At 25.3% G+C, this 72,089-nt stretch overlaps 2 protein-coding genes and 1 long non-coding RNA gene across 13 annotated transcripts; 1 reads left to right on the forward strand and 2 right to left on the reverse strand.

Annotated features, from left to right (window-relative positions):
• Positions 1 to 6,093: 6,093 nt before the first annotated feature.
• On the reverse strand, positions 6,094 to 28,977 carry LOC114123392 (SANT and BTB domain regulator of class switch recombination-like). Of its 8 annotated transcripts, none has more exons than XM_050206895.1 (15): positions 28,787 to 28,977; positions 27,377 to 27,553; positions 27,103 to 27,213; positions 26,138 to 26,355; positions 24,635 to 24,693; positions 24,396 to 24,549; positions 22,912 to 23,055; positions 22,643 to 22,802; positions 21,325 to 21,476; positions 21,146 to 21,238; positions 17,482 to 17,637; positions 17,204 to 17,422; positions 7,376 to 7,448; positions 7,136 to 7,214; positions 6,094 to 6,144 (listed from the first exon to the last, which is right to left on the reverse strand). In XM_050206895.1, exons 1-11 carry the CDS (start codon positions 28,861 to 28,863, stop codon positions 17,621 to 17,623), a joined length of 1,362 nt encoding a protein of 453 aa, XP_050062852.1. In that variant the 5' UTR covers positions 28,864 to 28,977; the 3' UTR covers positions 6,094 to 6,144; positions 7,136 to 7,214; positions 7,376 to 7,448; positions 17,204 to 17,422; positions 17,482 to 17,620. The 8 variants fall into 8 exon arrangements, with proteins under 8 accessions (XP_050062852.1, XP_050062854.1, XP_050062853.1 ...); XM_050206897.1 differs by having other exon boundaries at positions 7,351 to 7,448; XM_050206896.1 differs by having other exon boundaries at positions 7,326 to 7,448.
• On the forward strand, positions 8,170 to 12,465 carry LOC126552203 (uncharacterized). 3 transcript variants are annotated; one of them, XR_007606031.1, is made up of 3 exons: positions 8,170 to 8,787; positions 11,651 to 11,839; positions 11,995 to 12,462. It is a non-coding gene; the product is annotated as an uncharacterized LOC126552203 (long non-coding RNA). The 3 variants fall into 3 exon arrangements; XR_007606033.1 differs by lacking the exon at positions 8,170 to 8,787 and adding an exon at positions 10,351 to 10,915 and having other exon boundaries at positions 11,995 to 12,465; XR_007606032.1 differs by lacking the exon at positions 8,170 to 8,787 and adding an exon at positions 10,351 to 10,751 and having other exon boundaries at positions 11,995 to 12,464.
• Positions 28,978 to 30,569: 1,592 nt separating the features above from the next.
• On the reverse strand, positions 30,570 to 46,741 carry LOC114123393 (GTP cyclohydrolase 1). Of its 2 annotated transcripts, none has more exons than XM_027986343.2 (5): positions 46,298 to 46,741; positions 45,761 to 45,970; positions 36,425 to 36,622; positions 34,639 to 34,723; positions 30,570 to 31,672 (listed from the first exon to the last, which is right to left on the reverse strand). In XM_027986343.2, the coding sequence occupies exons 1-5, from the start codon at positions 46,452 to 46,454 to the stop codon at positions 31,543 to 31,545; spliced, it is 780 nt and encodes a 259-aa protein (XP_027842144.2). In that variant the 5' UTR covers positions 46,455 to 46,741; the 3' UTR covers positions 30,570 to 31,542. The 2 variants fall into 2 exon arrangements, with proteins under 2 accessions (XP_027842144.2, XP_027842143.2); XM_027986342.2 differs by having other exon boundaries at positions 46,286 to 46,741.
• Between the last annotated feature and the right edge of the window lie 25,348 nt (positions 46,742 to 72,089).

A 72,089-nucleotide genomic window follows, 5' to 3' on the forward strand; every position in this document is an offset into this window, starting at 1 on the left:
AATATAATTTTTTTATAAAAACATTGTTTTTTTAACAATTTGAAACTATGTAAAAAAATATTTTCAAAAACATGAATACTTTTTGAAATAATGAGTGTTCAACGATAAAAAAATCACCCTGTGGCCTGTATATGCATTATGCATATAATATATAATATTATATATTATAGTTATATGAATAAGTATATACGTGTGCTGTTAGTGGACCCCAGAGATTTTTTTTTACAAAATTGTTGTTCTACACAACTAAAAAGGTTGGGAACCGCTGAAATTTAACATTCAGTAAATATTGACAGTAGTGAAGGTACCTATGTCACTAAAAGAGCGAGTGAGTATCATATAGCTTCGCCATCTCTGCTATAAATATTAAAATATACTATAATGTTACGTTCTATGCAGTATGCATAATTTTTCTAATAAATACCAATGTCTCTATAGTCTATTTTCCTAAATTTTAATATATTACCTATTTTAATAATTACGTTGAATACGCGAGTATTCAAAAATTTCGAACTTATTATTAATACATGCCTTTGTGGAAAAATCGTATTTTATACTTCGAAAATTAATTTAAGTTTATTAGTCTTGTTTATCTATTTTTGTAAGAGTTGATGTTTGAAAAAATGGTCCTACGCGTTTTTAGAAATTAACTAAGAAAAAAACCAAAAAATGTTTTAATTTTATAATGATATTTTAATTAAGAAATTTATTATACTTATATATATTTCGTCAAAATTAAAAATTGCTATTATATACATAATAATATAAATATAATATAATCAACAAAAAATAATATTATGCTTATAATATATATATTTATAAAAATAAAAAAATACGTACACGCTTGGAAATTGTTTTTAGCTGTTAAATGTCGATAGGTGGATTATTGGCGGTGAATATAAAGAAACTTTAATTTGAATAAAAAACAATAGAATAATATTATTATTAATATTTATTTAGAATAACACTGTAACGAGTAAGAAAAATAACAGAAAGGATGTGTTAACACATGATGCGATCTCAAACTTCAGTTGAAGACTAACGAAAAAAAGAAATGATTCGAACTGGTCAAAGGAATTTATCGGTTATAATAGTATACACTATAAGTAGTTACTATACATATATTCTTGACCATTTAATAATGTCCATTATTTGGTTTTAACAATACGGTGTATTTTTAAAGAACGCCAACTGTTGGTTGAATCTATACTAATTTGAGTTTTAAGTATGTCGGCGAATAGGTGATTAAATGATCATTACGTACCAAATAGGGCGATTAAAATGTCAACTCAGACCTTTAATATTTACTTATAAAATAGTTTTATTTGATTATTTTTAAATCGTCTGATAAAATAATTAATTCAACTATAGCTGCTGTAAATAAATATTTAGAAAAATAATCAAACAAATATTGATTTAATTTCAGATCTGAAAAATGATCATTTAGCGCAAAAAATATTCTTGATAACGATTTGACAAAAAAAATAGTTACTTGTCAATAAAATATATTTGTTTAGCGTTGTTCTTACACTTGAATAGGGTACACGATATAAAAGAATTAGTGCTACTATTTCCTGTATAGATAATAATCGAATAAACCTCTATAATATACCTATATATCGTATTGTATGTCATTATTTTGCTACCTGTGTTCTCTAAGAAAGAGAATAGGCCATGGTATCAGTAATAATTCTTAATAATTAATAAAGTTATCTTATTAAGGTTAGTAACTCCATAGTGCTGCATACGAATTACCTCCCGTCACGACAATTCCTTCCGTATTGCGTCCCGAGTATTTTTGGGGGTCATAATAGTTTCATCCCGAATTTTTTTCGAGTCCATACCAATTGTGCCTTGTACATTTAAAAACTAAATAATATTTCCCTTCCCATTTTTACACACACTTAGAACAGTAAACAGACACTTTGTACTATCTATTGCTAGTATTGCTTGAGTTGCATTGACACTTTGTAATAAATTGATAAAAATCGATCGCGGGCACTTTTTACGGTAATAAATAAACCGGGAAATATAATATCTTATTTTGATTCAACATATATAAGTGAGTAAGAATGGTATACCTATCTAGATCCCCCCTTTAAATCAGACACCAAACGATTAATAATTCAAATAGGAACGAATAATATTTTTAGTTATATAATATAGTAATAGTTAACTAATTCAAGTTTAGAAGTGTTTTGCGATTTTTTATGAATTTGCTAATCATTTGAACAAAGTGCAAGAAAAAAACTAAAATTCAAACATAAATTAATTTTATATTAAGAAAATAATAACAAATATTTACACAATAAAATTACTTGAAATAATATGCCATACTTTACATTTTTAAATTTATATATTAAGACTTATTATTTATTGCAGTGAATATTTTAAAAATTCAAGAAACCTGTACATAGCATAATAATTATTATCATAAATACTATTACCTATTATTATTTATGCCTATTAATTACCCGTATTTTTTAATAACAAATTATGTGATATGTGTATATTTTTTCTACCTGAAATAATACTAACTGTTCGCGATTCAAGTGTTTCCTGGGAGGCCGTACAAAGTGTCTTATATAATCACGTAGAACTGTCTGTAATATTAATTACTATCTTCCTACTCTAAGTAGGTAAAAATACTGTTTTTGTTTTTATATAAATATAAATTATTATAGTATTATTGCATTTGTAATTGTAAATGTATAAAAATATTGTCGTTATTGCCTATTGGTAAAAATCTATTATTCTTGTAGGTACCTACCTATGTATTTTGTAATATTAACAAGCTTTATCCTTATCGTAATTATTTTTATTAAATCGAAAATACTAAAATAAATGATAATAATCAACAATTTCAATTTATACATTTTATATATTACAAATGCACAACATTCACAAACCCACAGGTAATGGGGACGAAATTTAACCTTGCTCAAGAAAAACCTAATACGCAATTGATATTATACCTTTTTATGCGAGACGCAATTCGTAAGCAGTGCTCCATTTAATAGGTACTTAAAATCGTTCTTTCAGTGAAAGATTGTGAGATACCTATCACTTACTATTTTTTTGAAGAGCAACCATTATTTTTAATATAATACAAAATATTTTTCTGAACATTTTTTCTATGTACCTACGTATATACCACATATATCTTTGATTGAGCCTTACATAATACATATATGTATTATCTAAGGGTTGAGTCAATATTAAATATATATTTTGCTTTTGCTGATAAGACAATAAGTACCTACTTATAGGAACGGCGTGTGATAGTATTGAAAGCTATCATAAAAATCGAAATCTTTTTTTGGTTTTATTAATAAAATATTATAAAACAATATTAGGATTATTATACTGTGATTAATAAAAAAAAAAAAAAACCCCAATTATCAAATGTTTGGTATCAGAAAAGGTATTTAAAAGCGCTCGATATAACACTTCCAACTGCTGCATAAAATCGTGGTCACACCACCCTACCGCACCCAGCTATCACTACTGTACTACTCGTTTATAATACAGGACAGGTAATCGAAATCCAAAGAGCTTCTGTCAATATATTACACACATATATTATATGACCTTAATTTACTAATTTTCTTACGAATTATTATTAAATTATAATATAGAATATAGATTATGAAGTATATTTAGTGATGAGTATACCTATTATATCTAAAATAAAAATACTTATATTATTTCTCATTGATAAAATTAATAAAAAAAATTTATTTTTCTTTCTTTTTGAGCGGGCATGCGGCGTTTACCTCTCTTACCTTGACCGGCGACCGCACGCTACTGATAAGTAAGTTTCTAATAGTGAATGGGTACAATTAATATACTTATTAGCTATTAGCATACAGAATCGATAATGGTTAAAATATAGAAGTTAAATGGTACTAAGACAATAATTGCCTTTTAGATACAGAATCTATAATTTTATGATCTTTTAGTAATATTCTACAGAAAAATAAGAATAAATGCATAAAAAAATTTAATGCAATATATTTTTATAAAAAAAAAGACCATTTATTTTTCAGTTTCTTCAGTATTTCCTAAAGTATTAGAATATAATTTATAGATAACTGTCAAAATATTTAAATAAACTTCAAGTGCAAATTAAATAGAGCTACTCTCAGAAGTAATTTTCCAATTTCAATGATCACTATTATCAATTACAAATATAATATAATATATACTTATATCATACAAGTTGTATGATATTTGCATTATCGCAAGATCAGTTAATGTAATGAAAACACTGACGTCTGACACAAAATGTTCTAATCATGTACATGGTAAATCCTTTATAGTTTTAAAATCTTTATAAATATTACATAATATATTTTTTTAGTCATTTATCTTTATAATTTATTTTAAAAAATGTTATCCATATAGGTACATTTAATTTAATAAAGTCTTTAGAAGTCTAACTATAAAAATAAATGTCTATTTTAAAAAAAAATTAATCATCTATACTGTTACTAAAAATGACCTATACTTATGAGTTATGACATATGCAAACATATTCAATAAATATCCAATAAATAAAAAAAGGTAGGTACCTCTCTCGTACATTACATGTCGAGCAGGTTATTATTATAGACATTTTAAATTTGAATTTAATGATTATATTACAATCAGAGGCGTATCCAGAATGACTTTATGAGGATGGTTACAGGAATAAAAATACATCTACAACATAATAATATTAAATAAATATAAATTAAAATTATTAGATAACATTAAAAAAAAGCCTAAGGGGGTGGTCTGAACCCCCAAAACCACCTCTGTGGATACACCACTGATTATAATGTTATACAGAAAACGATTCTGAATGAAAACAGTCTATCATATCACTAAGTGGTATGTTTTTTTTTTTTATATAGCTATTAAAAGTACTTATTTTACTTCTAGTAAAAGTATTTTTGGTTGATACAATTTTTTTAAAAGAAATTCTATTCATTATATTATTAGTGTTTAATAATTATTATAATAATACATATTTACACTGTATTATATAAACTTATACAACTATAAACTAAATACAATTTGTTTTAATATTATGAAGAATCTGAATTTGGAAAAGCGTTTTTTATTACACTCAATCATCCAAACATCTTTAGAAACATTATCATTAGTTATTTGTTTGGATAAATCAACCACGTACTTGTCTATAGTCTCTTTGGAAAATGGCACAGCATCACCTAAAGAAATACAAATATATTTTGAATAAAATAATTATAAATTTAAATTATTGAAATAATTCACAAAATTGTAGATTAAATAATATATTATTTGGCTATTTTTAAATTCATAAATACCTTAACATTTTAAATATTAAGACTAAAATTGTTAGAATTATTTTTGTTTATGACTATACATATTGTTGTATTTTGTCTGAGAGACTATTATATTAGAACAGTTAGAAACTTTAGACAGCTGATACTTTGACATTGCAAAATGATATCATTGATATTAAACTAATGGACGCGGCATAACACAAAAATCTGTAACCTAACATAATTGATACTATTATTAACCGCTAGATGTCATAATTGATAAAATTGTAACAATTATCTGTACATATTATGTTTTCTCTCTCTTACAAGAGTTTTATTTTCCTTGTCACACAGAAGATGTGTGTGAGTGAGGACCATCGTTTCTGTCTCAGTTATGTTGGCCTAAATAGTGTATGTAGAATGTATAAAGAAACGCCGTATCCATTGTTTAATATCTATGAATGATATTAATTTTGCACAATTGACAAGGTTAACTAAAATAATTTAAATGCAATTTTTCATTCTTTGGTGATCTAAATTAGGAGCATATTAAAGCTTATAGACTGTTAATAATTCTCCTATGTGACGTTCTCTTATTGACCAAAATAATCTTTAAATGATACAAACAGTCACTTAACATAACTGTTGCAAACTATTATTTTAAAAATTAGAATTAAATGTTATAAACAGTGACAATAAAAATTGTCTATTGTAAAATATATCAATAAAACTTAGACCACTAATGTAGCTATGACCTAATAAGCGACGTTCTCTTCTGGATGATGAGCATGTAGAATGGGTATCGGGTTCTCTATGTTGTCACAGGATAACAATTTTTCCATCAATGGCATTCCTATAATAAAAAGAATTGAATATTATAAAATTAATAATTTCTTCAATTTATTATTATAGAAATGATAAAATGTTATAATTGTTCATTAAATATAATACAATTTTAAATAAATTTATTTATGTGTACATAACAATAAATATAGAATAGAGATAGTTAAATACATTTAATTACTAAATTATTATTTATTATTTCAATAACAAAGGTATAAGGTATAGTGTTCGATAAATTACATTTTTTTTTTTTTTTTTGATTATTCAATTAGGTACTAAGTATAACGTAAAATTTAAATTAAATTACTTTTTATTATTAAAAATATGCTCATTACCAAAGTGACTTTAGCCATAACTGCAAATGTATAATAATATTATTATTATTATTATCCTAACAGATATTATTGTAAGAATATTTTTTTTATTGAAATGAGATATTTTTAATCTAATAAAAATGAACAGAACTTATGTAAACTATTATAATTGAAATAAGATTGATTTTATTTTATTAATGTTTACATATTTTGATATAATTATTACATTCTTTAAAAACGCATACATATTTAGTACCTAGGTCTTATATTAATTTATTTAATGTTTATGATATTTCTTATAATACCTAACATCATTATTTTTGTTGATTATATTGATGTGATAAACTGTTGACATAGAATGTTCCTTTTTAATTTTGTAAATTTTTTTTAATACCTATTTAATATTTAAACATTTGTGATTTTTTTTATAAAATATTTTTACAAAAGTAATTTGGAAAAATTAACAGAAGTAACTTTAATTACATAAAAATTGTCTTCGATAAAATTGTAATTATATTATTACCTACTACTTTAAACTAATTTTGTTTAAAGCTACTTACAAGTTATAACTTTAGTTAAGTTATATTCTGATATTGCAAGGGACATTAATGTATCATGTTCTGTTCGAAAAGGGATTGTATTTAAAATTTTTTTAAATTTTATATTTAATGTATTAAAGTTACTTACTTGTTGTTCAAATCATGACAATCCATTTCACAGCAAGCATAGTATCAAAACAAAACAAGTCACAGTTTTGGTTTTAAATCTAAAATTAAAATTGAATTAGTATGTTAATCATGTCTAACGTTATTATTAATTTGCAGAAGTTATTTGTGTATAATATAAATTTACATAATCCAAATCAATAGGTACTTACTTCAAAGTAGAAAAGTATACTTAACTAATATCATAAAAATATATAGTTACATCAATTCTTATTTCTTTTACTGTTTCTGGCCAAGTTGTGGTTCATTCTCAACAGTACATTTGCAGAGGTTTTCTAAAAACAAAACAAATTAATTTAATTAAATATGAAAAAAATATTATATGTATACCTTCATGCTAATTGTCCATTTATGTTTAGATTATGAATATAAATTCTGCATAGACTGTATTTAAGTAAATGTTTAATGTCTACCTACATTACTTCCGTCATAAGCTAAAACACTGTAAGTCACCATAAAACGATTTTGAGAAAATGTGGTTTTGTATTTTACATTTTCTTAAAATCATAAAATTGCATACATTTTCTTAAAATCATAAAATTTCATACATTTTCTTAAAATCATAAAATTGTATACATTTTAATTATTTAAATATGATATACCTACCTAATATGTTTTCCTGTGTAATTTTACCAGACTAATACAATAATAAATATGATTAAATGAATTTAACGAGATATTTTACTTTTCACATTGCACCTTAGTATTGGTATAAAATTTGGATGCTTTGATCATAAGTAAGAATGCAGTTAGTAGCTAGTAAGTAACAATTTCTGATATGACTTAGCTAAAATACCATATCTTCAACAATACTTATAGCGTTATTACCTAGTACCCGCAAATTTTTCTACGATTTACGGCGTTATGCCGTTAGATATAGTTATTTGATTATTGCTTAGCTATATCATAATATTTTTGGAGTAATATTTCAGAAACACAGCATATTTATCTACACAAGCCGAATTTCACTATTATTTTTTTTATTTTTACCTTATTTTGATGATTTTGGAGGACTTGCGGCGTTTTTGCTCAAGACGGCACATTAGGTACAATTACATTAAAGAATATTATATCTATTGAATAATTAAATACTACTACCTAATACTAGTACAAACTGAAGACAAGACTCGACTTAATAATACAGTATAATAATAATAATATTATTATGGTAAGTCAAAACCATTGGTTGAGATAGTAGTGAGATAAAGGAATAATATACGCCAATACCGCGGTATTGGGAAAACGATTACCTATTCAGTTATAGCGCTAGCAGTCTTTCTAAATAAGCCGCTAAAGTAGGATTCATTATCTCGTTTTACGCGCGAATATAATATAGGATTTTAAACCATATTAACGTGAAATCCGTTTTTGGAGTGTACTAGTGAACGATTATTTACTGAACGATTTTTGCGTTTTGAAAAAGCGTCACGTCGTAGGCGCCTATTCTAAAAGCTGGGTATTGAGTCATAAAGATAACAACGACGTACATACACGATACATAAATATTATCTCTATCGTTCGATATTACTCATCGTCATTTATCGAAGAAATGTTCACGTTAATTGTGATATTATGTAATATGTGTTCACTCTACTATCCAATCATTGTAAATCGGTACGTATTTCGGTTTTTGGAATAATACGATAAAATTAGTCATCGGTGGGTATTATATTATATTATATAGGTAGGCACTTACTCATACGTGATCATAAAATATGTCGAAAAAAAAAACATTGGAATTATTATTTTGATTTTTAATCGATCTGCAAAAAAAAAAAAAAGAAACCGAAAAGAATTACATCACACGAAATTACGATAATGAGTTGTTAATGACGTTATAATAATAATAGTGATAGTGCCAATCCGCCAGTCGTTCGGTTAATCATTTGTTTTGGTCGCTTATTTTTTTTTACAGATCGATGATTATTGTACTTAAATATTATAATATATACCAGTATAATGGGAGGAGAGTAGGTACACAAATATAATATTATAATACAATTTAACTATACTACGTCAGCACAGCGCTACGGTGCCAAGTTGGTCTGGCCGAGTGGCGAGCGCGTATAATACCACTATGGGAAATGGGAATGTTATCGCAACAGGAAACGGAATGGATGGACCGTTTTTATAAGACGATTTTATACAATGACCACGTATCGGTCAAGTGGATCGACGCCACGACCAAGCGATACTGTTAATATATCAATTAATTGTTATATTATTATAGAAATAAATATAATATTATAGAAGATAAGTATAATACGAGCAGGTACATTAATGTGGATTATCGAAATGCTTTCCTTAACTAAACCAAAATGGTTTGAATATTGGACTTGGGTAGTTGGGTTCAAAAAAGGTAACATTCGAATGAATTGCACTCGGGTTAAAAACAGGTGATGTTCGAATTACATTCGATTCTCGACGTTATACTGTGCGACGTGCTTAACTAATTATTAAAAATAAATGTAAATACTTATTTTTATATTGTGATTTTGAAATTAAAACATTTATTAATTTTGAAAAATTGGTTTTTATGTTATTGTTTATTAGTTTTTAAAAAGTACACGCATTTTAAAACTATTACAGTTGTATACAATTATTAAAACAAACACACAATCTTTAGGTATTAAAAATACCAATTTTATTCTTTAAACTGTCGACTAATAGGTTTTCGTTGATAAATAAATTTTATATAATGATCGAAACGAGTCTAATAACTCAAACATAACTTTTTTTAAACCGAGTGTGACCTTAGGTACCCATATCGATGATTGTATTACAATAGTGGTCGAACGGAATTCGGCGGGTATAGGTAGTACGATATACAGATGATCCATTTAACTACGGACACTTATTATTTCAAAAACTATAAACTTTATGATTATGGAAGTATTTTTTCTACATGACTTTAAGTCGTTACTGCGTAACATATTGATTCTCTACTTAGATCATATAAATTTAAAATACTTATAATTACTGATCTCTTTAACCAAAATTTAATTTGTATGAATCGAAATAATCCTATTAATATTCTCCTCGGGAATACGAATTTTAAAATGTATTTCGTCATTGATATAATGATATCCAATGAAGACGAGAAAAAAAATGTTATAATTTTCCAAATATGTCGATTCTTTAAAGTATTTAATTTTAATAAATGTTAATAGTCTTGGAAATAATATGTGTCTCGTCTTAAAAGGATGACCCCGTATACACTATAATACCTATATGACTTTAAAGCAATTAGGGAGTTTACAGAGTGTGCTATTCGGCTACATGAATTTTACGGTCAGAGGTCGGAAAACAGAGACTAGTGTATAAATAATGTATAGGTACGTATATATATTATAAATATATCAGCAATTAACTATTAATTATATCATATGCCGTCATTAGCGCCTTATCGAAGATTAAATAAAATAATTGCCTGTAACCAATTTAGTGGCCGCTGTGTATTTTAATATTGACATTGCGTATGACCGATAGCTACAGTCCGCGGCAGTCCGCCGCCCATTTACAGTATATCTACTCAAGTCTCGTCAACGCGCGTGCATCAGTCGACACCGGAAAGCAATGTTAATATACAATAATAATATCATATTATATATTTTATATAGTACACAGTCGATCTCGCGTCTCGTGTTTGTACTATTTAATATCGTCGTAAATGTATCACTCATCATTTCTTTTTCTCTCTCTCTCTCTCTCCATACCTATAAAGACCTTAGTAGGTAGTCAGGTAGGTATGTAACAGTCAATCGTTAGTATAAATACGCCGATATTCCATTGTAAATCATTACAATAACCTTTTTATAATAATATTATACAGTAGAAACCATTTGTAATGTGACAAACCGGCCATTACACAATGACCTTAGGTCGAAGATCCCAACAAAAACTCTTATTTTGTATGTACTAATTTGCATAAATCATTATTATGATGTCTGTATAATATGATGGTTATTTTTGGTTACATTAAAAAGATGTGCAATAATAAGTATGTTTTTTGTACAAATAAAATAGGTACAAATTAAGATAAACATTTTTTAATACAACGTAAATTTAATTTTAAAACAATAATGTAACTTTTTTAAAAAAAAAAAATGTCTGTATTAATTTAATTCATGATTTAGTGATAAAAATTTAATACATTAATTATAAACAATATTATGTTTATACAAATAATATACAATCAAGTTTTTAAATTTTATTTTATCATTTAGATTTTAGATGATATCTTAATGACAATCGATTATTATATTTAAATTTTGACTAATCTGTCGAATGTTATTACATTTAAACAGTTTCTACTATATTATAAAATATCGTTTTAGATACGGCAATACGAATATATATATATATGTATATATTTTATTATAAACCATCCAAGTATTCTAAGCAATCAATAGCTGTACATATTTATTTATTAAATATTAATTTTATTTATTAACCATTAGTTATGTGTAATTTATAGGTAGCAGACTTGTCTCAGAAATATTGTACTGCTGTGATTTCTCAGTTTTTATTTTTCACAGTCGGTACCTATAGTAGGTACTGTATATTTAGTCATCGGAAATGTGTCTTCCGACGCCAATTAAAGAGGAGATAAAGAAGAAAATTAATCTCAGAAACTACAACGCGTTAGTTGCGTTGCAATTAATGAGTAAGTATTTGATAACAAAAAGAAAAAAATAATACGATTTTTAGTCACTTCCCACGATATTACTATAATATTATTTCCAGCCAACATGAAAAACATTATAAAACGCATTTGTGTATTCCAAATCGTAATCGTTATTTTATTTGTTTATGATATAGAGTTATTCACAGAAATGTTTATCTACCTGAACCGTATACATTACTGGTCGTTCGTCCACCGAGGGATCGATTTGGGACTGACTGAAGAGGAATGGATATTGCAATTTCTAGGCCCCAATGGTGAAGTCCCGTTTCTACACAGAGCGTTTAGCAACACGGGATATACTTCATCGGAAGATGATGATGACATGAGTTGATATAACTACATTTTATATACCATTACTAGGTATATTATAATAATTTAGATTATTTAGAATCCAATAGTCACGATCTACATTCAATTATAATAAATAATAATTATAATGTTCAATGTTGACATATTACAGAAAAGCGTTTATGAATTATAAAATAAGTATAGGTAGGTAGAATTGTAAAATTTAAGATAATTATAAATCATAATTGTAGTATTAATATTCTAAACGTAAGCAAATTGGAATCAATATTGTTATTTATGTTTACAGAGATATAATAAATGAAAATTATTAATAATTAATTATTATTATTATTTTTTTTTGAATTAGGTATACCTACTTTTGTGTGTACGAGTTCAGTAACAAAGTCAGGAATATATATTCATTGTGGATATATTTTTTTATTTATCGTACCGATGGCATATTGGGACATGTAATAAACATATATTTATAAAGGGCTTGATTTAGGCCTTAGGGGAAGGTTGAGTGGGCTGCAGACCAGGACCCTCACAAATTCAAGGTCCCCACAATTAGAGAATATTTTAATAAGTAAGTAAAAATATGTATTTTCTTGTTTATTTTTAAGGTTCTCCATACAATGCCCCATAATGGCCACTATATATCTAACCTAAATACGCCCTTGATTCTTAATGTTAATTTTAATAGAAATAAATGTGTCATTATAGATAACATAAAATAAAAAGACATATGAAAATATAAAATAAAATTTAAACTTTAATAATTTAATCACAAAATGTACATCAAGTATAATCGAATTGTTATCTACAAGTCTATGTCTAAGGTAGGTATTATCTATCCTAATGATTACCTGGTAAATTAATGGTTATTTCATGGTATCCTTCATTTATTCTTAAAATATTGTTCTTGAATTTTCATTATTAATTAATTAATAATTATTGTTTGTAAATCATTATAATATGTAAAAGAGCACGGATATTAAATAATAATTAATTTTAAGAAAATGGTAAGAATCGTCTACTCATGGTGGTGTTCTATTGGTATATTTATTATTTAAAGATTTTCAGTACTGTTCTGGACTAGTTTTTGATGAATTAAAATTTTCTAAGATTTAAATGTAGTCTGTAGATAAGTAAAACCAAATAGTAAAAATACAATTCGAGTGAAAATTTTCACCAACCTAGATTTAGTATGTAATTTGGGAGACTTTTTTTTTGTAAGTAATGATTTATTATTGATATCTAATTTAATACATAAATTATTGTGACTTATTCAATTACGAGGTAAACTCGACATCTATTGTGTAGTAGAGCGGTTATCACCTTTTTGATTATTATCGGAGGTATATAATATATTAACATTAATATATTATGAAAGTGATATTTTTGTAGTTGACTTTTCAATACGATAAAACGTTTACTTAGTATACTATACTATTACATTTAGAATTATAATTAGTCATAAATTTTAAATTTAGTTTTGATCACCTATTTATTTTTATTCTAATCAATTATGCATATTATAATAATTGATTGTACATAAACATATAACAATGTGTAGTTTTTTTTTTATAATATCGGTGTAACTTGCATTGATTTAGTACCACATACATATACCTTACATTTACCAGAGGCCAGAAATAACTCTAAGGTAAGTTAAACAAATTAAAAACCAGAAGCAAATTCCACACCACATGACATGACATTTTATACATTATGTATAAAATCCTGATAAATCGTGGCGGAGTGTTCCTTAAATTTGATCATTGATTATTTTTTTCGTTAATTGTGTATTATATTAATGTGTTGGTATCGTAAGCACTAAGTCTCTGAGGTGATGTCGACAAAGTTAATACACGTGAGTTCATAAGAGTATGCTGTGATGGCCGCGGGATATACAACTCGTCATTCAATAGCATTAGCGCCGTTCATATATTATTATCATATTTGTTTTTGATAGCGAATGTTTGTGTTATTATTAATAAAAAGTTTTTAATTATTGAACCGTGTGGCGTTTGTTGACCCACGATAATCGTTCTGAAACGAGCAGTGAAGAGATAATTGGTCGACCCGGTGCCCGACATAAAAATTCGTAGAAATCTTTCATAATCTAACTATTGGAAATAAATAATAATATTTATAATATAATAATTCGATTAAAGAATTAAAGAATGCATTACTTAGTAATTTACTTATAATATATATTGAACATTTTTCAATAATGCTGTAGTTCTAATCATCAGTCAATCCAAGGTTGAAATTAGTCGTAAGTATAAGTGTGAAACGTTAATGGTAGAACATAATTATTATTGTTGGCCGAACGTCACAAACATTAAATTAATATTAAAAAAATTATAACTTTATCAAGACCTCATTATTATAATTATTATTAGTAAACATTATTTTTTACGTATAATATTATGTCAATGATAAAGTCGGCTGCTTTTATTATCTAAGCGATGTATCAACAAAAATATTAGGTATGTATAAAAAATATAAGAGTTTTAAGAGGACGTTATATTATTTACTATAAAAACACAACCGCAAAAAAAATTATTTCTCTTTCGTTTTAGAATAAAAAAACAAGTGAAGGTTATAGTCTATTTGGGAAACATCGTCAAAAGTGTTACGAGAGCTGTCATGTGTTAATTGATAAAATACGTATTGAGCATTACAAAGTATAAAACTACTTAACCTAACCTTCGCATGTGTGGTTCCATTTTCTCCAAAAACGAGATACTGTTTTCCTGCACTGTCTATTTTCCGTCACATTATTTTCGACTAAAATTATGTCGATTTTCCTCCAATATTTTAGACAGTGTTTTAGTATGGTGTTCTCTATTATATAAAGATTGAGTAAGGCTAGAGCTTAGGATCATATTTTGCATTTATCGGTAGATGATTGTTGATTATATTCTGGTCGCATTCTTATCATAGGCAAAACTAGACAATTTTATTAGGACAAGCCAAATGATAAATAATAAAAAAAAATTCAAATTTCAATGTTACCTTTACAGAAATTTACCTTTTTTAATGTAATGCAATTACTATGATTTTCAGCCAGGGCTGTTGCTCATAAGCGCAAAATATGACCCAAACGCAACCCAAAAACGCAAAAATAAATACCTAACCAGTAAGCGCAAATCATTTTTGTAAAAAAAGTGTATTTGATTAAAATCGTAGTAATTAATTGTTATTAATATTTAATCAAGCATTAACAATGATTTTAAAGTTAGTTAAAAAAATCAGTAAAAAAATAAAAAATATAATTTTGAGTATTATTTGTTGCTGCAATCTGTCGTGGAATGGGTAAGGTTACGCGTACACGGAAAGCGTCGAGTGTCGCGCGTTAAGTCAGTAAAATATTGTATTAAGTAATACAATTTATTTTTGCGCTTTTATCCAACTACTAAAGTATAAAAGATCAAATTCATTTTGCGCTTTTAAGTTATCGAAAAAAAAGGTTGATTTGCGCATTCGTTTTTCACGGCAACCAGTTTTACGTCAGGCTATGGTTTGATTGGCCTGACCCGTAGCCTCACGTATGGTTCTTATCGGCTACCGAAAAACGCTAATCCGAGTATCCGACAGCATTCATCACAGTTTATAACAGTTAATAAGTGATTAATATTGGAAGTTTGGTTAAGTCTAATAAAGATACGTACATATAATATACGGGCTTATACGTATATACTTATGTATTATATACCTACTATTTTTTTATTTTATTTATTGGAGGTAAACGGTATCTCGTTTTTGGAGGAAAATGGCTAAGGCCATTCTCACATGTTTAAGTGTTATGGATAACGCTCAGTAGTTTTTTTTCTTTATGTTAGGGATAGTGCGTATTATACCTATTTATTATTCCATCACCGCGATTTTTGTTATTACGCGTCAAGCATTTATTTACGTGTACGCGTTTACATTAAAGTCTGATGTATTATGTATAATATATAATATTTTCTATTATGGTGATTGTGGAATTGATTTAATGAGTGGAGTTTGAAAACTTATAATCTTTGTAATTTCATTCTTAAGTTCTAAATTTCATATCGGTATAATATATAGGTATATAATATTTAAAAATACGTTTTAAGAAGACGACGTGTACTCGAGTGTGTTGTTACTTTCTTCCTAACAGATAACTCGTAATAATGTAAAACTTGAGCAACAGAAAAATTAATTAAAAAGATTGAAGAAAATTAAAGCTATATGGTACAGGGCAACTATCACAATTTAAAAAGTCCCTGAAATCTGGATATAAATCAACATATTGTATATAGGTACTGTATATTATATAATATAATAATTGTTTTAAGTACCTACTTATAAAAATTCTAATTAAGCCAGTAAATAATTTAAATAACAATGCTATAAAAATTCTGATAAATACCAACTATTAAATTTAAATAATAAAATGCTAATACACAAATACTCAAATTTTAGAGCCTTAAATATATAGGCATGATCAGAAGACAACAAGTATTTTTGTGAGTAGTACAAAAATACTTAATCCTTTGTCTCTATAACTATATCTATTATTTACTATAAATTTATTTTTGAATGTCCAAAAAAGTGGATATTTTGGTAAACTTGGCTTCTGACTTCCAAATTGATTGATTGAAATCAAAAATTCTATTAAATTTGTGTATATAAAAATGTTAAGTCGCTATGATTATTCCTTTCTGAAAAACAACAAAATAATATGCACATTTTCTGCTCTAAAACTTGTGATGTCGGATTTAAGAACAAATTAATTATTATAAAAAAACACATCATTATTAAATTTATACATTCCTCGTCTGTTATTTAAAAATTGTTTACTTAGTTTACTAGACAACTACACAATAAGAAATACTTATTTTAAAACGCCTGAAAATATATGATGAAGCAACATAATGACCCGTTACGGATGTTATACATAATCAATAATCCTGTTTATGCCATTTTTTTTTTAAACACTACTGAATTTATTGAGTCAGGTGTAGTGTTGAGTTAAATACTATGATATTTATAGATCAAGTGTAACTACCTACTTACAAAATTTTTTGAATATAATGTACCATACAGAATACGAAGCAGTAAAATATAACTTGGCCATTTTATACTATTTTCAAACCAATATTGTTTTTCACATAAAAAACTTTTTATGTGTGTGTGCCAAATTTATAATTTTGAGATTTTGGTGTCCACTGTCCATAGATTCCAAAAAAATTATAAATAATCTTTTGGTAATATCCCTTATGTGCTACCGCCTATCTTTATCGTAGAATATTAATGGAAAATAATAAATATACAATATCCTGTGTGTTACTCACTATTAATCGTTTAATTTGATTTTTAATCCATTAAATAGTAAAATAATGCGTACGGTGTAAAGTATATAATGTAGTACCTATATTGTGTACTTCAAAACATGTGTTTCTGAAAATATTTTGGATATTTGTGTAGTTGATATTATTTCTTTTTCTTGTCTGAAAAAACACCAAACACTTATTATTATAATTGTATAGAAAAAGAAAATGCTGTTTTTTAATGTAAATCTTTAAGTATATATAAATGTTTTATTAAAAATAATGTATTTTCATATGAAATGTTGAACTAAAAAAAAAACTATAATGAGCAATGAATAAATTTATAGTTTAAAATTTGACGAATTTCAATAAATGTATAATTCTCGACTTCGTGATTTTTAAAGAATTAAGCGTTTACATTTTTGGGTTTAAGTAATAACTATTTATGAGAAACCTTGTAATAATGTTTCAAGTATAAGCTAAAAAAATTATAAATTTTATATATTTTTAAATGAACAATTTATGTGGGGCACTGGGGCCTTATATTATATTTTCAATCATTTGATACCAGCATAAATATTTTTATCAACACTTTAAAAAAATAAGAAAAAAATTTAAAATGTCTAGTTAGCTTAAATTTAGTCTAAACATTTTGAGCAGTATTTAAATTATACCATGTACTTACATGAAATAATATTAAAATTTAGTGAACATTTCAATTATTTACGACTATCCATTTTTTAATTACAATAAAATATTAAATAAGTACCTAAATTAATTTCATAGAAAATAAGTTTTTTTTGTTATTATTATATTATTTCTAATAATTATTAATTACTAAGACTAATACCGTAATTTTTTTACTTTAGACGCCTCAAAGTAACAACTATATTCATTTTCTTATTAAAATATTTAAGTTGAATTTAAAGTAATATGACTGTTTCGTATACCAACTTAATCTAATTGGCTACCGCAAACTACCATAATAGTTGAAACTCGAAGCATTTTTACTGCATTAAAATTAAAATTGAATAAATGTACATTATTGTAAAACGTATACATATTATTGATTCCTTATAATTTAAAAAAACAAAGAAAAATTATCAATGTTAAAATTATTAGAATTATTAAATATGATTTTAGATGTCAGATATTGATAATAATAAATTTTCAACTATGAGTGTAGTTTTTTTTAGCACATTAAATCGAGTTGGTATATCGGAGGGTAAAAATAAAAAATAAAATAGAGAAATGGGTATCACACAGCTATACAGTAGGTGTCAAGTGGGCCACTGTAATGGATGTGTTCAATTTGAATTCAATGATATTTTATTCTATACTTACGATACCAAGCGAAACAGACTGTCAACTATGTTTATTAATTCTTTTCATATTTTATTATAATCTTTAAAGATATATTTGTGATATTTCTATTAAAGTACATAATTTAGTTTACTATTAGCATAGCTGTAAAAATTAGTTATGTTAGAGGTTGATTTAATTTTTGTTAAAACATTGCATTTATTATATTATTAATATTTAATCACTATAATAGTATATTATAATGCTATTTATACTATATATTATAATACTATTGTTATTTAATTCTGAGTCATTATCACCTTATCGTAAGTTGAATTGCTTATGATATTAATAGGTAATACCTATGTTAAAATCAGTCTACATATTTTGAAAATGATATTATTTATTAAAATATTCGAAAAAGATTCTCACTAATAGGTTATGTTTTTAAATTATAAAAAAATAAGTAATAACTAACATTGTTATTTTTACTTGAATTTTTAATTCGTCCAAATTTGAACTTTAAATGCCTATTTAAAATTTAAAAAAAAATGTGATTGTGTGCTAGACGCTAGTTAGGTTTTACAATAAACTGGCTATGAATTTAATTTACGTAATTAAACATTAAAATCTTGGATTTGAATATTTATATTTTTATTAATTATATTTAAATTACTATTCAAACAATTTTTTTTTTATCGACAATAATTGAAAAAGCCAAAATTTCTTGTGTATCTCAAAGAAGTCAAATTATTTGGAAAAATATTATAATCTATACTTAAATATAATATAAGCATATGGTAAAAATATCAAAAATATCGTTTATGAGTATTTAAACTACAATAAAATATCAAAAATTACGAATATTTGAGTAGAAATAGTTATTTTACAAAATATAAAATCAATATATATTCAGGTTAACTTTTTTTTTTACTACCTATAGGTATTAGGTATAGTTGATATTTGATTTTTAAATCTTGAATATTAAAAGAAATGTATTTGAAAATTTCTAACTACAAAATAATTTAAAAATTTTCGATACTTTACAAATTTTGTCAAAATTTAAAATTCAATCGTTTTAAAAAAATATAGGTAGTATTTTTTATTTTAAACATTTTTAGTTTTAAATCAAACAATTTAACATGAATCTTATATTAAGTACTAATTTTAGCATACAATAATCATTTTGATTTAATGAAAAACTAACTATTGATATTTATATAGAAAAAAACTAAAAAGATTGAAAAATTTTAAATATCTATAAATCAAAAACATTTAAAACATGTTAAAGTTTACTATACGCAGAAAATACTAACATAAGTAATAAGTAATAAAAAGTATCAATTAAAGTAGTTTTACATAAGTATTTATTGAATATTGTCAAAGATTTTGTCAACTATTTATTGTGAATACATACAAAAAAACACATTCTTGTAAAATTAATATATTCATCGTTACATTTAGAATATAATATATATAACAAAAAAAAAAAAAAAAAAAAAAATACAAATAATTGTAGTAACTTAAAATTTCCATTAAAACTCAGACTCCCAGATTCTTCATAGATTTCTATTTTAACTATATAAAAATATTAAAAACACATAGATACGATATGTTTTTACAATTATTTTAAGTTCAAATTTTGACAAAATCAAAAAATAACGAAAATAACGTAAGGTTAGCAAATTATTTTTAAACAGTTTAATTTTTATAGTTTATGATTAACAATGAAAGTTACAAAGTAGTTTATGCTGTAATTAAAATATCTGATATAAATTATTATATTATTATTTATTTATGTAGTAAGATACAATTTTTTTTTATATGGGTACATTTAAATTTTAGATTTGGACGAAATCAGATATTTAAATGAAGAATAATTACTTTTAAATAGGTTTTGAAATGTAATTTTAAGTTATTTGTATTGTAATTTAAAAATATTTTTTGTAGATATAAAAATTTTATGTGTCACAATTATATTTCCAAAACATTTTGATTAATGTATGCAATGGTATTATCAATTTATTCCACGAATTTATAATTTACCTACACTATTGTTCAATTGTTGTCGGTATTGACGAAAAAGTTAATAACAATAATTTATTATATAAATACATACTATTTTAATTATTCAATAAAGGTATGCAATAAAATAACTTAATTCAAATAAAATTTAAAAATGAAATATACGAAGTAATATAATTTGACAGACCTTTACACTCAGGGTTTTTTTCGTATTCAATAATTTATCATTGAATTCAGTTTTAACATGTACAATATTTATACACTACAGTGACTTATTAAATGATAAAGTGCCTAGGTACTCTCGACATTCACTGTACATCAGTGAAGTTATATTTTTATATTGTATTATACAAATTATTACCAAGATACGGTTTTGTGCATCTCATAATCAAGGATTTGTTGTTTGCTTCAATTTTTGCTAGCATATTTGCGCGAATCAACGTATAACTATCTCCTTCATATAGGCGAAAAAAAAATATTTTGTACATCGTTTTATAAGACAATAGAGTGAACGTTACAACTTTCTAGATAAAAACTTACTGCAGGGTTGGTCAGGAGTCCCGGGTAAACCATTTTCTCCTTTTCTTGATTTAACCAGGCTTACTGTAATTTGGTCGAAGAATAGACTCTCTTGTTCTCTTTGTGAATCCTGGATGGAAGTCATCGGTGATTGTGTTTTCCAAAAACTTCCTCTAAAAATCACGTGTATTTCAATAGATACCAAATATAATATTATTATAGACGAGATTCAATAACTATTTTAAAATTAATAAAAAAAAATTCATGAAACACCACATAAAAAATTAATGATTTTATATGATCTAAAACGTGAAATTTAAATTTCTCAAAATTCAAAACATATAATGAAGATTTTTCATAATTTTAATTGAATAATTATATTTTAGTTTTTTATTTTTCATAAAATTATTTACACTAGTTACATACATTGGTTTTTACAAAAAATTTAATAGTTTACAATTTAAAACAGTGTTTAACAATATTTAATCATGATTACTATCGGAAAGTTGTTTAAAAACATTTTTTTTTTTTATTAAAAGTACACTTACATGTTTTAAAATTAAATTCAATACATTAATCCAAATTCATTAAACTAAAATTAATTAATTTCATAATCATATTTTATCGTTAGTTTATTGGTAAATAATTTAATTTGAATAACGCTTGTCCCAGCTTTGAAGTTTGAAGATTTGTCGTTTTTTATTCATACATTTTTAATTCAACTATTTATTATGAAAAATATCGAAAATAAAACACATGACTGCACTAACATTCCCTTATAAAAATTATTTAAAATTAATCAATTAATCAACTATCAAAATTATGTAATTTACATAAACAAAAACAATTAACAATAGTGTGATCCTTGGTTTCAATTAGATTCAAACTTATGATTTTTGAAATGGCGATAGTGTTTCTTCTGTTTCGTGCGCTCAACTAGTGGATAAAAAATGAACTGTGCATCGAAATTAAAGTTAAATGAATTCAATTATATATTTAATTATATTATTCAAAAATCGTTTGATTAAAAAAAAAAAATTATTATTGATAAACAAATAATCTTAATTTTGTTTTCTACCCAATATTTGATCTATTGTTATTCCTAAACTAGATGACTTACTAGAATTCTTTAAAGTTCAGGATATATTTAGTGATTACAATTTTTAGATTGTTTCAAAATAATTTTCTCATACTGGTGAATAATTAAAATAACTTTTTAAAAATAGTTAAATGTTTTTGCAAGTAATTATGATTTAGAAATATTATAATTTTTTGTATTAAAACAATGTTTTTACTATCATCAGATTGGGTTATACTAATGTATGATATATGTAGGTACTGGCTTGTTAAATTCTTGGTGCTGGTTAATTTTTCACACGACATTTGAGAGCTGATTTCTACATTTTCTTTAAGATTCAATGAACTCTTAGAATTTGCAGTTGTTGGTTTATCGTTGTTGTTTGTCCACTTCTTTAGTTCACCAAAATGTTTGGTCCTCCCTATATGAGTATTGAATACAAATACAGAAAAACTATGGTATAATATAAACACGAAGAGTTTGCTCGTTTTCAATTGCTATATCATTTAATATGACTTTAATCTGCTGACTTTTATTTAAATCCTTCCAATTTTTCTTTTTCTTCTGACAGTTTGGAAAGTTAGACCCCAAAGAAATTATTGGCTGGTGTGTATAATCATTTGCTCCTAACGTCAATTTTACCCACCAATGTTGATAATTTTGTCTTTTTATTCCTGGAAATTAAAATAATATTAAAAAGACATCAATATAAAGTATAAGTATATAAGGCATTCGTAAATTGTTTGTGTACTGTGAAAGTGTAAAAAAATAAATTTATCGTTTTGTACTTAAATTTTGTTTGAATTATTAGTAGCTCTGTTTTATATGATTGTCATCACAGCTAAAGCTACCATAGGTTAGTTATTATAGTTATGACTTATAAGTTATTATTTACTGCTGAAATACCGGAAAAATTTTATAACCTTACATATTGAATTACATTTTAAGCTAGATAACAGTAATTAAAGAAGGTTTAGATAGCTTAAGTTTCAATTATAAATTTAATTTATGTCTAGACTGTATTGACTAATATATTTACCAATTTAAGTCATCAATAAATTATTGATATTAAAAAAATTAAAAAAAAATAGAACTAGTATAAATATTCTGACCATAATATAATATGGTGTTACGTACGTACAGTAAACTTCTAGAATCTTAAATATAAAAACGTGTACATTAAACATATTCTAACATAAATTATTTGGCAATTAAAGAAGTAAGCATAATAAAGATAGTATGAAAAATGTAGTTATCACTGTGTTAACTTAATTAAAAAGATTAAACGAAGACCACACGTATCAACGGGAAAAAGTAAATTTCGGGTGTTCATCAGAAAGATACAGATCCACTAGAATACCAAATGCCAAACATCCATCTAAATTAATCGGTATAAGCATAACCACTACTCTCATTCGAAGAGCTCAATAGACGGTAAGGTATTTTATAATAATAATAATAATTGGTTATTACGGAATAAATAAAATTCAATTACATTTTAAATACACGAGAAAGTTATACGAGTACCTACTTAGGAGAGAAAAAAATATAGATCAAATTGCATATACATACATTTATCGTATAAAATAATAATAATAAAACAAAAAATCAAAATTAAAAATGAATGAATATATGAAGAGTGAATTAAATCTATGTTATTTATAAAATTTTCTACAGCCATTAAAATATTAGAAGGGGAGAATCACATATATTTTGTGGATAGAAAAGTTGTATATCAAAGATACTTAGAGTCAGATCATAATACTTCTCATAACTGAATATATTGACTTATAAAATTTAATTTTCAATTTGTTTTAAAAATTATTAAGTTAAATAAACATTTACATTATTGATAAAATATAAACGTTCATATTGGTGCAAGTGAATAGTAATTGTGGTCTAGGAATATTAAACAAACATTCATGCCGCCAATTTTTCTGAACACCAGACACCAGCTGTTTTCTAATATTTTACTTTTATTATATTTAACATAATAACATAATCAACAATTCACCAGGATCCAAATTGACGAATTTCATAAATTTATGTTCACGATTTAATGCAGGAGGGTTTGCAACAGTAAATTCCAGATTACTACACATCAATTTCACGATACGTTCACAAAATATGTTTTCTTTATTCGGTATGTGCATGCGGAATTTACAACCCTAAAAAAAAAAAAATAAAAAAAAAAAAATTTTACTTAACACACAATATTGAAATTAAAACAATTATGTAAGTACTGAATCTTACGAAAGGATTTTTCACAAGTTCAAATCGGAAAGCTCTTTCACCACAACACGGATAGCGGCCTGTATCGAAATATAATATAATAATAAAATAATAGTACATTTTTTTTATTAAACTTTTAATAAACAATGTGACCATAATAACTATCCCAATTAATATTTTGTATGCACTATTGTATCTTAATGTGTATGTTTTTTATGTGGGTGACGTGGTGATGAGATTCTAGTATTTTACGTTTTGTCAGTTACTTAAAAGGATAAATATTAATTTAAATACAATTTGTTAGTATATAAATTATAAATTTATAATTATAAGACTGTGTGTAATGTTCATGCTCGTAATGTAATGTTATCTTGAGTATTCAAGGTACACTTATATGTGTTTATGAAGAATATATTATACATCAGATCGATAGTATGTTGACGATAAATATCTTCCATTTATTATGACTAAACGTGAATACAATACCATAAAGGTACCAATATGACTGCAGTTAATTGATTTGCTATTATTATTAAATTATTTAGATACAATATTTAACCAACAATAAGTAAAAGCCCGTAGTTCTAAAATGTATATTGAACTGAGTGTTTTAATACACTATAACAAAGCTGATTGATCATTAACGAGGACTGAAAACTATATAACAGGAAGAGGGAATAATATAAATTCCAAGAAATGAGTTTTGGGTTAGGTATTCGACGTATAAAACGTATTTAACGCTTTTCTACGGTTAAATAAATCATTTTAATTAATATTCACAAGAAGTGAAAATCAATTACTTTATGTGATTTTTAAGCATACCTACACCATAATATCAAAACGTTAACAAAAATAAGATGAGGTATTTAAGCTGAAGTATGTTACAGATATCTCAATTTGCTAGGTTATTTAATATTAATAGATTATTTTAATTTAAAGTATGATTATAAATCTAAAAGTTTGTAAAAAAATCGTATTGAATAGAATAAATATATAATATATATAAATAGAACAAACAAAAAAAAAAAAAAATAGGAAAAATAGAAATATCTTTAAATGTATATAGATATTTATAGGCGTATTATTATTTTCCATTACTGAATAAAAAAACTATTTCTTATTTTATTTATTTCAGAAGAATTAAAGTCAATCCTTGATGAATTGGAAGTGTTTATTTATTAAACAGAGCATATCAGAGAGTTAAAATTTAACAGTAATTTACCGAGTCATTTGATGTTAAACAAATTAAAAAAAACTTCGCAAAAAGCTAAAAGTTTAACAGAATAAGATCAACATGTTAGGAGCATCTTTGAGACTTGATTGAGGGAGAGAACGTACATTTTTTTATATTGAAAATATATAGGTACACATTATTTATAAAAATAAGAATACAATTAAATTCAAGTTTATATTTTTATACTAGCATATTTTTTAATATAATATTCAAAATAATAGTTTATAAAAATGTTTATATTATTATTTTATTATTATTATTATTATAAAAAAAATACTTCATTGTTATACCTATGGGTTGCTCCAAGCCCAAATTTCCAATAGGAAAGTATTCGGGACTTTCCGGATGGTACTGGCACATGGCTGAGTTCCTCACTGGATAATAAAATTTACACGTAATGCAAGATAAGAAATGGCATTCTGACCAAACTTGCCAGTACGTTTTTTCCCAGCTTCCAGACTCACTGGCTATGGAATGGATGTATTTTGTCAAGTCTAGTTTTTCGCATCTAATCAAATTGTTTACACAGTTTTTTTTTAATTCATTAAAACTATGGTTGTACGGGGCCGGACTCGACTGATAAAGGGGGTAATATTATGTAGGTAACTGTTTATTTAATTAACGAACTAAAAAATTATCAGTTATAATTTATAATTAAAACCAACGGTGTCTTGATACTAAATCGATGTTATAAGTGGAAATAAGAAATTGTAGTCAAGTGATATTTAGTTAATATTATTTTTTTTTCATATTTTTATAAACGATAAAATAGGTTAGTAGGTACCTATATTAAGTTGAGGTTTTAACAAAATATATTAAAATTCAATTTTTGATAATTCTAAATAGTGTTTGACTGTGCGTCGAATGAAATGGTGCAATTAAACACCACGATTACACTACATTTGAGCGTGAATGGAATGCATAATATTCGTACAGATCATAATTAAGATGTTTTATGCTAGTTAAGGCTTAGAATTTTCAATTCCTGATTTTTTAGAGACATATTATTTTCTCCAGTAATTACTGAGCTTGTTGATGAGCAACGCACACTAGGACTTGTGTTATTACTAATTACTTATTAGCATTGTACATCTTTGATAGTTGAAATCCGGCCCCGCAAGAACCCACATAGTCCATACCGGACTAGATTCACTTTGTGGCACGGGAAACACCCTCACCCACACACACACACACACACACACACACACACACACGCACATACACACAGGTCGCCTCCCTCCTGCCATAGGATTACTTAGCGTGTACGTAGGTCACGGTACCGTCTTGTTGCACAATAAATTCGGGCACCTTACACGGGATTTGGGAAACGTATTTTGGTTGCAGCATCATCTGGCAGTCTTTACAGCTGTATACGGAACGGAAGCAACGGTACGCGATCGTTATAAAAAGGACAGAAAAAACAAACGATGATCAAAAAAAAAAAATTAAAAATTATTATAGGTATTTTCGTGTCAGATCGACTGTACAAACGGTATGCAAACCGCGACGTGTGTCGTCTATGAACTCACTACATGGCGTTGGCGTAAGATTCGAAATGTCCGTACTCGGTTTTCGGATGGGTTTCGAGCAGGTCGTTAATGAGGTTTGTGTATGACAGTTGTGTTTGGTCCATATCCGACGGTTGATTTTTGTTCGGGTCGGCATCGTCGGTAGAACTATTGGAAGTGTTGTCGTTGTCACTGTTCCTGCAATATTATTTATCACAATATTAACGGCGACAAATATGAGTACCTATCCAGAGATGACAACAAAGCAATTTGAAGTCAATTACAAAACAATAATTATTATTATGAGTATGCGCTCATTTCCATTTTCCTTTAACAATGAATTTACTCCATTTCTAATTGTTGTAAGTTATATTTATAATAAAGAATGTACTTTAAAATACTTAAAGATACAAAACTTATTGTGAATTGTTAAGCCGATTATTTTTTCAAAAACGTTGATGTATACATATTATATCATATCAAAATGTAAAAGAGTAGTATCTGAATTGGGTATATAATTTTATGTATATAAGCAATTGCTTTAAAGATAATTTATGATAATTTATCGGTTATGATTTAAAAACTATAGAAATTAATTTGGTACAATTATTATGCTAGCGAATTTACCCATTTCTATACCCGATTAAATGAAAAATAAACATTAAACATATTACACATTTTGAAGATTTTATAGAGTATTGAAAATTATAATTTAAGAAATAGTGGAATGTTTTACATTTCTATGATTAATATTTTTGTAGCCGTTATGTTTAATTAAATATTGAGTATAAATTGTTATCAACATTTATACACTTATTTTTAAATAATTTACAATAATTTTTTTTTTTTTAATTATTAGTAAATAAACTTATTAGGAATATTGTATCAAATATTTAATTTTTTACTAATAAATAAAAAAAATTATCTTTATTTAAAAGAGTAAAAAAAAGAATTCAAGTAAAAGCATAATATAAAGATCTAAAATATTTTGAAAATTATACTAAATCTTATAAATACTTATTTTAACATTTGTTGAGTACAAATAGTGAAAATTAAAAAAAAATTAAATTCAATAAATAAGTTCATAAAAGATACTTATTAAATTAGCATACAACTCTAAGTAGGTATTTTAAAATTATTATGTAAGTGAATCAATGATTCTGTATATTATTATTTATTAATATTATATAAAATAAAATAAATATGTATATCATATAATATTTATACTCATTTAATGCAATAAATAATAATTATTTTCTACTCTTTTCGCAAAAAAGTAACATACTGCAATTACGTGATGTATGATTGTTTTAAAATAAAACAAAGAAAATACGTAAAAATATTTAATTTGTATATTATTGCATTATGTTGTTTATTATTATGAATATTAGTAATATAAGTAATAATTATTAATTTGTATTCGATACCTACATCAGACGATTCATTGAGTCAATAAATGTTTCTGTATCCACCATGTCGATATTCCAGTTTTTTGGAAAATCCTTCATTTCATCAAAAATTTTGAAAACTATTTAACTATAAAATTTTATAAAATTATTTTACCATTGCTAAAAAAAAAAAAAAAAAAATTATTAACGGTGTTTTGTTGTATTTAATATCTTTTAGTTGTCATGTAAATAGTTACCTATAGCCAATAAAGTAAATACACTTGTCTGTAACATAATCGTAAAATTATATAATAGCTAAGTAATTATAATCAATAGTTCAAATGACACTTGTCATTTAAAAATTAAATTAAAATTACGATATGAGCATTGGTGTTTCAAAGTATAAACAATAAACATCATAATAAACAGATACAGATATACAACCATTAATCATACATTTACTAAGTGTTTAACATCTATATTAAAGTTAATGAGAACCAATTAAGAGTTTTGTGTTATTTGATGTAAACATGTAGGTAGTGTAAATTATTTATTGAGATTTTAAGAGAAATATTTGTTGTAAATAATATCAAAAATTTGAAATATATTTAAATTATATTGAATAATTAACAAATTTCATCTGGATAAAAATTAGTTGAAATTTCAATTAGTTGCAACTAAAAATGATAACTTAGATTTATTAGTTCTAGCATTATAAATGTGTTATATCTATACTTTACACAATTTAATTTTAATGATAAATTCCAATATATTATTTATTTTACCAGTCGTGCTATCCAGTAGCATTGTTACTGATAGATAGTAATAGTATAAAAATAACAACGATATTAGAAATGTTGTAGGTTGTTGGTAAAAAATTACAATATGTATATTTGACTCATTGTAACCGATTATAACTTTTTATCAAACACGAGTTTAAACTTTTTAATTTTTAATGCTACATTGCTACTATTATAATTATTTTTGTAGATAATACCTACCTGCTACCTACTTAAATCAGTAATCAAAATAGTCTGAAAATAATGTTATTTTTTTAACGATATTATTTAAATAAAAATAAGTATACTCGTAGTAATTTGAGCATATTATTTGATACATTTTTAAAGAAAATGTTTTTTTATTTCATATAAATATTTATATGTTTGTCAACAATATTTCAAACGAACTGTATTTTGAATAGTTATTTTAATCGTTCGCGTTTATTACATTTTAATTCGCTCAAGTATACTTGTTACTTATTTCTCAAAACGCAGTCGTTTTACATTGTACCTATAGTATTATAGTTAAGTAAGTACTTATATTATGTATAATATTGTATAATGAATTAAAATAATACGTATTATATTATATATTTCATTTAATAACGAGAATGCTTTTAACATGTTTTTAGTATCGGACGTCTGTTTTAACATTAAAGGTCAGTACAACAAAGAACTGTTAACGAATAGTCATTAGTTTGTGTTCAAAGGCTCCATGTTTTGTTTTTTACATCTACTGCTGGCAATTCTATCGATTACAAGCCATATTTATTTTAAACCTGAATTTATTATGAAGTTGGTAAATTAATACCAAACTTGTGTCTTGTAAGTTTATATTTTCGGGTGAACGTGGATAACAGTCAAATGTGTGTTGTAAATTTCAATATTAATTTGTTATATCTATATTTATTTTTCGTTTTCTTGGAATATAAACATTTGTCATCAAGATTACTACACTTGATGCTGACCGTACGTACTCGAGTGGAAGGATAACGGGTTTACATTTCATTCATTATATAATTCAATACACAAAAATAACGTTTACAATTTTGAATTGATGATATAATATATTATTTTATTATATGAATAATTTAAATAATTTATAATGATCAATATATAATTATCAATAAATGCAAAGTATAACCAAACCGTGCACAAAGCGAATATATTATTTTTCAATACAATTTGGTTATAATAAAGTATTAATCAAACCAGAACAATAAAATCTATTTTACGACAATAACACTTTGACAAAAATATAAAAACAATAATAGTTATAGAATTTTTTTTTTAAAATAACAAACATTAACACGTGACTTGTCTCTGAGGAACAAGGGAGCAGGAAAAGAACCAGGGTTTATTGATTAACAGTTTATCAATAATTTATTATAGTAGGTATAATGATTATGATAATTTTCGATTAATACTAAGTTGATATAATATATGTTAATATAACAATTTTGGACATTAATAAATCAGTTTTTCGTTTTCATTTCGTTAATACTGAAGAATGGAAAAAAAATACATTTTCTGCTTGGTTACTTAATGAGTTGAATGAATAAAAGATGAAGTAAAGATTAGAATTAGTCCATTGAGTTGAAAACTGATTATATTTACTAAAATAACGATTAGTTAATATTTATGGGAAGATATACCTACTCTTTGGAAATAATATTATCAAGAAAGTAGTTTGTTATGTTAATTAATAACAATTAACTGATTTTTTTTTTTAATAATAATTTTAAATTCCAGCTTTTTATGTGAATATATATTATGTGCTTTAATCAGAAGTGTTCACACATATTCCAGTAGATATTTTTTCTCGTGTATACGTAGATAAGTGAGTGGCTAATAAGTTTGTGTAACGCTATATAAATATATATATATATTATAAAAATATATATCTATATATATATATATATATATATATGTACGAATGATAATAGTAATTCATTAGGATTACAAAGATTCGCTGTTGAAATGTTTTGTGAATGTAATGTTGATGCTGTTTTGACAAAATTTAATTTGACTGGACTAGGTTCAAAAATTCTTCGCGTGTCTTTGAGTCGTCTCTGAACACTCCCAACATGGTAGACGTGACGGTTTTGCTGTTTATCTTTTGCACGCCTCTCATGACCATACACATATGACTGATAAAAGATATAGAAAAAAAAAAAACAATTATCACGCCGTTCTTTATACCTACTCGTTCTATTGTGTGTTTGGCTACTGTAATGTTGTTAATACAATAACAACGGATTACAAAACATTATAATGGACTGGCAACAAGTAAGTGCTAGAGGCGAAGATGCTTGGCTTTTTACTTCATTCCACTGTACGTATTATAAAATCCGATTGCTTCGAAGCTATTAGCAACGTAATTTTTGAAATATCGTATTTAAAAATATGTATATAAATTTCTCATTTTCTATTTTAAATAATATTTAAATTACTATTATTTATGAATTTAATGAGGTTTTTGATGCACCAGATACCATTATGCCAGTCCATTATACTTAATTTTTTTTTATTATTATCTCATTACGTTCTAATAACTCCTTCTGGTCTCTGCCTCCTTTTGTTTTTAGACAATAAATGGCGATATAATAATATCCTCCATTCATATCAGTATTTTAAATAGATATGAATAGTTTTTCAGTTTATTGTTTAATAACTTTATAATATTATGCGCATATTTTCATCGTTCTAAAAATAACTAGGCACATTGTTATAATTTATTTATAGTTGTTTTTAAAAGCTGTTTCTGAGCGAATTTTTAAAGTAATCAACAAGTGGTTTTATGACATTAATTGAATGCCAAAGCACAATTTTACTAACAACAACAGGGTATACAATTTAGTATTTACATACCTTCGTAAACACAAACTCAATATTTAATTATTGTGGCAGAACAGTAACAATGGTTATCATAATTTCAAATGATTGAATATCACTTATATTGCAAATCGAAAGTTAATTAACTTGATTAGATATATTGTTTAAAACGTATTTACACCACTTTACGACTGTGATATTCTTATACAGGTCGACGAGTTATGAAAATTGTTTAAATATTTATTTTAAAATTAATCTCGTTGATCGTCAGATATTGTAACTTTTACAATTTTCTTAATAAATCAGAAAAAAACATAGTATAATATTATTGTAAACATTTACATAGAAAAACTTTTAAGATTCAATCATGATCTTTGAAGTTCAATTAATTTGTTTCACAATTTATTGTGCCTTCTGGCTACTATTAATTCGTACTCAATGTTTGTAACTATAAATTAAAATACGATGAAAAAGTTATTCAAAGTTAAATTGTTTATTTTTAAATGCAATTAAGTAATTGATCTAGATTTACTTTAATATATATTGTATATTATATATTTTTTCGTTAATAAATATGTAAATTTGCTAAATTCAATACATTATTATGTTTAGTAACTTGGATAAGGACATCCCCAGAAACATTTCTCCTCTTCTATTTCATAAATGTATAACTATTTTATTGTTTATTTTGATATTATAGTAAATTATCGTTTGTGCTAACATTTTTGTTAGGCTATTTAAAATTATTACATCGCCACAATCATGGCACCTTTTTATGGTGGAGGGGAGTAGAGGGGGACATACCTCTTCTGTCTTCTTATTTGCCTTTCCTGTCAACTACGTGGGTTGGTCATAATTATCTTTTACTCTGTCCTCCTTCTCTTCTTTATTCACACCAACTATTTTTATATTATTTTATATTCTATTTAATCATCTTTTCTTCGGTTTTTCTCTTCTCTTTCCTTCAACATTAATTTCCATATCCACACTTATTGCCTTTGAATTGCCTCTCCTTATAACTAGACACATTCATTAAATTTACAATATCAAAAAATGGAGAATATTTATGAATTTATTCAAGAAAATGTTACGTAAATTATTATAAAAATATCACTATTGTATAATTATGCATACTTTTAATGTATTTATATTTATATTTATTTTATGGTTATCAGTGGTATTTACACTAAGTAAATCAATTTGTGGGTATAAGCACTTTAATAATAAAATACCTAACTTTACCTTTACAATTTTTTACTCTGAACTCGAAATATTATAAATTTTAGCTGGCTAAATAAAACCGAAATTTATTCTATGGACACTTTTGCTCACAATGATACAATATAATATAGTACACTTAATTAATATTTTTCACTTACTATTTTAATTTAACAACTTAAAATTCAATTTAATGACAAACCATGAAGTTATAAATATAAAAAACACTTATTCACATAAAACAATAACACTTAGGTATATTAGTATTTGTATTTTATTTTTGACAATACCCCTTGCTTAAACAAAAATGACGTTCCTGATTAAGTAAATTATGATAAAAAAATGTTTTTAACTTCATACAGGTTGGTTTCATAAAAAAAAAAAAAAAAATCAGAAGTAAAAAAAACAATAATACGACACTAACGTCAAATTGGAAGTGAAAGGGTTAATCATTTATATTAATTTTATCTATTGTCAATGAATAAATACATTTGATATGAATTTATAAAATAGAATACATAAATGTTTTTATGATCCAAATCGAGATATATTGAATTTATATTTATATTATCTTTACTTACAATGTTTTAAAGCACCATTATATTATTATGTTTTAATTATTAGTACCTACCTATAACAAATACCTTTCATTTGAGAGGTTTCTTTTTAATTTTTCGGGTAAAATAAAAAAATCAGCTATTTTATTATTTATTTATTTAATTATTACCAGTAAATTTACCACGCTTACATTTCTGAAGTATTTATTCAAACAAATGAATCTATAAATTTAATTGGAATACTAAGATAGAAAATATCGTCCAATAATGATGTAGGTAGTGTTATTTTTTAATATAATTACTGTTTCATTTTTTTTAAATTTCACTAATGTGTATGTGCCTATAACGTAATTTTCACACCAGTTGCTGGTCATGTAGCATACCAGTAAAATGTTTTTATAATCAAACATAATATAAAGCCTATTAAAAATAATTTTACCCTCTTATAAAGCTATAGTAGCGATATCATAAATTCAAAAGTTTTTTGAAAACAAAAATCAACTTACACTCCTTCAATGACCACAGCAACTCCAGCAGGTTGGATAGCTTGGGTGACAGCCACAGCAATCTGTTTAGTTAATCGTTCTTGAACTAATAGATATAAAAAATAAAACGATGTTATTATTTATAAATTAAATATTAAACGGAGCGTGTAAGTCAAGCAACACGTCATAATGGTTCCCATTATTCCTAAATAATTTTACAATTGAGAAGACAAAATGTGTTTATCCATCAATTATATAGGTATGTATACATACATTTTTTTTTTTTGAAGCTTTTCTATTAAAAATCAGATCAAAGGCTATAACGGAAATGATTATCTTGGTTTAGAAATCTATGTACATATTGTATATATATATGTATATATTATACAAGATTAAAACCCATATTTTAAGAAATAGTGAACTAATAAAACTAGTAGTTTCAACGCAAATTTGTGATATTGAAAATTATATTTATATCACAAATAAGTATAACATAGTATAATATGTGTACAAATTAAAAAGTTTATTTGATTCATTTAAAAACTAATTGAATTCAAATAATAGTTATAATATTCGAATAATAGTTTTTTTTTGCAGTTCACTTATATAAGTTTTATATTGTCGGGTAGAAGCCATGTGTTTATTTTACTATTCATTACTTTTTTATTCTATTGAATCGACTTATTAATTAAAATAAATTAGAAATATATTAATAAAAAAAAATTTGTTCATTGTATTGATTGCTTATGAGTTATAATATTTTATATTGAAAACCGTTTAATTTTTGATTCAAAATGGTTATGTTATCAATTTATCATTTGTTTATAAAAATGTTAAATGATCTTAATGAAAAATGGAAGTACAGTAATACGTAATGCTATATTTATTACAGTTTGTAATCCTATATTCCTATTAGATTAGACCTTATTCTAACATTTGAGGCAATGGTATGTTTAGTAATTATCGCAGTAAATATTAAATATTTAAGTTTAGTTTTGTAACGAAATATATTTTACTATTAATATTTATCTATATCAGATAGAAATAATATTAAAATATTATATTCTTATAATTAGGTATATTTTACAACTTTAAATTGCTATGTTTTGTGTTCAATCTAAAGTTCGATCTCCATTATTATTATATGAAAAAAATTTCAATTTTAATAATAATTGGATTCCAATTTAAAGTTATGAGATGAGCAAAGTTTGTACAACAATAATTTCTAAAACTTTAACAATAATAATCAAAATTCACATAAAACACTTATCATCTGTCTGATAAATACCTATAATACTTAATCATGATTGGTGATTGGGCGATTGTAAGCTCCGCCAGTTTCAAAATTCAAAATAATAAAAAAAAATAACTGTGTTACAGGATGCTATAAATAGGTACTCTGATGGAGTAATACAAGACTTAAAATATTTACAAATTATATTACATCATTTTAGTTTACATTATATGATATACCTAACTATATATTTTTGGATTATTAGGTATAACGATTATTTATTATGATTTAAATATTTAATGTGAACGATATGATATTATATTATTTTATAATTTTTTTTTTTTTAATATTATATCATATTAATTTTATACTACTACTTGATTTTTTTCACTGGCGGAGTTTACATGAACTCAATTTTATCTGATTTTTTTAGTGACGGAGTTTACATGAGCCTAATTTTACCTTTTTTTTTTTTGGCGGAGTTTACAGTAAAAAAAGATACTTGTGGTGGAGTAACATGTGCCCTGGTGATATTATGTGCGTAGTGCTGTGTTATTTTTTTTTTGGTTTTACCTTGAAGTCTTCTGCTGAACATCTCCACGATGCGTGCAAGTTTGCTGAGGCCCAAAATTTTGTTTTTCGGCAAATATCCAATCGAAACTTTTCCGTAAAATGGAACTAAATGATGTTCACACATACTAAACATTTCGATGTCCTTCACCACAACCATTTCATCGTGATCCTCGTCAAATACGGCATCGTTAAGTACGTCTAAAACATATACTCAATAATTTATATTCATTGATTAAATAATATATTGTAACATGAAAATTATATAGATAATACAACGGTGTTTGTAATTTTCTATTTTGAGTACTTAGAAATATAAATCGTAATACTTATAAATGTAATATTAAACGTTCTCGGCGTATAATTACATATTTGGTTTATTACTATCAATGCCATTTTACTTAAAACAATATGAATTTATTATAAAATAAACTCTAAAGCGTATTAAATATTTTACGTTACTCATAAAAGATTTTTTTTTGTCTTGAGCGAAGGCAAAACACAAGGACTCTCCTCGTAAATAATACGTTGTCTTAGGAATACAATCATTAATTTTTAATAATATTTACGAACTATTACTATTTTATTAAAATGTTTAGATTAATTAATTATAATTTTTTAAATATATTATTAAAGTTATTGTTGAATTAATGATATCAGTATTTTAAATATAATATACTCCCAAATGAACTCCTTCGTAAATTATTTGGTATTATTGTTGGGAAAATTACTTTTAAATAATAACATTTTAATACACAAGTATACTATTATATGGTACAAGTGCAAGGCCGTAGCCAGAAAAATATTTTTTTTTGGTGGGGGGGGGGTTAATGTATAAATATGTTATTATGTAATAAAATATGAAAATCTAACTATTCAGTCTTATTTCAAAAAAAATTTCGGGGGGGGGGGTTTGAACCCTGACCCCCCCTGGCTACGGCCTTGTACAAGTGTGTTTTAATTTTCTCTTTGTACAATGTTTATGAATAACATAATTATGTATTGATAGTAATTTTACTCGAATCACGTTAAAAACAATTTATAGGACTTTTGTAATAAAAATATTATTAGGTACAATATAATTTATTGACGTGTTAAGTAGTGATTTTAATCATCTATAAATTAGGTTAGAAAAGTTTCTACAAAGCTCATACACTATTATAGATAATAGATATGCAAAGATATTTGTTAAATCTAAGCAGACCATCATCATGCTAAATTAACTGTGCATTGTATCTTTTTATTGTATTTTAAAAATTTGAATTTTAAATTATCGTTCTAATTGAATAATATTTTGTGCGGTCATAGATATTTATTTCGAACTAGGTATATCGAATGAAAAATATTCCATTCATAATTAATTTCTTCTTTTGAAAGGTATAATATACTATTATATGTTGTTTTATCTTACTAATGCATAAAGTAATATATTTTACATGCAAAATACTCTGTTTTTAATATTAGCGTAGATTGATTTAATAAAATAAAATATTATGTAAAGCATCAAGTTGGTTTGTTCATTTTGAAGCTAGTTATGACAATTTTAAAATGTTTATATTTTGCTTTAAAATTAAAATATAAAATAAAACCTATAGACGAAGCCAAAAACAACATTCTTACCCTTAAATTTGTGAATAAATCAATTTACTAATTAATTATTAACAGTTTTTAATTAAAAAATGAATCAATGTATTATATTATATTTTTGTGTTTGAATTTAATTTGTTTTTAAGACACGTTTATTGATTTTATACTTTTGTCATCAAAATAAATAATTAGTTGTGAAAACAAAATGTGTATTTTTTAAATATTATTCATTATAAAAAAAAACAGATTGGACTTAAATAATGATTTTCGTTCTACTACCGGTATTTTTGTATAAAATAGTAATACCGTATTATTTTTTCACTGAAATAAAAATAATAATTTTTGTCTCTCGTTTTGATTTTACTGATTAACATAGCGGACATAGTGGATGGTTTAGAGTACACCTACAACCTATTATACGTCAAATGTCATAGTCAGATAAAGCGTTTGAAGATGTACCCAGAAATGGTAATTGGTACCCTTTGTGCAGGTACATAAAGCCAGCAAAGATAAAACACGATTCAAATATGAAATCTACGATATAAAAGTGATGCCGATTAGAATTTATGGTAAAAGTACCTTATTGTAGTGCTTAAATTTTAGTATGTGCACTGCAGAGTATGGATACAACAAAGTATTATTTAAAATACATACAAATCAAAAAACTAACACAAAAACGTAGGTAAAGCACAACATTTATAAGCTTAAATAAATTACCATAGGAAATTTATATATTTAAAAAATTATGAATAAACAGATATTATTCACTTATCGGCGTAGTTTTTTAAATTTTCCATTAAAGAATTATGATATTTTAAAAGTCAAAATATATAATTTTCTATGAATAAAATGTTTAGTTTTTTTTTTTGTATGAAATGGGTTTGTATATTATGTGTGTTTAATCATAGTTTTAATTTATAACTATAGGTATAAGACGTGTTAATGTTTTTGTTTAATAAAAACTAATCAAACAAAATAATTGAAATTATCGAAGACACATTAATTTAAAATAAATATTCAAATCAATCGTTTGAGTTATTTTATTTGTACATAATTGTGTAGTATACGAATTTATATGTGTTTTTTTTATATTTTTGTACAGTTGAAATAAGTGATTGGATTAAAGAATGTTAAGAATTAAGTATAAGCTAAATAAAATTAATTACCGTGTTCATTTTTTTTTTTTTTACGGATAAATACTGTTGATTTGACCGAATGATTCCAATAAATTCAATTATTCATTGATATATAATTAGTGAAATGTACCTGTTAATAAAAAAATAACTATACGTACTGATTACAATATACTCACAATTAGCTTGTTATAAAAATATGTACGTAATATAATATCGTTAATACGAATCTCCCCTCCAATACCCATATCATATTTTTAGTTGAAGGTGGGGAAAAGGGGTATGACGTTCAATCAGAACATCGACAACCACTTGTAACCGGACCAGTATTGTACAATACCTCAAAAGTACGATGATTTAAAAGCTTTTCCGTCCCGTTTCAGAAATGATGGCAATTTTCAATTTGCTGTTGCCAAGGTAACAATGCGTAGACGGTTTATCAGTATTATCGGGTCGATATGCGTACGTATATTATTTAAAAAAATACTTAAGAACCAATAAAATATAATACAGCCCAAAGGCGTAATCGTAGTATTAGTAGTTGAATTCGCTCTTAAAATGCCAATTTAATATTTTTAGATTGACCGCACTTTTCAGTTTTACTAATAAATCGTATAATACGAAATTCTTTAATTTATTGTTTCACTTAAATTTAATATAATGTACGCCGTAAACGACTTCGCACTTGCAATTATTAGACCTTTTACACAATAATGTCCAACTCACACGTGTTCTATTGGATATTATTAAACGATATAGCCTGAAGTGTTACATTGAATTTTATATTTTAATGAAAATTCAGAGAAAAACATTGACGATAAAATAAATTGACATAGTTCCCGAGGCACTTCCCAGTACCTTTATTGTTTTTAGAGAGCATAGAATAAGCGAAGGACACATAGAACATCACACACGTATACGTAATACGTGTGTATAAAGTATTATGCATTTAATTATTATATCAGTATACGTTAGTAGTTAATAACCTTAAGACTATAAAATGCATGTACTCGTATTATATGCATAATGCATTTTATTCACATACAGACATGTAGTATAATAGTAGTATAATATAATAGAAACTCTTGGCTCAAACAATTAGGAGAGTTCAAATTTTGAAATATTTTCTTTGTATCTAAATATTTAATAAAAACACTTATAGACGAACTTACAGCTTTATAAACAACTCACAACTTACAACTTTATATTTAATATATTATACGTCTTGTACTTATTTTGATATTTTTAAAGAAAACAATGGGATTACTATTCGCAATCACTCGTGTCCAATAACTAGAAAACATATTAGGTAAAAGAATGTAATTGAAATATTAATATATACCGAACAAAATATAAAAATAAATCAATATTCGTGAAAGTTTTCTTTGAAATTTATAATTGTAAAGAACTCGAAAATATAGTCGTGCACTATACACCTATTATGATTATTATTTCCTATCGCTCAGCAGTTAAAATAAAACAATCGAAGATACGAAAAATACCGTACCTATGTAAAATAGTCAGTTAGATTTCAGTTGATTTTCACTCAGCTGAAAATATTAAAAAAAAAAAAAAAAGTAGCTATTGGAAAACTACTGAAATTTTTAAAAGGACGTAGGTGTATGATTTCACGTATTATTTCGAGTTTGTTACATTTACATAACACGTACGCTTTCGGCAGTACGATGCGACGGTACGAACACGTAATAATTATTACAAGTGTGAACTGTGAACAATCATGTAGATTATAATGATATTGTACGTCATGTATATTATTATAATTGTAGCGTGCGATTTCTCGGCAGTCGGTTGTTTCTAGGGATTTAACCATCCACAGTATAGGTACATACGTTTGTATCGTATTGCCTTAATAACGTAAATATTATAGATACGTATACTTAGTATATTTATTATTAGATATTGTTACACACGTGTACAATATAATACGAATCACATTAAAGCATTTATATTTGTCCGGAGCCATGACGAATTATGATTTCAAAACAATGCACTGGATACTAATATGCCGTATGGCCGTGTGCATGCTTCTGATTTAATATATTTTATGATAAATTTAAATATTTCGACAAGTCAATAACATGACGCTATAGGTATTTGGGTTTAACAAATATGACTCGATGACTATATATAATACATTATCTAATCAAATTATAATAATAATAATTACCTATTATTACTAGTGTTCTTTATGAATATTATGATATAAATTAACGGAGGACACGACCAATCAATATATTATTTAAACAAAATATTATAAAATATCCTTGCAGTCGAAAATTAAAAAAAAATTATTGATTTTATTTTAAGGATCGTAGCTAGTTAAGCGTAGATTTTTTTGAATGTAGATAAGCGTTTTAGTTTTATTTTAAAAATTACTTTAAAAATAGGTAGGTACCTATTATTTAAAAACATATATTTGTCAGTAATCGACAAATTCAATTAAAACGATAAATTTTTGACGGATAACTGCTGTATTTGGAGAATTAAAATATTTTATTATCCGCTCAACCATGCTATACAATTAAAGAATTAAAATTTATATTATTATTTAACATTGTAAAATTATTACTTTTTAATTTTGATACTTAAATTTTACATACATTGTTATTATATGACAAATCCATAAAGCAATATAAATGGATAAGTCAATATAACAGATGCAGATAGTTTAAAATGCATTTATAAATGGGTGTTTAAAAACGAACCGTGTTCTAGTGAACTATTCATTACTATGATTGTACGTCAAAATCAAATTACTGAAAGCTAATATATAGCAACGGCAACAGTAGTAGCAGTAGAAACTAACCCGTGAAGTAATGATAGAATTTAATATTCTCGAACGTGATGTAATTTATAGCGTTATAATTATATTAGTTCTTCCTCCCGCGCTCTAAAAACGTCACAAACGACATAAACTTATTTTAACAGTATGTATTGAAAATCTTTGCTCGTAATAATTCATTTAACGGGCAATTCGAGTTTAAATTATTATCTTTATTCCGGTAATATTATAATACACTATAACATCGATGAACCGCTGTCCATCGATCATTAATCATTGCTGTAAAACTTTAATAAAAAGTATACTTTCGTTGCATGCATGTGGTGGACAGGTTATGAAGATGAGAGAAATGTTCAGCATCCAGTATCTATTTACAGCGTTCAATCGTGAAGTAATTAATTTATTCAAGACGCATATTCTTCGTATTTACTGATTAGGTTCTGTTAAATTTGTATGAAACATACAGGTGTTTATTTTTTTTTTCGTAGTACCTATGTATTTTTTTCCTGAGTAGGAATTTTATAATATTATGCGATTAAGTGGATTCAAAAGGTTACAACATCAATCAAATGTCTGTACATTTTTTTCTATTGAGTTTAACACAGTAAGAAGCTATGATGGTTTTATTTGTTAAAAATAATTTTGAACTCTAAAATGGCCGAATTTAAATGCAATTTACACATTTTTCGAAAACATATATAGAACAATTTAATTCTATACATTTATTAACAACATTTTGTGTTAAATACACCGACATTCAAGTTTAATACTTGACTAAATTATTCAGAAAATCATATTAATTATTTTACGATTTGCTTTCCAATTTAAATTAAGTTAAATTAAGTAAATTTATTATACATTTTAGTATTTTACATGCATAGTTAATAATTATAAATAATAAGATACTTATTTAATATAATTTTTTGAATAATTTTTAGTTAAATGAAATATTAATTATAAATTATTTAATTTAAATTGATTTGAGTTGGGAAGAATAATTTTCTTGATGAAATATCTAATGAAATTTTAAATAATAACTCATATAAATTTAAGAGAAATAAATGTACTAAAATAAATATGTTAAGAATATGTTAATATGTTGAGAAAAATTTGAATTTTGTAATTTAGTACTTATATATTTTATATTTTACTTAACCTAACCTAATGTTACACGCTACGTTTCAAAGTAAGTATTTATTTATTTATGTACACATAAAAAATAAGCAGAAACACAAAATAATAATCAAATTGCATCAATTATACTCTGTAATAAATATGCCTATATCTAAATATATTAATCGATTAGTGATTACTGATTACCATATAAGTTGTGAAAAAATGTAAATTTATTGATAGCAATCCGATTGTATTGCATGCAGTAGTACAATGTTTGTCTATGAAAATTTATTGTGCGCCAAATGACCAAAATCAAACAATTTTCACGTTGTCGCTTATTGTTTTTCTATTATTTTGTTGTATACATAAAACACGGACCTGAACAATAATTATGGTTCAATGTGATTTACGTAGTCACGTCACGTCGGTATAAGTGATATGCGTTGTATTATTATGTCATAATGTGAAGTCTGAGCTTGGCCCTACATTTTTTTTCCTGGCTTAACGAATTACACAGTAATGCACTTAAAAATCGTATTTTGAAGAGCCAGTGTTGGTGGTGGGCGGGAATGGGCCTGCAGTTATATTCATGTTTTATTCAATACCACGGAACCTTTTCCACATACGTATCATCTAGAAGACAGCCGCGAAGTTATCTCAAGACACTGATTCATTCAATTACGGTGAAACGCTTTAGAAATCTCCGACACTTTGCCGTTTAATCAGATTAAGTACGGGCAATAAAAGGATTCCTCGGCCAAAATACGAATAGTGTATACCTAATAATATCAAGGTTGGATTTTCATTGAAAATGTTTTAAGCATAAACAACGACCTCAGGTTTTTTTTATGCAGTTATTACGCCGGCGCATGCAACATATTATACCTAAGATGATCGTAGGTAGAGAAAGAGTTGGCTGCATAGCCAACGTTAACGTGTCCGCTGCTGTTATAGATAGACAAGAAAGTCGTTTGTTAACAAAAAAGCTAATATCCATGGCAAACCACTATGTAATTTTTTAAGCTATAAGCTTCTTAAAATTACTTTTTTTTTATTGTGAAACTGGTCTCATAACTTTATAGTGTGATAAACATTTAGTTCGATTACTTTGTTTCGTATACTTATTATTTACTATTCATGAAATTGTTTCGTAATTTATTTAGGTTCATGCAATTAATCGATTTCATGTTTTTATATATGACATAATCTTATATTACACTAAAATTAAAAATATAAACGTCGACCAAAACGATTTTTCCATTCTATCGTTTAGATATCACCTTTCAAAATTTATAATTGACATTTGCTCTAATTTTTATAGTGATAATAAAAATGATGACAAACATTAAAACCTAGTCACGAATTTCAAACAGGTTATTAATTAATGATAAGAGATACATTATTTTATATCGTCGGTCAATTAATGATAAAACATGATATCTAATGGTTTTAAATTAGCTGTAAAAGTATATAAATTCATTTGTATAAATATATTATATAATTATAATTGTTTTTATGTATACTGAATTTCAAATTACAGGCATATTGAAAACGAAAATAAAATAATCCATTAACCATAATAAATTCCGTCATCTACACCTAGATAGTTACCACAAAACATATTAATATCAGCTTCCTGAAATAATTCTTAATAATATTCACATTATTGCAGTAATAAATAAATTAACAGTCAATTTATTTAATTAGTTATCAAATTTATTCTCGCCAATTATAAAATAATAATATAGGAACAGTGAAACACACATACAAGTTATTTTCAATGGCACAAGGCTAAATTTATAATATGCTCTTCAGCCACACCTTTTATTTGTGCCCATGCGTACACGTTAATGTGAATATGATTTTTCTTTTTCTTTTAAAACTACCTATTACGATGTCAGGATCGCATGAGGAAACTGATATGATAATAGATATTATACATTATTAGTGTCAGCTGAACAGTGTTAAATATGTAAATTTTATTATACTACTGATTGAAGGAATCGTGAGCTATACTAATATATCGTTGTTTCGTGTTCAGCGTTTACAACAAATTTTATATTAATAATGTTAACATACTAATTATTCTCATTTTAAGAATAATTTAGTCAGTCTTGCAAAGTACTTGAGCTAAAGTATTTAATTACTTTAACTCGAGTACCTACTCAAATACGTATTTTAAATACTTTTGAAAAAAGTACTTTGACAAAATATTTTAAATAATTTCTCAAAGTATTTGTATTTAAAATTAAATAGGTACTTATTTTAAAATCCTTTGCCTTTTTAGTTTATGTATTTTGCACTTCTTATTCAATCACGTTAAAATAACAGTTGAGAAATGAATGTATGAGTCAAAAAATATAATCTATACTCCGTATAAATATACGTAAATAATATAAATTTGGGGTAAATTTTATTTTTATTTGTAAAATGATTTATGCAAATTAATGTAAGATATGATAATAATATAAATAGCATTCAATAGTATTAATCTTAGAATATTTAGATTAAATCTAAGTATCTCTAAATATTGCCCTAAAGCTTAGGTAGTTAGAAGTTCAAAACATCAAAATTAAAATAAATGCAGTATTTAAGGTTAACGAGCGATAAGATATAAGTTGGATCGGTTACATAATAAATTATAATATATATAGCGACTTTTGTATGTAATAGTAAAACTGGAATGCCATATAAAATTACCTGTCAGTGTCTGATCATAGCCTTTCGTGAAGAATAACATTGCCTTCGCAGCCCTCTCCGGAGTCTTCAGTAATCCTTGGCGCTCGGGGTTTTCTCCCAACGCGCTCAAAAGCATCTTATACGAGTCAGTCATGTCCGGTAACAGGGCTTCACGAGTAGGTGGCTTGTGGTCCAGCTCTAAGTCGTGGTGAAACGTGCAATGTTCATGACCTGTGGACGGCAACCGTATATTTTATGACATAAATTTATTATCTCATAACATATATTATACATATTATACACACATGCACATAGACTGTTATCGATGGGCTGTAACGAAAAACGGAGTTCTACTGCACCTTCCAATAATTAAACATTCGATAAAAGTCTGTGTGTGTGTGTAGCATATGCATCTACACACACGCGCGTTCGTCATCGGAAAATATAACACAATATCATGACGAACGCAAAACTATCATTATTATTATTATTATTATAACTAATATTCTATAGCTAATATTAACGTTTAAATCGTCGTAACCGTACCCGTTATCTTACCCGGCGTGGTGGAAGTTCTCGGCGTTTTTGGGTTGCCGGTATCGTCGAATTCGTTTTCGTCCTTCCACGACGCCAGTTTCTTCAGTGCTGGAGGTTTGTTCTTTTTCAGTAAGCTCACCACGTCAGTTCCGTTACCGTTGGAAACCGTCGCTGCCATGGCTATCACTGGTCTTTCGGATGTGGATAATATTATGATGTCGTATCAAAAGAAATGGTTAACACCCGGTCGGCGACGGTGATAAGAATAAGTGTTATTGAGTAGTGGAGGAGAAAAGAGAGAGAAAAAAAAACGATCGACAGGACTTAAACGGCGGTGAATGCGAAAGTGAGCCGGACGTCTGGTGACGGTCAGCGTACGACACTGAATGCGATTCCGGGAGTGTATCACCGCGGCTCTCGTGGTCCGATCGGGTCTTCGGAGGAGCGACGCGCGCGTGTGCGAAAGAGTGCGCGCCGGACGAATTTATATGCATAGTGGCGGAGGGGAAGTATAAAGAGGTGCTGCCGCCGCGTATCGTTTGTCAACTTCGCACTTTTTTCCCTCTTTTTTGTTTCCCTTTACGCACATGCACACGCCGCCGTTGTCGTGTGGTTTACGACTTTGGCTTTTACGAATGATCGACAACGGTATGTTATGAAAATTATGTAATCGTGTAGTGTAACAATAAAGAATGATATGAAAATAACTAAAATAAATGGTACGAGTTGCCGTCCGTTCTATATCGTAATATTAAAATATAAAATATACACAATATTATGCACTCGATCTAGACAGAGTCAAACGAAACAATTTAACGAAAAAGAAAAGTGTAGAGTATAATATTATATAAAGTGTCAATGCGTCACATAAATAAATATACGATTCAAAATAATGTAATTGATGAATAAGTATCGCGGTATTGATATTATTTGTCAAAATAGAAGTGCATTGCAGAGAGCTTAAGAGCCTTTTTGTTTTTGAGTAAACATTATCGACGGATTTGTTTGTTTTTCTCTCTGTTCAAGAGAACGTCTCAAATACGCTGTAAATAACGATTTTGTTTTATTAAAATTCCAGTACATAGGGATTAAAACCTTGACGTTTTCCCGTAATCTGACCCAACGGCTATCCGAATAATCACTATCAAATAATAATATGTCTCAGACAACTGTATTATTCAACCATTGTTCGGGCAATAGAAATTTAAACAAAAAAAAATTCGTTCAGATTATAATATTCGTAACGCGTATTCCGTAATGCACTGATGTGATTATGTTTCATGGAAAATTTGAGATTATATTAATGTTAACTAATTAATTCTGAAATTGATTATATTCTTTGAGTATATATATATATATATATATATATATATATACCTATATATATATATCGTAAAGAATCAGTAAAATCAATATTTTAGTTAAAATATCCATTAGATTATAATAGTATCAAACTAAATTGTTAATAATACGGTGGTCGAAAATGGAACGAGCATTTTATAAGATTGATAAAAGCGTACACTGTAACGGGTGATAAATTAATAATTAAACGCACAATAATTGGATATGCGCTATATGCATAATATTATTGTGTATAGTACATGATATAATAATGTCGTTTAGATATCTCAATACTTGTTGTTGATTTATTGTATCATCTGTAAATTAGACACTTATACCAGTTATACACCTAAATGTTTACTCTCGGCTGATTTATATAATTGTTATACAAACAGATGTAAAAAAGTCATCGGTTTTGAAAGGTATACCTACCACAAAATTTACGAGTTACTCAAGGACCTCATAATATAATTATGATTTGACCGTAAACGAGTAATAAGTTGAAATGGTAAAAAAAAAATTACAACTACGAAATTAGTCCTATTAAATGACTTCGATATTTAAATCGTACGTCTATAGGTGCAATTTTGGAATTTCAACGATATGGGACTGCGATTGTTTTAGGTTACCTCAAATAAAATAATAATATACATTTACATATTCGTATTCAATTATTGTTTGCTTTGAAATTGATTAAACGCAGACTTGTAAAATTATTTATTATATGATATTAATTTTCTTCTTAAATTTTAATATAAGAAAATTTAGTTTATAAAAAATATTTTTAATAATTGTTTTAATTAAATTGGCCGTAGCCCGTAAGTGAGTACTATAAAAGTTCTTCACAGTGCCTATTACCTAGTGAGGTTTATTTAAATTAACTAGTGTTCAGAAACTAGTTTACTATATGGGTTTTAATATTTTTTTACTTTTACCTACCCGTTATATAATACGTAATATACATTATAAAACTAGTTCTTAAATATAAGTTTCATACATTTTACATTATAGGTACTAATTTTTTTTTTTTACATTTTATGTAGTATGACTTTTTGTTTAAGTTTGACGATTTCAAAATTTGAAAACATTAAATTTAAAATTAATTGTATATGTATACATTAATACCTACATAATTTAATGAGTTTTTAAACTTACAATCATAATTTAATTGATCGAATGAGTGATGATAATATTATTAAATTTGAAACACATTCACCTAAGACTTACAACATCTAAAGTAAAGTAAAAAAATAATATACTTATCGTTTTAAAAAAAACTATTTAAAGCAGCTGAATCTGAAAAAAATATAATTTTTGTTATGGTGTTTATTAGTATGAAAAATTGATTAAAAAATGAATAATCCATGGTACCTACTAAAATATAATTTAATAACAAATTACTTCTAAAAATAGATAACTTATATAGGTACTCGTATAAATGTGTAATGCATAAATTATGTATCTAATGTATATGACGTATTGATTTATTTATAGGTAAGTTACGGTCGTTTAGACCATTTTGCTATTAAGTTAATATCATGAATAATTGAGTTTTATGAAATTGAAATTATTATTCAGTTTAAGTAACTATTTATAATTCTTACTTTATATAATTTTTTAAATCAATTTTCCCTATCATATATTATGATATGAATATTATTTAAGATTATATTATAAGAAGTTACATAAAGTATTTAAAAAAATAAATAAAATGAAATGAATAAATAAAAATTAATTTAGTGAATAATTCAACATAATACAAAAAAAAAAAAAACTTTAACCTTAGAATATAGAAACCTCTTAGAAACGTTTTCGTAAAATAAATTTTATAATATTATCAACATCTGAACTCAAATAATAATTCGTTTAGCTTCCAGTATTTATTTAACAATACATATTTTATGTATAATATTCACATTAATACATTATGTTAAAACATTAATTAGTATCTGTATTGGAAAATAAAAACAAATATTAGTTCATAAATTTATAAATTCCTTTTTAAATCGGTTGATGTAAAAACTGGTTTTATTAAATCATATAGCTAAATCAAATAAATAATAATAGATTCCATAATATGAATTAGATGATCAGGAATTTTACAATATTTCATCACTGTATAGATTTTCCAGAAGCATTACTAAATAATATTTTATTCAAATAGTTATTTCAATACTATAAGTGTGTGACTGTAAATGAAATGTTGTTTGAACCTGTTACGTGAAATAAAATAACCTTGTAGTCTTAAATTGTTTTGCATGTTGTTTAATTATATATTTTAAGGAATTATAAAAAAGCAAACAATTTTATTTAGTGCGATATCTATACTCAAAGTTTTGTTTTTCTAAGTAGGTACCTACTACAACTATTAATAAAAGTAAAATAGTAAAATATAAAATAAAAATCACAACTTAACCAAATTATTAAAGTGAATAAATAACATTAATAACTATTAATTACCTATATATTAAAAATATGTTAAAAACATATAATAAAGTTAATTATTTTATTTGAAATAAAATGTAATTTTTAGTCAATGCATGCATATGTAAATTATATATTTTATTAGGTGATTACAATAACTTTAATTTAATTTAATGTTACATTATATTACTCGACATGGTTTGAATTTATTTTCAAAAGTATTGTTATCGCTTTCAAATTTAAAATCAAAGCTCATATGAATCACGGGGTCTTCAGAGAACAATAAATATTTCAATAAGTGATATTTTGTTCAGATTGTTTGTATTTGATCGTATTTCAATATTTGTTAATATTTTTTATGATAGGTTTTAATTTATCATCACATTTTTATACTGCCATTAATGATGTGAGATCATTTTAATTAACATAAATAATAATAGTTATATCTAAAAACTCATTTGAAAGACTAAAATGATAACCTTTATAAAATATTTTATAAGCATAATAATACAAAATTCTAAGCCATCAGTACAACTTTTCGTTTCATTTTTAAACAATAAATGTTTAGGCATTTTAGATTTTATAGTAAAAAATAGATGTATTTTAAATCAGTTAAATATGTATAATGTATATATTAAACATTAATAAAAGAAAGTGAAATTAATATACACCTGCCATAGATAATATTAAAAAAAAAAAAAAAATTTGGTAAATGTATAGGTATTAAAACCATTAATAGGATAAGGTTTTGAAATACATTTTAATCCATTCACCGAAAAGTAAAAAAGTTATCGGAAAGTGGAATGAACCAGCTATAGATCCAATTATAAGTATGATATTCCATTGATGATTTTGTTACCAACTGATATTATGTTATAGAATTATATAACTAATTAATTTTAACCATTGCATAACACTTTAGGGTTGTATAAGAATACAATTATAAGTCAATATCATATGTCCTTAACTGAAAAACTTCTAAGGATTCCGTATTGTATGCCTCTCATTTAAAATATATTTTGTCAATGTTTTCCTAGCAAAATCTTTGGTTACACGAGTGCGTAGAAATTTATTCATCCCCTTTGCTGAGCTGTCATTTAATTAAGTAGGTACCTGCTAAGTTCATAATTGGTAACAAAAAAAAAAAAATAAAATAAAAATAAAAAAATAAAAAGATATAACAATATGATTTTAGTATCGCCTAATAGTTATTATTATCTTATAATATTACTTATATAGTAAACATCAAAAATTGAAATAGGAACGAAATAATTACAGAAGAAGTGTTTTGACTATCATAATTGATTTAATTTGTGGATACTGTTAATTATTAGTCAATTCCGAGTAAAATGAAAGTATCAATTAATGTTAATTAACAAATAATTATTATCCAACAGTAATATTATAAAATAATACTACAACAATCAGTTGATATTTAACGTTATATGGAATCTACTACATTTACAATCATGTACTATATTTATTTTTCAATACCTACGAAATACGAAATCAAACAATATTTCCGCTTTTATAATAATATATTATGTTGGAAATGCAAATATATATTTTATGTTTTACCAGTGTTGAATTCATAAATTATTCATATAATATCCTATGAACAATGTCTATATTGTTAGTATGGTTTTATTTTTATTATTACTATTGCCAAGTAAAAGTAATTCTTAAGTGTTATTTATAGTAAAATATGTCACCGAGGTCGAACATTTCATACTTTTTGTAGTTTAATAAAAGGTACAGCGATTACAATTTTTCTTATTGTTAATATTTTTTAATAAAGTTAAAATCTGTGAATTCCGTTATGCTAGTGGTTTTAAATAAAATATCTATTTTCTTAATTATTATTGTTACATTACGTTTAAACCACAATTATAAACGTGGTATATTCATTTGTGTTGACAACAATAGTACCTATAGTACTATATAACGCACGTAGTCATGTATCATCAGTAATCCCGTTGTAAACACTTCAAATGCATTTGAACGATTCACATACAACTGTTGCTTTAATTTAGTGTACTAGTAACTAAGTACTTATCCTATGTAAATTGCAATTATTTACACAACTTAGAAGTGTTATTAAAATTAAAAAAAAAAAAACGATTTTATTTCCAAGATAGGTAATGATGTTTGTAATGTGAGAGTATCAATTGCAAGCGACTTAAAAATGTTTTAGGTTGTTACGTATCGAAAAAATCTTAAAAATATTGTGGCATTTTAAGAGTTTATTTTGATTATCAAAGTAGAGTTATCAGCTTTATATATGAAAGAATAATCTTTACCAATTTGATCTATTTTATTGTGATGGAAAACTATAACATATTTTAATAAATGTTAGGAACTTCGTACTCATATAGTTATATGTATATACGGCGTTTATAAGAGTAAAAGACGTATATTTTCTTCTACCATTTTTCACATCAATACAGCTACTAATTTCGTGTTATTATTTTAATATCATATTCAGTATTTTTTCATATATTCTTGTGCTATCGTTTCAACCTTAAAAACAAAGTGTAAGTACAATCCATATTTGTTTCTATAATCAGTAATCACATACATAATACTGGTATCTATTCCATCTATCGATATTATCTTTTGAGAGTTATGGTAATTTAGCATTTTTCAATCACCTCTCACCAACATATTTTTCAATTTTATTTTGTCTTGTTGATCATAACTTTGTATGGTTTAATTATCTATACGACTATACACGTTTGACGTCTATAGGCTCAAATAGGGAATTACTATGGCGGGGGCTCAAGCCCTTTAATATATTCAACAAAAATTGCCCACATCTCCTCCACATCAAATAAAAATATTAACTCTATAATTAAAATGTAAAGAAAAAAAGTATATTGACCATATTGAACACTTTTACAGTTTTACAGTCATAGGGAGCAGTCTAAAATAACATTTGAAACAATTTGATTATTAATAGGTACATTCAATTTTAATATAAGAGTAAATATTGGGGGGCTTTATCCCCCCAAGCCCCACTCTATTTGCGCCTATGTTGACATCTTACGTTATAGAGTTGCATTTGGTAGTAAATCGAAAGTTAAAAAACCTGGGTAACCGCTCCGTTATAGTATAGTAGAGTTCTAGTGTCAATAGGCATGCAATGGATGTGTTAAATTTAAATTCAACGATCAATTATTGTGTGTGAAAAGCGAATTTGATCAAAAACGATGGGTTAGCCTCTATTTTATAAGAATAAATAATATACATATATACATATTATATAATGTTTTTTCTATTAATATTGTGTCAAATTAAAAGAAGTTCAATCCATGTCGTATTTTGTCATATTAAATACTCTGTATTTTATATAAAAAAATAGAATGATTGTATAGTAGTAAATTTTGTAAATTATTCGTCATGAATATATTTTATTTTCGTTTATACTTAATAAGATGTTGAACTGCAAAATGTGTCTTCAGTTACGATTTTGTAATACATTTCAAAATTATCGCGTGGATATATTATTTAATTAATTAGTACGATATTATACATTAAATAAAACTGTTATCAAATTGTAAGGAAAAATGTATAAGTATTAAGTCAATACCGATGAAACCTTGAACAGTGTATTTTGAAAATTGTACATATAGAACACATTGATTTATATAATGGAGAAAAATATCAAGTACTTACGATTAATATATTAAAATTTTTTAATTACAGTAAAATAATTAAAAATTTGTGTCGACATTTTAACTTAAAATGTAGTATAAATATTTTCAAACTGTGTAGTCTTTTTTAAGCTTTAAAATCAAGAAAAACGTTTGTTTTAACATTTATCTTCAAAAAAAAAAAAAAAAAACTAAGAAAGTTAAAAAATGTAAAACATTTATATTTAGCTCAAAAAAAGACAAAATATTTTGGAAAATATCTGGGAAATGCTAACGTAAATCACTGGTAAAACTCCTAGTCTCTTAGGTTATATCTTTTTGAATTACAGTAAAATAACTGAATCGATTTTGCCAAAACCTATTGTTGCGTAAATATTTTCTTCATTCTGTAATTATTTTTATTTAAATTTTTATTTAAATTTTCATGATTATTTGGAATATAAAATTCCAATTTACTACCAGAAACTATTCTCAGAATTAAAGATTAAATTTTTTCTTTTTTTTATCTTCAAAACGTGCAGAAAGACACACTAACCAATCGAATCGTTTTAGTACTAATACCTTCATCAATTTCCTTAGCATCTAATACTTAAATTAAAATAAAATCACACGATTTGAGACACGACACTATTTTTTCTGTACGGACCTCAACATATTTAGAGTTGTTTCTATTATTTTTGTAAATAACTATTTCATTCACGTATATACAAACGTATAATATCGTATTATGACACTGTTTATAGTTTATGATTCTATCATCCTCGTCGACGTGACATAACTGGCATTATATAATACCTAATAATATCGTTAACTATATACCTATGCTAGGTAAATCGCTATGTATAATACACAATATATGTATTAGTATAATCGTTGTCGACGATGTTGACCGCGTTGTAATGACGTTTTTATTTTATTGGCGGATTCGATGAGACGTGTTCGCTGTGGTTGTCATCAGCTGCTAATCCGCTCAAATTTTCCACACACACACACACACACACACACACACACGATGTTATATAATATTACAATACCGACTTTGTAACATACCGTAGGCAGTAGTATCGTTTTTGAATTTCAGCTAACTCTCGCGGTCCGTATCATTAAATTAAGGACAGGTTTGTTAAAAGTCTTCACATTACGTACAAGGTATATATATATATAGGTAATATACGTATATTAGTACATATATTATATATATATATATATTATATATGAAATGTATAATAATATTATGCCGTAGCGTATTACCGTAAACGAATATATAACATAACGAAAACTAGATATTTGGCAGTTGAAACTCACACAATATAATATTATTATTATTATTATTATTAAAATAGTATTGTATACTGTCATATTGCTATTTTTGATATAGTATTTCAGCTGTCGAAAGTCAAAACTATATTTGTACGTATTTAAACGGGACTAATAATCAATCAACGCACTTATATATTACACAAATGTAAAATGAGTTTTTTTTACTAACGGTTATTCTCAGAAACTATATCTACTTGACCGATTTCAATAAAAGTTATATCAATAGATTCCTCAAGACTCGGAGTTTGCTCTTAGTTTCGTTTTTCAATCCTTATAAGTTGTTATATCCACACGTAAATTTCGTTTTGGCACGTGAAAATCAAATAATTTTTCGTTTCTATAAAATGTGACATATTATATAACTATTATTAGTAGAAATGTGAGCAAGAATTGTCCTTACGTTACATATTATTCACTATTTATGGTCTGTAAATAGTATTAACCAAGTAAATAAGTAGATGGTTGTAAATAATAGAGGCCATCAATTTGTAATTTACTGTAGCACGTAAAAACGATTACCAATCTGAACGATATTGTGTTTACGTCTGTTTTTAAGTATTCGTTGAACAGGTCTCCAGTTTTTGGCGTTTCTTTTAAAAATATCTCCACTTGTGTAAGACAGAAAAAAATAGATAGGCAGATAAATTTTAACCCAGACAAATTCGAATAATATAGCTAGTAATCAATAAATTTGAAGTTATTATTTTTATTTCAGATAAAAATAATTTTCGATTTCAAACTTATCGCTTCTGTTATAACCAAGTTTAAAGTCTATTGCATGTTGTGAAACGTTATAAACATCTTTTTACTCTTGTGACTATTTTCCATTGGATTTAAAGTGTTTAAACTAAACAAATTACTTGGTAGTCAGAGACACGTATTATGATATTATTATATTATGCTGTAGACTGTCGAGACATTATTAACTTAATGTATTTTGTTATCAATTTATTATATTTCAGTCGTCAAAAGTCACAGCTCACGGTAGCTATATTTTTAAGTTTTTAAATGGTTAATACTATATTATAACATTGTTATTGTATTATTGCACTATGGATAATAAACCAAAATATAAGTCGTACCTATCAAATTGATTTGTGTCAAATAGGTACTCGGAAAAATATTATCAGTTTCATCGATGCTTGATAGGTAATTAGGTAAATTTATGATAGTTTCTTGTGCTTAATACGTATATATTTTAACGACGAGACAATTTACAATGTAGTAGTTGAATAATAATTACATTTTCAAATTTTTGAAAAATATTATACACCTATTAAATAAATGTTTAAATAAAAAATAATGAAAATTTCGTGCACGTAATAACACGTACAGAACGTTCTCGTGTAAATGTAATAATATTATAATATGATTTACATTTTATAAAATTCAGAAAAAATGCACGCAAATACACAACTGTTCTTAACAATGTATTAAATTTTATTGTGTGCTAATAGTTTTCAGTAAAGAAACCATAAAAATTATTTTACCTCTTAAAAATAGGTGAACGTTTCAGTGGCTTTTATACAGTTTAATCATACTAGCACACCCATTTTAGTTACGATGGGTTATGTTGGATGTATATTTTGTTTTACATTTTTTGTCTAAATTACAGTGCGAGTAATTAGAGTTGAGTGGTCTTTTGAAATAATTATGTTTATTATTTTTAAAAAACATTTTTTTTTCTGGTGTGAATGTTATAATATTATAGTACATGGTTTAGCCATATAATATGATTGACACAGTTGAATCTCTACAAATAACAAGATGTAGTTATTTATTGGTTTCTTTAGATTTTAACTGTTTACATAATTAAATTTCATGCGAATGTAGTTATATATTATATTACCATAATATTATGTTCACTATATTATTACTTAATACTTATTAGAAAGATATCTGATCATATAATTTTTGCAGTGTCATATTTAACTGTAATAGTTATATTTATACGATCAATAAAACAGATTGGTAATTTTTAAAGTCACGAATGTTATACTTTTATGTTTCTTTTAATCATACATATTATTATATACTCAATATAATATTTGAATATTAACAGTTCACTAAATTGTTTTCAAATTGAATTAAACTTCAAAACTTAACCTTAAATTAATCAAAAAAAAAAAACTTTCATTAATAAGACTTGATTTATTATAAAAAAAAATTGTAATTTAGTTATATTAAATTCTAGTTTCCATTATTTTTATTCAACATAGCTTCAGTTTTATTATTTATAATTATTAAATATTGTAAACTAAATGATTTTCCTGCTACAATTTAAATCTAAAATGTGTTATTGTTAATTGGTGCTGAAGTTTTCGGTATGGCTTCAATACAATTCGCAGCAGATTTACTGGAACCTAGTTTATATAATAATGCCGTTGCAGAAATATATCATGTCTTGTAATATTTGATTGGTCGTAAATATAATTACAAAACTTATGAAGTTACAAGATGTTCACTACAATTTAAAATAATTTTGCATATATGTATAAATATATAATATTATAAATACATCAAGTGATTATTTTCAATAACACATTAACTCTAAAAAATAAACAGGTTTTGAAATACTTTTTTACATAATTTAAATTCATTACAAAATAACATTTTCAAAAAAGACAGTTTTTATTTTATTTTTCAATATTTTTTTCAAACACATAATATATTTTTTATTACATGTTCTGAAATTTGAAGTAGAATATTTTTCTTAAACTTTTGATAAATTTATAAAAAATGAAATTTTGAATAAGTTTTTAATATTATTAATAAGGATTTTAGGTTATGCCGAGAAACGTTTTGCAGTTAGGTACTTTTGTTCAGGGGCGGAGTGGCTTCAAAATTCTTACCGGGCAAACCGATATTTTCAGGCCACTTTTTAATATTAGCCCTATGGCACACGTACATTAACATAAATAATTTTTTTTTTGGAATGCATTTATATAATTGTTTATGTCTAATCAATGTACACAAAATACTGATCAATGATCACTCATCACATATTTCTTCTTATATTGTTTTCAGTTTCACTGTAAACTATTATAATATTATAGGTCTTTATATATTAATATATTAATTTATGATGAACCCATTTTTATATTTTTTTTTAGTGAATTATGTTTTTGCTACTGATCTTTTTGAATTTTTTAACTAAAAGTTATTAGTTTTATTTGATTTTACCTGTAAATAATCTACAAATTAAACAGTATAATGTTTAATGTTTCAAAAAAATAACAAATACTTAACAATGTTTAGCATGTTCTCTTATTCAGTATAATACAAAACTTATACTTATTAAGAAGCAACTATATACACACATATTTAACAAATTATAATTGTTAATGTAATTACAATAATAATTTGCCTTAAAAGATTACTTTTAGTACCCAGTTCATTAATTATAATATCATTATCTAGTTCTATAGACATCAACCTAAATGCTTCTAGATTTACCGTTTGCCATTGAATTTCTCAATTTATTTTTTAGATATTTAAGGGTAGAAAATACTGTCATTTTTATTATTATATATATAAAAAAGAAAATTTAAAATCCAAAAACTATACAGACTATAATATAGTCCGAAATTTCATAAGTACTAATAAATCAAAATATAAAAACCAAACATTATATAAAAAAAAAATATTTATAGAACTATAATAATCAATAATACGTAATAAATGGAATGATAATAAGTTATTAATAACTCTATTAGTTGAACTTATCATTTATCCTTTTTTTATTATTCTTCTAATTTAGACTCAAACATTATACATGTATAACCAAAAATTAAACGCATTACAAAATTATCGAATAGAAATATAGAATGATGGCCGATGGGCCACATTTTGTATAAGCAATCCAGGCCACCCGGAAATTTCTCGGTTGTCCGGTGGGCCACTTCACCCCTGCTCTTGTTCCGTTTTACTTCGCTTATCTAAACTTTAAATACTTTTAAGTTAAAACTAATACAATTCTAGTTTGAAATTTCTCGGCTTAAAAAATTGTAAATATATAATATTTTTTAAATATTTTAATTCAAATAATGTACCTAATAATAAATATATTTTCAAAAAAAATTAATAATTCTCCTGATAACGAATTTACAATGTTAAAATATTCTCCCTCAAATATATTAATTGTATACATATCATCAGTGCCAGCGCTAGGTTTTTTGCTGTCCTGTGCCAATTACCATTAATATGCTGCCCTTACGCGTCCCCTAAAATTCCAAAAAAATTTGCCACCCTGTGCAGTCGCACAGGTCGCACATGTCTTCCGCCGCCACTGCATATCAAAATATTATATGATCAGATAATCGAAATTAACTTATATGTTACATATAATTGTCTGTGGTCTAAATTACGTAAATAGGAATAATAGGAAGTTTTAAATTTTAATACATTATAATATTGTGTTAAAGTAGGTACATCGCGCTTACATATTATAAATAAACTGATAATACACATTATGTATAATAAATTAGCAAGTAATACCTAGATATTATTAGTTAAAAACTATATTCTGTTTAAGTTTGGATTGATAAGGCATGTCATGTTATTTTTCTAAGAAAAGATAATTTCCGATTCGTATACTGCAGTTTTATGATTTGTAACTTATTAATTATTATAATATTTGAACACACAATTTTTACGGATTTATAGACTATAATATAGTATATATTGTATTTTATTCAATACAATATTAAAAGATATTTCCATATTATTATATATTATAGTTAATACATAAAAATGTTTAAAACACTGAAAAGTTTCAGTTTTATTCTGACCCGCCGTAGACCACTGACGTGCTAAGTGCATACTACAGCATTAATTGTCTTTTCGACATTATACCTAATAGTAAATGCAATGATGTGCCGGAGGAACTAATAAATAATATTATTATCCTCATACGATGTCAATTCATTACCGCACTACAATTTGTCGCGTAATAGATTCTATTTTTTTATTTATTTTTTCCTAGTCTGAATGACGTTTTGATGTGGTTTGAAAGGTTTACTACGTACCTACCTACTGCGCACGCAAGACAAATGGACACTATTACGTCTTTTAACAAATGACGGTAAGCCATAGAGTGAAATAAAATTGATGATTTATTTACGACGACTGTCGTTGATATCACCGTATCATTATTGTGTTGTACACACAATAATGCTTTGTTGTTGCAATATTGTATTTGGGTCAAGTCTGCGAGTAAGAACCTGTTATTATTTTACCCGTCATGTCAATGAAACACTGCGGTTTTTAACCGAACTACTTTGTTTGCTTATTATTATTTACCTTCCCAGATTGATGGAGTGAGTTCACACGAGTGGAACACTTGTTGAGAGAGGAGACGCGGCGATGGATTAATTTCAGCAGTGGTTTATACGGAACATAATACCGAATTATCAACATCGTCATCGTCGTCATCGTCGCCCTCCGAAACGTGATGATGGCGACGACGTGACGGTTCTTATCCAAATGCGTCATAGACGATGATGATTGTCATTAAAATGTATTAATATCGTTATGAAACGGTTACAGACTTTAGTTCGCATTTATAATGAATATACGATGGCAAATTAATGGGTTGTGGTCTTATGTACAGATTAACAACTATGATAGATAGACAATAACTCGATTATGTCCAAAATACTATAGTTTGATCGCCAAATTAGTAGTTTCAATTTTGATAGTTTATTTATTTATTATTACCTATTATTATTATTATTATTTTTTTTTTTTTTTTGAGATCATCGATAAAGTAAGGAAAAATAATTTTAATATTTTTTTATTCACAAACGTCTTTGAAAATGTAATAACCAAATAAAGTAAAATCAATATATAGGAGAGAAGTGATTGAGTTTTTATTAATTTTCTCGGTTTGGCGAATTATTATCATTTTATTACAGGTAATCTTTAATTCATTACAGTAGTTAAATCTATCGGATTTCAATTATTCAGTGTCTACATACCTATAATAGTTAATACGTAATTTTAAATTGTTTAAATAATACAGTAAAAAAAAACACCATAAATGATGGAATCTATCTTGTAATAATTATAACGTGAATTATCATGCAGTAACTTAAGAGAAACTGTAACACACTCGTTCTTAAAAGGTTGTACACTACACAGAAAATCTAATTTAAAAAAAAAAAAAAAATGAAAAAAAAATAAATTTGAGTTTATTTCAATGAGTTAACTAAGTAACTAACTAAGCACCTAACTTATAAGTATCATTTTATCAAGTGACTTATAACTTTAGAAAAAGTTATATTAAAAAAATTTGCGTGTAGACAGATATCATTTACAGAATATTCATAGAAATTGAATTATTATTATAATAAATAAGATGATTATTTTTAATAACTTTAATAAAAATTTTTCATGAACAAATTTAAAAAAATAACGTATTATTATAACTTGATTATGAACACGAGTGATGTGCTATGTAATACAATATACCTATATGTCATATATTTTTTCATGAAATATTAACAAATTTCATTTTGTTGAAGTGTATAATTTTCAAAAAAAGATATTAGTGGCACATATTATTTTGAACTAATCATTACTAATTTATATTACTATTACTATTAGAAATAATAAAAACGAGTTTCATTAACATTTAACAGTTTTTTTTTTATTTATAACTAATTACGTGTTATATTTCTAGTGAAATTAATAACTTACCTTTCAATTATTTTAATAGAATAAGTAATAAATAATCTAATTAATTTATAATATTATTAAATTATTTGATTAGATTGAATATTTTGTATTTTGAATTCAATTTCATACTATATTCAGTAAAAAGGTTATTTCAATAACTGGTTGAGCTCACTTATTTGATGGTCGAAATATAGACATCGATAAAATACAAATTATCTATATACCTACAATTATTATAAATTTATAAACCTAAAATAAATATTAAAAAGTTGTATTTAGGATTATTTTTATTGTTCATATGATAATATGGAATTTAAATTTCCGCTGAAATATGTTAGGTTAGATTACCCATAATAGGTATTAGGAAAGTACCGAATAGTGATAATTAAAACTATTAATAATGTTGAAAAAAGATAAAAAATAATAAATGAATGAACTTTTCTTGACTTTCCTAAGACATTTTGTTTATAGGGCTTGCAAATATCTTATTATTAAGTTATATTTTAGCGATTCAACTATCGATCAATAGTAATAGCTACAGTAAAGAAATAATGATTAGAATTAGTATATTTATAAATAAGAATTTTATACAATTTACCGACATCTAAAACATAAAATAATATTTTGGACACTCAATTATTTAATAATATTGTGTTTTTTATTATTATTTTTTTTTAATCTATTTGCTAGATTGTGCAGATGAAATTGCTAAATATCTTAAACATTACAAAATTTAGCTACATAATAATTTATAAACAGGGCTCGGATTTTAAGCACTAAAAATTACTAAAATAAGCACTTTGATATGCCCTAAAAACACGATAAATAGCAAAAACGAAAATTTTTCTGTTCAAAAATTAAAAAACTTATATTTACATATTAGTACATTAAAAATAAAAATAAAAAATAAAAAGGATAATAAACATTTTATAAAACAATTTTTTTTTTTAATACTTTAAATAATTGAATTTGTTGATTCACTTAACTATAAAATAAAAACGCTTTTAAAATATGGCAACTATTTAAAATTATCTGGAAATAAGAATACAATTTAAGTAATTATTATTTATTAAATAAATAATATGCTAAATTATTTTATCTGAGTTAGGTACCTACACCGAATGACCAAATGTTAATAAAGATATTAAATACCTAACAATAAACGTTTTCTATTTTTCATAGTTTCAAAACATACAATATAAATAAGATTTATGAAAATACGACATAAAAATTGTATTAATATGGCAAATTAGCTTATTAATAATAAGCAATGAGAGATTTCATTATAACACAAGAATAGTAGCACACAATACACATCGTGTTATTAATAATATAAAATATTACATAGGTACTAATTATTTAGGGTAGATAGTAGGCACTGTTTTATTACCGTAGTAAAAGTATAAAAGTAAATAATTTATAATTATTAATTTAATATTAATTTTATATTAAAAGAAGTTGTCAAATCATAAATAACAATAATATTATTATTGTACATTAAATCCAATAAAATCAAATAATATGTTAATATTATATAATAATAAAATGTTAAAAGTACGTTTATTGTTAATTATTAATATCAATGACATTTTAACGAATATAGGTATTTAGAGCGCGATCTATTGGTGTAAAATACAACTATGGTTCGAAATCCAACTGTCTAATGTTTGACTTGTAGAGTGCTCTTCTATACATTTATGCAGTTTATTTGGAATATTATTATCTACCTATTCTGTAATATCAACTTACAACGTTACTGTCGTTACTACGTCATTATATTATTGTATGCAGTTACAAACGGTTAGGTAGTTAAGTGGTAAAATAATAAGCATTTTTAAAATTATAACCAATTAAAAAAAAACCAAAAATAGTAACCGATTAGAATATTACCTATTCAAATTTAAAAAACGTCATAATTTAGGAACATTTTCTTGTTTCGAAAGGATAATACATTAATATAACTAATAATATTCAAAAAACGTAATGTTTGTTCTTGTTTGAAAATTTAATTGTAGTGTTGTAAATACATTTATTTTAATAAATTACATTTTCTGTAAACCAAAGGACAAAAAGAGTATCTAAGTCTACATTAGTAGGTACAGTCTAATCAGCAAATTTGTTTCTATAAATTCTATTAGGTAACAAAAATAGATTAAAACATTAACAAATTTGTAATGAAATAGTTAAAAAATGTTTTGAAGAGGTTATTGTTATATGATCCAGACTGAGTTTTTATAAATTACTTTTAGATTCTGTTTGGAGCAATGAATTTATTGTCTTTTGTTACAACCAATGTGTGTTTTAGATTCTGAACGAAACGATTATTAGTTTTATAATGATGTGCGTTTTCTATATTTGTATCTGAATACGCTTTTTATAATAGTTATCGTCATCCGACCATCAACGTTGAGGGAGGTTTCCAGTATGAAATATGACCTAAACTACTAAATATGATAAAAGATAGATGGAAATAAAAAAAAAATACGAACATTCCCTGAAAACATTAAAATATTATTTTGAAAATAATTATTTTATAACCACCTTAGTAAAAAATTTGGACCTTCTCAGAATATATATTTTTTCACCGTATACAATGATTCAAATTTAATATATTAATTATACAGTAACGTAGAACCACTTGATATCTGTTGTACAGCGAGCTGGTGTCACCTACTTGTTCATTTATTCTAAACATAAATATACCGCAAGTAGCCAATATATTAAACGCTAGTTGGAAGTAATAATGGAATAAAAAATTCTAAAATACTTTCCGACCCTATACTGCAGGCTTGGGTAAAATACTTTTTAAAAGTATTTTGAATACATATTTGAATACTTAATAATAATACTTCACAAAAAGTATTCCAAAAATTTTTCGAATACTTTTTTTTGATAGATTTAGATTTTAATGACAAAAATATATTTTTTTCAATTCATTGTTTATAAATGAATATTATAATAATCTCGTTTTATTTATAGTTATATACAAGTGCAAAAGCTACAATGATGAAAAAAGTAATTAAATTATTTTTAAATGTGATTGATTGAACGTTTAAAAAGTATATTCCGAATACTGTATTCTGAAGAATACTTGTAAAAAGTATTCAAAATACCGTATTGAACACTTTAAAAAAAAGTATTCAAAAAGTATTCGGAATACTACCCAAGTCTACTCTATAGGTATAATAATATTTTTAAAGTATAACTTAGATATATATAACACTGTTACATTAAGTAAGTGTCTACTGTCTAAATATAAAATTGCAATAACCAATTAAAAAAAATATATATATATTAGAGATTTAGTATATATTATTGTGTTCCAACCGTAGGTAATATTTTCTCATACAAATTCCAAAATTTAATGTATACTATTTACCTCTAGTTAAATAGATTATGATTATGGTGATTTGGGATTAAATATAATAATATATAACATTAATATTGTATTATGATGGTATGTATTATAAATTATGAGGTTTTACATTATTACTACATTTATTGGTTACGGAATGCGAATATCCTTTTTACACTTGAAGGAATGATTTAGAGAGATAAAATACGTTATTAAATGGAAGTATGTATTTTACGATATTATTATAAATGTGCATATTTAGGTAGTCAAGTGTTGGTATACGTTTGAAATCGAAATACCTATTGATGAAAGTTAAATATTTTTTTCATTATTAATCCAACTATTCTAATAAATATTATAAATTAAAAAGAATATTTAATATTATTTCTATTTATTATTTATGTAAATGATTATCTAAAAAGTTAATATCTGTGAAAAAATATTACTTGGTAATGTCATTAAACATCACCATTAAAATTTAATAAAATAAAATGGATATTATGTATTAAAAAGAGCCAAATTGAACAATCATGGAAAAACCACGATCTGAATACTTTAAATAATACAAAATATTGAAATATCATTTTTATGTACTGCCATACTGAATAGTTATGAATAGCTTAAAAATTAAAATTAGAATATTTACACAGATATAGTAGTATTAATTATTACAAGACATGTAATAATTTGTATTTTACGTTTAGCAATATTCAAGTACCTACCTGGATATTTTAAACTATAGTTACCTATATTATATTATAATAAAATTGTCTTCTCACATAATGACTGTGCTTGATTATTCAAATAGATTAGCCAGGGACCGTTGATGTTATACCTAATACAAAAAAATCATCTCAAAACCATCTATTTACCTATATTATTCCATAGTGTATAATATATTATGTTGTTGAGAAAACATGTGATCATTTATCATTACAAGTTATTTTCGTATAGGACCAACAAATATGATAAATAAATATTTTGTCATACAATATATAAGATATTGCATTCATATTCTCAGTTATAGCTTATACTCAGAGTTTTATTAGTTATTAAAATATTCTCGTCCATGGGAGGTTATTTACTAGGTACATATAATTATTTCAAAAAGGTAAGTAATAAAGTTTTCCATTTCTATGGTCACGACCGCAATTTTTTTTTTTAAAAAAAGGTTCATAATAATTTTACATAATTTAGAGATCAAATTCAAGATGTAGTACAAAGTATATAAGCTCGGTTAAGTCTATCCTTACAACAAAATTATCTCGAAACAATAACGAAATAAAAATTGAAACTAGTAAGTAGTAGTTTATTTTATAAATTCACATTGTAAAATAGCAAAACATTTTTTATATTTATTTTAAATAATAATAGCTATAGATATATGTATTTACTAAAAATTAAGCGTATCTCATAAGTTATTTAAAATGATTAAATAAAAAATAAAATGTTATTATGATGGATCTAATACTAATATAATATCTATAATATACAAACATGCACACATTTTATTAAATTTAAATAGGTCTCAGCAGTAGTGGTAATTGTGTGTCATTTAAATATCTATAAATTGTATTATGAATATTTAAAAAAAAAATTATAAACGATTTAATGAGATATTGGAGTTTATAGTCTAGGACCTAGGTTATAAGATGAATTATGTTGACGAATATGGATAAGATCCTCGGGGTCTTAACTTTTTAGCGATTCCACTATACTAATTTAAGACGATTTTTAATTTTTAATTTTTATAGTTTTTTTTTTTTTTTAATGTTGATAAAAATTTAAATTAAATTAATCTACTATAATAACAAAAATAGCAAAATAAATTACTTGAATAATAATATCAAAAATATTTAAATATATCAAAAAATATGCTTAGTGATTTATAGGTTTCCGCTTTAAATCATTTTTAGTATACAATGCTTTATCATTATGAATTTATAATCACTTGTACTAGTAATACTTAAAGACCATATTTTTAAATACTTAGATTCTTTATACAATTTAAAAAGTATCTTGTAGGGGTTACAGAATTATTAATTATCAAAAGCACTAAATTCATTTGGTCGACAAATTGTATTGCTATAACTATATAAAATGATTATAAGTCAATGTCATTCATTAGTTTTAGCAACTTATTATTATGGTTGGCCAAAAAGTTTGATAATGTTTTGATTGTAATTTGTAATGTATTTATTATTATTATTATTTCCAACTTTTCAACGTCCAGAGACCATAGAGTACAGTTCCAAGTATAAATGTAAATATATAAACAATTCAATATACAGTATTATACATAATGTTATAAGAGATTTATATTATTATAAAACAAATTAAAATTATTTACATTGGTATTAGAAAATCGTAATTTACGGTTTACTCGTATGGGGCTTGTTAGGAAAATAATACGATTATAATTATCGATGTATAAAATGTTTGTAAATTGAGTGTTAATTTAAGGAATTTTAAAATTAATTTTGTTCAAAAGAATTCAAAGCGTATTATTTTGTTGTTTAAAAATTTAAATAGGAATAGAGCATTATTGTAGTTTCTCCATAATGATAAAGATAGAATATTGTATTTTAAATAATATTCCGATTTTTTTTTTTTTTTTTTAATCGGATAATGGTTAACCTATTAAATTTAATTTATAACTGATTATATATTTCTCAAAACTTATAAAATTTGTTAATTAGACTCATTTTTGTGAGATTTCATATGACAGAGATAATAATTCTGTGATAGAACGAACTAAGGCAAAATATAAAATTGTTAAACATATTATATATTTTTTCATATTATAATATGAACTATATACCTATATATTTGTATAATGGGTATAATACATACAATTTATTACAATTATTATTATTGTTTAGGTTAATCATGATCAATGGATTGTCAAAAGCATAGCTGCTAGCTATGTACTTAATAGTATTCAGTACATATATATCTATAATATATATTATATATATTTTATATTTGTCTAATAATGGGCGTATTTAGAAGGGAGAATCTTAATTATTCATTTTTCCTCTCGAAAATAAACTCTTTGAATTCGTTTCACACATCTTTTAGAGAAATGTAATTATATAAAAAATACAAAAAAAAAAAAATAAATAAATTTATATATATTTATTTTGCTTAACCCGGAAAATCGTACAGAATTATTATACCTAATTGATTGAACAGTAGGTAAGTTACACAACAATTTATTTTCAGAACATTTATTTCAATCAAACATTCAACTACTCTCTGTTATTATGATTTATATAAATTATACAATATGATGTTAATAGTTTCATAACAAATAAATTAATAGCAACAATATTTATTAATATTAATAACATCAATGACGAAATACCAAAATATTACCAAAACCAATTATAAACGTTCACATTCCAACACGATATCAAAACAACAGAATAATATCTATTTACATTCGATTTATTCGTCGGTTAGGTTCCAGGTGATCCCCAGCAGACGTGACGTCACGAAAATTTCGTGACGTTCTATAAGCGACTAAAATCAACTGCTAAACTCCGTGAGGTCCCATCCATTATGGTTTTATCACTTGAAATTCTTGGCTGCATAATATAATAAAATTAATCATGTCTAAAACGATTGTTAACAGATTGTATACATTATTAATTATGGTACCCAATAATAATAATAATGATAATAGTAAAAATTATTATGCACTTGTTTTACATCAGCTCTCTGTACCTATGCTAACTATCTGGCTTTTTAAAAACGATATACCACGGGCATATTTTATATTATATTATATGCGGTTATTGATTATGAATTGCACATTATTTGCACATTTTTTTTTTATGTAATGCATACACGCAAAGTGTAATACATAGTTAGTTTAATTACGGTTAGTACCTACTATAGACTAACAATTCTGCATTCGTAACAACATCTGAAAAATGAAACATACATTTTATTGGTATTTTATAATCAATATTAACATTTCCTTTTGAAGTTTTAAGTTTTGACGTATACATAATACAAATGTAACACAATCGTATATGTATATGTGTATAAATATTATATTATTTACATAATATTTATGCAGGCTCGTAGTCGGTCATTCAAAATAACTAATAACACTGTAACACGAAAAACTATAGTTTATATAGATTTATATATTCAACAATTTCTCGATGTAAATGCAGAATTGTATAATTAAATAAATTACCATGATTCAATACGCATGTTGTTTAGCGTTGAGTGTCAAAGAATGTACTGTAGTTAATAAGTTTTTTCCGTGTATTTTACTTGGAGTTATTTTTTATACATACCATACGCATACCGATTACTTCTTGAATGGATTAATAATTAAAACCTTCAATGCAGTGTTGGTATATGTATTCATTTATGTAACTATATAAAATATACATTTGTCATGGAGATATTTCATGTTCGTATCGGGTAAAATATTTCAGTGACATTTCTAAGTTAAAATTAATTAACATTAAGACGCAAATATTAGCGCACATTACTACACAGGTGGGTGAAATAATACCATTTAATAAATTGAATCAAAACTGAAATATGTCAGTAATCGTGAGGGTTTTAAAGAAAACACACTGTGGAATGAAAGTAAAATAATATGCTTGTTTATTCATTTCTTATTATTTGTAAGTATAATGTATTTATGATAAACAGAAGCGTATTATTTATTAATAACTACAAATTGTTAACAACATAAATATTTAATAATAATATTTTAAATTCACAAAACGCAATAGAAACTAAACAAAGGTCAATTAAACAAAAAAAAAAAAAAAGAAAAGTTAAAGATTAATAATATTGTTGTTTTAATAATACATCAAGTTCATATTATATTTTTAGGGTTCAAAAGCTTACAGTGTACACATCTCAATTAAAACAATATTATGCAATATATTTTTGTTGTTAAGATGTTAACATTCCAATATTATATAATTTTATGTTTTATTAATCCAACTATCGATACCTATTAGATTCACTACGAACATTGCTTAAATACTTTTTAATAATAATAATAATACAATACATATTATGATCGCCCAGTTTTAAATATACTTACTCGAACGTATATGTATAGTTATGAATGTACGGAATTTATACGCTATATTTTCATCGTTTATGTTCATATTTTCAATGTTATTTTGGTTAGAAATACATCTACGTAAGTGTAATACTATAACAGTGAGCGCTAAGAGGAGTATACTGTTGATGTAGAATATCAATATTATAATGACTGCATGCAATCTGATGTTGTAAAGAATAAAATAATTACAAAAGTTTATATGTTTCACAGTATAATATTGTAAAGTTATAAACAAATGATTATTTTAATATGATTGGTGTATACTTGGAACACTTTAAAGTTTGATTGTATCCTATTAAACCGTGTTCACATTCTGGTTGGTGTATCTAATATAATTTTGTTACTTTTTCTCATGGTTGGGCAAGTTAACGAATTTTTTCTCTACTCGTTAATTTAATATATAAAATGTAAGTTAAGTTTAAAGTGAAAAGTTATTTTTTTTCTTTTTAGTTTGCGAAATAAAATAGAAAAAAGTAACTTCGTTAAAAATCAGTTACATTTATTTTTAAATTAAATATTTACTACAAATATCTACTTCAAAGCACAATAAAAACAGTTCATAAAAATAAAATACATAAAGACAGATATATATTATATATTAGAAAAAAAATAATACATTGGTATTTAGAATAATTAACAGAAAATATGAAAGAACGGTAAGCCATCCAATGATTACTTATCTATTTAGTTTAATTTTTGGTAAGTCTATTTTTTAAAAGATCACGGCGATAACCGTATCTTTAAACTTCAGTTATCTAATATAGTGAAATTTGGTAATTTATCAGATACCTCTGTCGTTCAATGGTACTGTTAGTTTATTTATGTAATATCTTGTTTTTTAAAAAAGTAACTCCTTGTAACATAAATATTTTAGTTTATTCTGGTTTAATTTACATTGGTTACGCCTCATTACTCGAAATACATATTTTATTCACACTATAATAATATTATTTCATTTTGTAGGTATAACATTAAAAAATATATAACATTCCACCACTAGTGTTTGCTATTCTACTGTGTGAACACTTGACGTGGTTACTTTTACGAGCAAACTATATTCAAATGCATATTTGTCAAATACATACAAGTTGAGATTGGGGGACGCCAAGACTAGAATAATACGTTCATAATTGCAAAATGCAGATAATACCCATCATTATTATACATATTTACCTAAGTAAATAAATATAATTCAACAATTTCTAGATCAGTGTTTTTTAAACTTTTTTATCCATGGAACCCTTTTTTGTGTCCACTTTTATCGAGGAACTCCTACGTATTTTTTAAAAAAATGTTAACTATTTTTATTTAGCTATCTACAATAAGTTACTACAGTACGATAATTAGAACCCCTACTCTGTTTCAATAGTTTTAATACATAAAACATTTTTCCTCGCTAGCCACTACTAAGTTTTAGTTAGATTTTTTTAAGTAATTTTCTTGAAAATGTTGAAAAAAGCGCTCAAGTTTCGTGGAACGCTGAAGTAATTTTCGCGGAACACAGTTTAAAATACACTGTTCTAGATAATATGTAGAGATAGATTGGTAAATTAATGAAATTTTACAATAATTTTCATATTATACAGCCAAGGCACAGGGGTGTATTTATTATTTTGTGCGTGTATGAGCAGCGTTCGCCGTTTGTGGCATATGAGATAGGATAGTTGTCCCTTCCGTAGTGGTGTCGACGGAGTAGGTATGTTACAGCTTCTGTTACTTACTTTCAACATTATGATATATTATATGATAGTATTGGTACTTGGTAGTATAGTCATAGTGATATTGATGTTTTTTTGAACTGCGAGCTGTGATCAACTTCTGATATTGATAATTATAAAAGAAAAGAAAAACGTTTTTTTCCCCTTTCGTTACCTACATACAATTTAGTAAATGTATTCGGCGTACCAAGTGCCTATAGCATATTTCTATAAACAT

The sequence above is a fragment of the Aphis gossypii genome, chromosome X (genome assembly GCF_020184175.1).
Source record: "Aphis gossypii isolate Hap1 chromosome X, ASM2018417v2, whole genome shotgun sequence".
Lineage (NCBI taxonomy): Eukaryota > Metazoa > Arthropoda > Insecta > Hemiptera > Aphididae > Aphis > Aphis gossypii.

What these genes read in the sequence shown, in the direction of transcription:
- LOC114123392 (XM_050206898.1), bottom strand. Translation starts at nt 28,863, where the DNA reads ATGAAGGATTTTCCAAAAAACTGGAATATCGACATGGTGGATACAGAA. An exon ending in TCTTACGCCAACGCCATGTA is followed by an intron (nt 27,214 to 27,376) that starts GTGAGTTCATAG and finishes TTCCGTATACAG; the next exon opens with CTGTAAAGACTGCCAGATGA. An exon ending in GGGCTTGGAGCAACCCATAG is followed by an intron (nt 24,694 to 26,137) that starts GTATAACAATGA and finishes ATTTCGATACAG; the next exon opens with GCCGCTATCCGTGTTGTGGT.
- LOC114123393 (XM_027986342.2), bottom strand. Translation starts at nt 46,454, where the DNA reads ATGGCAGCGACGGTTTCCAACGGTAACGGAACTGACGTGGTGAGCTTA. An exon ending in CACGCCGGGTAAGATAACGG is followed by an intron (nt 45,971 to 46,285) that starts GTACGGTTACGA and finishes TGCCGTCCACAG; the next exon opens with GTCATGAACATTGCACGTTT. An exon ending in GCTGTGGTCATTGAAGGAGT is followed by an intron (nt 31,673 to 34,638) that starts GTAAGTTGATTT and finishes ATCTTTTATCAG; the next exon opens with TCATATGTGTATGGTCATGA.